This window comes from Lissotriton helveticus, chromosome 6 (assembly GCF_964261635.1).
Source record: "Lissotriton helveticus chromosome 6, aLisHel1.1, whole genome shotgun sequence".
Taxonomy (NCBI): Eukaryota; Metazoa; Chordata; class Amphibia; order Caudata; family Salamandridae; genus Lissotriton; species Lissotriton helveticus.
Window position 1 is genome coordinate 2,072,180,757 of NC_136067.1, and position 72,089 is coordinate 2,072,252,845.

General features: G+C 43.4%; 1 long non-coding RNA gene and 1 pseudogene across 1 annotated transcript; both read left to right on the forward strand.

Annotated features, from left to right (window-relative positions):
• Positions 1 to 16,585: 16,585 nt before the first annotated feature.
• LOC144762033 (uncharacterized) lies at positions 16,586 to 50,128 on the forward strand. Its single transcript, XR_013596012.1, has 3 exons — positions 16,586 to 16,775; positions 32,318 to 32,461; positions 49,640 to 50,128. It is a non-coding gene; the product is annotated as an uncharacterized LOC144762033 (long non-coding RNA).
• A 208-nt stretch (positions 50,129 to 50,336) lies between these two features.
• On the forward strand, positions 50,337 to 51,687 carry LOC144761483 (basigin pseudogene; annotated as a pseudogene).
• The last annotated feature ends 20,402 nt before the right edge of the window (positions 51,688 to 72,089 follow it).

The following is a 72,089-nucleotide window of genomic DNA, read 5'->3' on the forward strand; positions in this document are numbered from 1 at the left end:
AAATCTGCAATGTTACCTATAAAAACAGGCAATAGTTCCACTTACCACTAACAAATTAACATCAACATTTAACTAGTGTAAGGATGTCGACTATGTACTGCATGAATTACGCCCAACTCACACCCATATTTAAAGTTCAATATGTGATAGAGGTTCTAGTTATACACTTCCGACACCAAAGAAAATAACAATACCCAACGCCACCACCACCACAACTACCCCCCCCAACCCCTCCCTCGCACTACCTCAGAGGCAGCGCAAAACAGGACAACGGACCTTTCCAAAATAATATATCCCCTCAACAGTACACTAGCTCAATCTACAGAGATGTGGCAACCAAGTATGTATAAGGGAAAGAGCTCGAACATCAACAATAATGTACACAACGCTAAGACTACCAGTGAAATACTATACACAATTCACTATACAAACCAAAAACTTTTCCGTGTGTATATATATATATATATATATATATATATATATATACCATTGATATGTGTAGTGTACTGAATAGTGAACGCAACCATATTATCTCAGACACTCGGGAATATTTCGGTCATGTAGCTGTGTTCACCCCCCCTTTGAAACAGAAGCTGAGTGGGCTAGTCCAACGTAAACAACATCAACGTAAGTCTATAAATAATTAGGCTACGCCTTGGGCGTGGTTTACTTCTGCAAAGAGAAGAGACTGCGCTGCAGCGAAGGTTCGCACCCTGCCACGTTGCTGCCGCCATGACCGCGTGCCTCCTCGATACAGGCCTATTGCGAACTCAGCGCCACCGCACCGCAGACTTATGTCTGTATCGACTACAGTCTTCAATCTACACTGGGGACAGCAGGGTTTACAACTTGAATTCAACTTCGGATCAAAATTTGTCGTCGGTATCTGTGCTGAGAACTGCCTTCAATCTACTCTGCGGTTAGTAGAATTGACAACTTGATACCAGTTGTGCATCAGCACTACAGAAAACATTTAAGTCAGTCTCGATTTATTTAAAGTAGAGACAATTGTACTATTTCCTCAGCTTTTGTTAAAGTTTGAACAGTAGGAAATTCAGCCTTCATTTATTTAATGCAGAGACAATTACCGACAGCATTCAACGTAGCCTTGATTTATGTAAGGCAGAGACAATTTTGTTAATGGATGCCACACAAAACATTCCTCAATGTCTGTACTAAGCACTGCCTTCAAATGTACACTGCGATCATCAGAGTTTACCACTTGATACCACAAGCGCATCAGCACTACAGACAACATTGAATTCATTCTCAATTTATTTAAGGCAGAGACAATTCTACTGTGTAATCAGATTTTCTTAATGTATGTGACAAAAAAGCATTTGTCGATATTTCTGTGGAATACTGCCATAAATGTACGCTGTGGACAGCAGGGTTCACAACTTGAATTCAGCTTTCCATCTACACTACGGACAGTAGGGAATTCAGCCTTGATTTATGTAATGCAGAGACAATTCTACTGTATGTGTTCTGATTTTTTTAACATAAGTCACAAAAATCATTCGTCGATATCTGTACTGACAACTGCCTTCGATCTACATTGTGAGGGCTCACGATTCAGGTTGAATGGTGATTGCACATGACACATTCTAATAGCCAAGAGACATTGTACCAGTGTAACCCGCCCAAACCACGAATCATCGCAGGGTGCGCACACGCTGAGTTCTTCATGTAGCACAAACTCACTGCACCACAAGCCATCTCCACGTGGCCTTGTTAAAGCAGAATTCACCAGGCAAAATACATTGCTCCCAGTGCAGCCTGCCCGGACCACGCATCATCGCAGGTTACGTACACGCTCAGTGCCAGAGGTACCAGTAATTCACTGCACCATAATTCATCACCACATGGCCGTATTCAGGCACAATTCAATAGAGAAAAGACATTAATACGAATACAGCTCCCCCTTTACCACTCATTATCGCAGGGTATGTACAAGCTCAGCGCCAAAGATACTACTAACTCACTGCACCATAAATCATAGCAAAGAAGAGTGAACAGTTTTATGTCAGTAATGAGGCATAGTATCACTTTTAAATAGAATTCATGCAGAATTCAATTGACAAAAGACATTGCTTCAATTACTGTGCCTCCCCCAACCACGCATCATCGCAGGGTACGTGCACGCTAAGCGCCAAAGGTACTACTAACTCAGTGCACCACAAATCATCGCCACGTGATCGTATTGAGTCAGATGTCTTATTTAGAAGAAAATATCTCATAGTTTTTAGAGATGTACTGCAATTTACTCCAGTGAAAGGACAAAGAATATTTATAAGAAAACTTGATTTTAAAGACTTTGCTACCATTGGGTCCTACTCGGAACACGCATCATCGCAGGCTCCACAGAACTTTGTTGCTTCAGTTGCCACTAACTCTGTGTACCACTTATCATCGCTGGCTGCACACACACTAAATTACCAATACTGTGAAGCTCTAATCAATGCCATGTGGTCGTGGGATCTTGCTAACCGCTGCCTCCTGCCTACACTGCGGTCATCAGAACTCACAATTAATTACACTATTGATTTATTATTTGCAGAGTACAATACCAAACTAAGTATACAATATCCCTTTATTATGCTTCCTTTAACAACTTCATTTATACCACTTATAGATTTAATTGAATAATAAATTTCACATTGCAAGTGCAAAGGTACACTTAATGATAGTCTATACTGTGGATAGCATAGGTCACAATTTGAACCTCACTTTTTCTTCTTTGGAAACCTGAATTTCTTTTTTGGAGACAAAAATGGCTACACCACTGGAAGAATCATCTGATTCTGATCATTTTGTTGCTGAAGAATTCATAACCATCGATGGTACTTTTTTTTCCCCCTCAAAGTACATACAGTCCAGTATGCAACAGTCAATGCTTTGAATGCAGCCCATTCACACCACGCATCATCGCAGGGTGAGCACACGCTAAACACCAGATGTAGCACTAACTCAGTACACCATAAATAATCACCACAAGGCTTTATTAAGGCAAAATTCTGTAGTTAAAAAAACATTATCCCGGGCGGGGGGTGCAGCACGGGTTGCACTGCGCACCTGCTTTTTGTCAACCTATTGTGGTGGGCTGGCGACGTCCGATCTCCTGTCCTACTATCAGGCCTCCCATCTGTTGATTCTGAATGAATGGTGGTATGGAGATAGAAGGAACCCAGCGTATGCTCTTGAGTGCTATCTTATGGGGACCGATACTCTGCACACTATATTGTATTCGGCGCAGTTGAGGAGGCGGTTGCTGCAGGCTACCCAGGTGGTCTTTCAGGGCTGGAGGCAGTCGCTGCGTCGTATGGGATGATGGGGTATGCTAACGGAGGAGACCCCCCCTATGGCATAATGGTCGTCTCCCTGCCCTGGCGTGATGTGATGTCTGGCACGGCCCTTAAATCGTTTCAGGATCTTAGCGAGGAATATGGCATGCCTCGAACCCAATTCTTCAAATATTTACAATTCCGCCATGCCATTGCATCTAGTCTGGAGGGACTTGACTCCTTCCCTGAATTTAGCACACTAGAGGCGAAGGTATTTATGGGGGACCTAGAGGATAAGAAAATATCCCGCATCTACTAGACTCTAGTTACACATTGTTCATCTTCCCTACACAAATTGAGGGAGTCCTGGGAAAGGGATGTCGGAACGTTGGAAGAGGAAGATTGGCGGGAGGCCCTTGAAGCCCCCCGAGATGCAGCTATTGCAATACGCCTGAGGCTCATCCAATTCAAATACCTCCACAGAGCTTATTACACTAGGGAGAGGCTGTGGCGGATGGGTCTGATTGCGTCTCCTGACTGTTTGAGGTGCGGTCGAGAGGTGGGCACCCTATTCCACACGGTATGGAGCTGTAGTGTCTTGGGTAGGTTCTGGAAGGGGGTGTGGGACTGTTTGTCTGAAGTGTTGGGATGGGAACTTCCACGTACCCCACAATTAGGTCTCTTGCATGTTCTAGAGGGGGTGGGAGGTAACATATTTAAAAGGCATCTGCTGCTATTGGGCCTTACCGTCGCCAAGAGAGATGCGGCCCAAGCTTGGAAGGATACCCGGGCACCTCCAATAGTGGTGTGGAAGAAGGGGCTGGATTTTTGTATGGAGTTGTAGCGTCCTATTTTTGAGGCCCGTGGCTGCCCTAGGAAACACTACAAAATATGGGCGGACTATAGGGGTCTGTGGTTGGATCCACCGGCAGAGCGTGCAGATTGTTCAGAAGTACAGGCCGGGGGCCGGAATTGAGGAACTGTGTACACTGTTTTACATGCGAAACTCGTTGTGAATGAGACGATATCGTGCGGTGGGCTAGGGAGGGATCAGGGGTGGGGGAGTTGGCGGTGGGGGGTGGGGAATAGGGGGGGAGAGGGAAGTCGAAAAGATGTATAGATTGCCAGTCATTTGCTGCTGTTGTTACGTTTGCAGTTTTCTCCTGAATGTGGAGGGCTGCACTTTGGGTGTGATCGATCAATAACTTTTGTTTTGAAAAAAAAAACATTATCCCCAGTGTGGCCTATCCGGACTACACATCATCGCAGGTTACATACACACCCACTCCCAAAGGTACTAATAACTCAGTGTACCATAATTCATTGCCACATGGCCGTATTCAGGTAGAATTTAACGGATTCTTCAGTCATTATTTATAAACTGCAGTACCAAACAAAGTAACGTCCCTCAAACCTACACAAAATCCCCACATTGCCTTACTAAGCCAGAATTCACAAGACAAAAAACATTACTATCAGTATGGCCTGCCAAACCACACATCATTGAAGGGTCCACAGAACCTTGTTGTTTCACGTACCACTAACTCAGTGAAAACCAAACTAAGTATAACCTCTATCAAACCCTACACAATATTCCTTTAGTATGCTTCCTTCAAATTTTGTTTTACATCACTTATAGATGTAGTTAAATAATAAAATCCACGCTGCATACATGTTCGATCTTCCACTTCAATCATGATTGCAGATGATGCACTCCACCCTAAGATCTACACTGCGGACAGCAGGGTTTACAACTTGAATTCATCTTTGCATCTACACTATAGACAGTATTTAATGCAGAGCCAATTGTGCTGTATGTGTTCAGATTTTGTTAAAATAAGTGAAAAAAAAAATGTGTTCTGTAACTGTACTGACTACTAGCTTCTATGTACATTGTGCAGAGTAGGGTTCACAACTTGAATTTACCTTTTCATCTACACTACAGTCAGCATTAAATCCAGGCTCGATTGATTTAAAGCAGATAAAAAAATAGTGCTGTTGCACTGCTAGTATGTGCAAGCACCTTCAATAGCTGCATCGTGTGAACTATGATAACAAAGAATGTAGAAGATTGCGCCAAAATGTACCTCCACCACCAGCAATACCAAGAACCCCTGGGGTATCACCTTCAACATCACCACCAGACATACGTCCCCAATTTGTGAAAGTTACAGTGCACTACGTGAAGAGGAATCATTTAATTTCTTATAGGGAGCAATCAGTACACCTAGTTTGCACAGCAATTGATAACCATCGATGCTAGTTTTTATTCCCCCTTTCATATAGTCCAGTATGCAACAGTGAATGATTTCAGTGCAGCCCGCTCAGACCACGCATCATCGCAGTGTGAGCACACGATAAACACCAGACATACCACTAACTCAGTACACTGCGAATAATTGCCACATGCCCTTGTTAAGGCAAAATTCAACAGTCAAACCACAATTTTACCAGTGCAGTCTGCATCATCGCAGGCTCCACACAAATTTTTAAAACTCCAGCACAGTAACTGTTCCGATTAGCAACATAGTGTGGTGAACTTCTAACCTTTGTGCTCATTTAAGTGTTCCATGAACCGTTACTATGGTAACAGGCAGAAAACCGTTTGGGGGTAGGGTTGAAAGGAACTGGCTGTACAGAAACCGTTATATTTGCCCAGGACACTCTACATTACAGAAAGGAAAGCAAAGTAAAACAGAACACTGTGTACCAGATTTACAACCCCCTTGCACCACTTTCGCATCGCTTTTTCCATCTTAAAAGTGATGCAATAGTAATGCAATGAACTTGTAAATCTGCCTCTATGCACATTGCGAGCAAAATAAGTACACAACTCATTCAATTCTTTATCGATCACAATTAGACAGTGTTACTTCACGATTCACAATGAACTTCAATAAACTTTAAATGGGAGACGAGAATGTCGACATTACAAAACTTAGTGGCATATTTACAAAGACAGAGTTACAATTGTTGTCGCTTTAACGCCTGCAAACTACAACAAAAATGCTTAAAATGGACTTCAAAATCCTTTGCTATCTTACCGGAAGATTTTTTCAACATTGCTGTTTCCTATACAAGACAGAGAGCCACCCCCCGGGGCTATAAAATAAATGGTTGTGGGGGGCTCCAAGGCCCCACCTGCAAAATTAGAAGTGTGGGGGCCTCAACGACCACCCTCAAGCCCCGGGAACCAATACTCCTAGGGATTTGTGTATTGTGTGAGGCAGACTGCGTGGCCCTCTGCCTGGACCCCTCAAGGGCCCTGGGAACTGCCGCGCCCCAGGGCCATTTCCTGCAGTGTCCCAGGGTGCCTACCCCCGGGACACTGCTGTTTGCTATGAGAAGGCGGGAGTCTTGCAGCTCCCGCCCTCCCATAGCAAAGTTAGTTTGCATTTTGAAAGACACAGCAGTGAAATCTGTTCTCACTTTCAAAATCCAAACCAGATTGGTTTTCCACATGCAAGTTAGCATCTCCCCATGTGGAAAACCAATGCCGGCTCCCGAAGGACGCAAGGAGCAGGCGGGACCATGGGGGCATAAAATGTCATAATTTTGGCCCCAGTATTTGGCCCCAGTATTTAGCCCCCCCCCGCTAAATTTATTTATTTCACGGCAGAGTGAGCGCACCGTACAGGCACCTGCCGGGTCTTTAAAAAAAAAAAAATTGTGGGCCCTGGTGGGCCTTCTGGGACCCCCTACGCAGGTCTAGAGGGTAAAATTATTTCAACCCTTCCCCCTTTCTACGTTTTGCACACATATTCCACTGACTTCCTCAGCCTTGCTTCTATAGAGGCACAAAATGGCTGCCAACAGTTCCTGCTTTTGAATGTTGACAACCACTTGACAGCCAATTAGCATTCAGCACGTGATCGGAAGGGTGCGCTTATGGTATGATGACAATGCGCACAGAATCCGCAGATCCACCACGCCCACAGATATATAAATGATTTTAATTGTAATTTTCTCAGGAACTTCTGAACAGATTGACACCATTGAAGCAAAACACACCAGTCTGAACTGAGGGCTACCTCTTTGCCAAATTTGGTGTAATTCCGTAAAGCAGTTCAAGCTGTAGCTGATGCTAAAGGTCCTATGGGAAATTGCATGGGGAAAATACCTACTGGCAGTTGTTAGTTATAATTAGGACCAGAGTTTCCATAGGACTTATCTTTGCACATTTGTTCTAAAAGTATACATTATTTGATTCAGCTTCTGTATTGGAAGTTTGAGAGTGATCTATCAAGGGTAGCTGAGAAAGATGGGGAGTCCCAAAATGCTTTTTTCCCATTTGATGTCTTTGGGGATTTTGCACTCTTTGACCATTACTGCATCCCAAATTGCTAAACGGAATTGCAGCAAATTAGGCAGAAAGACACATTTGGTTACGCAGATCACACTTTCACCTGTTTGATGTAAATTCATTTAGTAGGTTTAGAGATATTTATGAATAAAAAATATAGTTATCAAGCAACCCGGATAATTTACGGATCCTTCTGCTGAGGATCCGAAAGGGAAAGACCCCGATTGGCTAGCCACAGCTTAAAAGAAAAGTTCCAACTGCCATTTTGTTTCCTTGCATTGTCCCAGTGCGGTGAAAATAAACATAAAGAAGGGGTCACAATATAAATATCCTGATCCCAGGGAACATATATGGGGTCCATGACAACCCCTTATGACCCCAACATTGCTTTATTTGTTTTTCTCAATGAAACTTAACATCCACAGATCCTCCACAGATTTAGGGCCCTGTTGAATTTTTTTTTTTAAATTAGCTGAAGAAAAGGCAAAGGTTACAGAATCGTTACAGTTAGGCTAATATTTTACCCAGGACCACACAAAGGAGCAAAATGGAAAGAGAACCAACCTCACTTAGGTAGGTTAGGAAGGCCCTCACTCACCACCTGGTGATGACATGCTTCATCATTGGGCCCCAATAAAGAGGCAGAGTGCCTCTTTAGTGTGCTTCGACGCCAGATCTACTGCAGAGCAGGATTTGTCAGTTAAGGCGTGCAGTGAAAGTAAAATAAATGGTGGTGAAAGGTATATAAAAAATGTCTAAGTGTAGCCAAAAAATTATTTATTGTATGGTCACTTAGGGCATATATTTAAAATTATGTGTTGGAAAGTAGTCCACAATTAATTGGGTGGTTATTTCCAAGAGTTATCGTCAGTCAACATGTTTCTTCCTATGAAACGGTGTAAAGTTACCAGGCATTCATCAGGACTATAGGAGTGTTCTAGACCCTGGTGGTATGGACGCGCTAAGGCCCACCCTTACCTAGGGGCGTGAAAGTGAAAAAAAGGGTTACAAAAAGTGCAAAAAGGAAAAAAAAATATCTTCCTAGTAACTCCTGGTTTAGGAGGCTTCTAAACATTAGGTTTCTGCACCTGTAAAAGGACATGACGAAGACATACATATAGAACAAGACAAATAATTAACGGTTGGCCTTAATCATACTAGTAGGTCTGTGATGCTCCATACATGGTGGGTGGACAGTGCGCTGCGCCATAACTGTACGTTTAACACCACCTCTGTCCCCGGGATAATACGCACTAGTCACTGGGACGTGCACGGTGCTAAGAGTGAAATAAATTGTATGGTGAAAATAGGTATTTAAAAAGGAAAACAATTTCCTGATCGCGATCAATGAATCACATACTGTAAGGCGATCGCTAGATGCACAAAGGTAAAATGTCTCACTTTAAAGGTGTAGCGAGGGGACACCATGGGTCATGGGAGGGGGGTGGAAGCGTATTTGGCACACCCTTTGTAAAGGAGAAAAACAAGCAAAGAATCATGGGACGGAAAGCTAGGTCATGAGGGAGCCTCGGTCGCATCCCCCCCAGATAAAAAGCTGTATCTCGGACTGTATCGTACGAAAGTAACAAAGGGGAGGCATCACCGGAATCGTTTGAAAAACATATAGTATTTTGACAGCCGTAACCCTGTGCAGCAGCGATAATGGGTACGTTCTCCAGCGACGCAAAGCGGTTGTCACCTGAAGGGTAACTGCCGTGTAGTTGCGGGTGAGCGTAGAGTGAGTGGACGGCGTTAATGTGATACCAAGGTAGGGGATTTCACCCTGCACCCTCAAGCCCCCCATCCCCTGAAAGGCCTCTGCAGGGGTACCCTCATGGAGGCCCAGATGCAAAAGCATAGACTTCCCAACATTAACTTTGAATCCTGATACTCAACCAAATTCTTCAAGCTCCCTCAGGAAAGCAGGAACAGACCGCTGGGGGAGGTGAGCGTCGCCAGGATATCGTCGGCGTATAAGCTAACTGTATGTTGTTCCCCCCGAACAGAATTCCAGAAATCTGAGGGTTGTCCCGGATGCGCTGCTCTAGGGGTTCGACATACAACCCAAAGAGCAGAGGGGATAGGGGACACCCCTGCCTTAAACCCCATCAGATCTCAAAAGGTTTGGAGCACAATCCGCTGACCCGGATAGTCGCCCTAGGTCTATCATAACTACTCGCCACCCAGGCCTGGAAGCGCTCTCCCACCCCGAAGTGGGCTAATACAGTATCCAAGAACCCCCAATCCACACAATCGAAAGCTTTCTCACATCGATCGAAAGCAGAGAAGCGTCTCATCCTACATAATGGGCCTTGTCGATTAGATGCAGGATTCTTTTGGTATTGTCACTGCTTTGTCTGTTAGGGACAAAGCCGGACTGGTCAGGCTCGATTATACCCGGGAGGAGCGGGCTCTATCTCGCTGCTAAAACCCCTGTGAATAATTTCAGGTCTAAGTTCAGGAGGGAGATCGGCCTATATGCCGTGCATTGTGTAGGATCCTTCCCAGGCTTAGGAAGGACAACAACGTCAGCATCCAACATGTCCGCCGGGATCGAACCCGGCCCCCTAAAGGAATTGAACAAGCGGGTCAACACAGGCGCCAGAATTTAACAGAAGGTCTTGTAAAAGCCCACTGAGAACCCGTCGGGCCAGGAGATTTCTGCGGTTTGAGGTGTGCTATCGCGGAAATCACTTCGTCCACCCTGATGGGGGCATCCAGCGTCGCCGCCCCAGAAGCATTAAGAGCCGTAACTGCAGCTCGGCCAAGGTAGTCTACCCCTGCTCCGACTACAGTGGGGTCCAAGCTGTACAAAGAGGTTTAGAACGTCCAAAAGGCCTCCGCAATCTGTTCATCCCATTCAACCCTCATCCCGTCGGGGGTATGGACCGCCGCTACCTTGGAGCGCTCTGCCCGTGCCCGTAACTTGCTAGCAAGGAGCCTCCCGGTCTTGTCTACACCTATATATAATAGGAGTGCTTGAGCCGGAGGTCGATGTATTCCGCCCGGTGGAGGTCAAAACTCGCCAGCTGATCTCTGGCTGCTTTGAGTTGTCGCCACATATGCGGGGCCCCGGTCCTGCTGTGGACACGAGTTCCAACACCTTAGCTGCCAACTCCTCCCATTTTTCTTTACGCGCACGGTTGTCAACTACCGTAATTGCAATAAGCTCCTCTCACACTACTGCCTTCAGGGCGCCCCAAAGTGTTGACAACGGAGCGTCACCCTTGTCATTAGACTCTAAGTAATCAGTCAGGCATTTCTGCACCCGTCGGCAAACGTCCGGCCTTCTGTGAGTCACCGAGCGCCAGTCGATAGTCAGAGTAATCGCATCATGGTCCGACAGTGCCGCGGGGGTGATGTCTACAGATCTGACCAGGACGTGGAGCTTGGAGGACCCTATAAAGTAGTCCAGGCAAGCATAGGTATGGCGGACATGGGAGTAAAAGGAGTATTGTGTGCTATGGGGATGGGCAGCCCTCCAGATATCTACCAGTCCCCTATCTCGGAGCCAATTCACCCCATCCCTGGAAAGAGCCCCAGTGGCCCACTGTCTATGCCCCGACCTGTCCCTGTCCAGGTCCATGACTATGTTGAGGTCTCCCCCTAATAAGACCCGCCTGTCTTGATGTCGCAGTGTATCCGAGGGGGAGTCTACGAGAAATGGCTCCTGTCCAGAGTTAGGGGCATAAATGGAACCAATAACCGTGTAAGCATCACCAACCCAAAACCTGTGGACCAACAGCCTACCTTTCACCTCCGCCACCTTATCCCCCACCCTCCCCTGAAAGTGTCGGGCAAGACTCGCTTGTCCGGTCCGGATGAATAAAATTGCTGAGGAAAGGCTCTGGATCGCATTCTATGCCAATCGATAGGCAGTAAGTGTGTCTCCTGTAGTAGACAAATAGTTGGCCCCCGATTGTTCTAAGTACCTAAAAATTGCCTGCCTCTTAATTGGATTATTCAACCCCTTTACATTAAGTGATAAAACCTGTGTCATCAGACAGAATGAGGGTCAAGTGCTAGTGTAAAAGGTTGCCCGGCAGGGAAAGAAGCTGCAAGATGCACCCTCAGGGGACCCTTTGGTGCAAAGGATCCATGGTACTCAATGTCCAACACCTGCTCCCCTAGTGCACACCGGTTACACCCTCCCCCTGCTCTCCCAATACCAACACCGCCCCCCCTCCCTCCCCCTTGACCCCCCTGACCAATCCCTCCCTACTCCCTAACCCAAACAGAGCCACCCCACCCCAATACAACACCCCCACCCCCGCTCCCCCCTCCCTAACCCCAACAGAACTACCCCAACCCAGCATCATAGTCCAGCGCCTGACCTCTCCAGATGCCGGCAAACAGAACATAGACATAAAGAGGGGTCCACGCGGAGTCCAGGCATCCCCGCTCCCACCCTCCCCAGCTAAAGCACAGTGCCGTATATACCCCGTGAACTGTCACCACGTCACTCCACAGGTGAGGTATCATGCTTCACCGCCTCTAGGGCGGCTTCTCGCTCCTGGGTCGATGTGAGAGTGTCCAGTTTCATCGCAGTTTTTGGAGACCAGCCCTCCCTTGATGCCCGCTGTGTGGGAGCAGGAGAGGACTCGCGGCTCGGCCCCTCGATGCCCAACAGTTCGCAGGTTTCTTGAAGAGATCGCAACTGCTGCAGCTTGCCATTCCACTTGAAACTTATACGAAAGAGATGGCCCCAGGAGTAAGGCACCCCCTTGGCCTTTAAAAAGGACGTTGCCACCTTAAAAGCCTTCAGTTTTTGTAATGTTATAGAGGCAAGATCCTGGTAGAGAGCTACCGCGTGACCCCGATATTGAAGAGACTGTTTCTTCCTGGCTTCCCTCAGGATACGTTCTTTCAACACAAAGTCAGGTAGGAAAGCCAGAACATCCAGTGCCGGAGCTGGCGCTTTCCTTCCCAAGCCTACTCGGTGCACCCGGTCAATGCGAATGTCAAAATCTGCATCCTCGCCCAGAATGTCTCGAAAGAGGCCTTGTAAGTAGCCCACCATGTCCGACCCTTCTTTTCGCGATGGGACACCCCTGACGCGAATGTTGTTACGTCTGGACTTGTTTTCTAGGTCCTCCGTGTGGGCTTGAAGGTCCAGTTGCTGGTCCTTTAGGCGAATAATCTCCTGTTGTATGGATTCAATTTCCTCACTGGTAGAGTGTGCACTCTCTTCCACCGCTGCGACCCGTTCTCCCAGACCGTCAACGTCGCGGTGGATTTCCTTTACCTCCCCTGACACTTCTTGCTTCAAAGACCGAAAGTCATCAAGGAGGGTATTGAATAAGGTCTCAAGGAACTCCCTCGTAACGGGGGACTCCGTGGGCGACAAGACCTGCTGGGACCGAGCGTTCGTCGGAGGCGCACCGCCAGCATCGGCTGCCGAAGGTGATTTGCAGAGCATCTCCTTAAGTGATCTCTCCCCTTTCTTCTGTGTAGTTGCCATGGCGAACCAGAGGCGCGGGAGGCGGAAGGCCCACCGGTTTGTATTGCTGCAAGGGTGGTGCTCCAGGGTTCACGCCGTCGGCGCAAGTCAATATGTGGCCGGACACACTATGCCCGCGTTGTGGCCGATGGCCTTCCCCGCCAAACTCTGCGCTGCGAAAGACCTCCAAGCTAACGCGTGGTCACCACAGGGGTCAAAAGTGCCACTAGCACGCTCCGCCAACACGCATGCAACCTCCGCGCCGGGCCCCAAGCCCAGGAGCCCTGGCGCCTATGCTCAGTCCAGCCTACCGGTGCTATGCTTTGTGAGTGTCCTGCCGCCCCAGTGTCCATGGCCATCGGGCATAAGTGGTGCTGGTCCAGGGTGCAGCCCAAGCACAAGGTTCATTGCCCCCCCCGGGGCCGTAAAGCTGTCACTGCACACCCCCAGTTCCTTATGCCTGCGAACCTCTGCTTGGGACGGGATCACAGGGTGGGCTGGCCTAGGTGCCCCAGTATCAGCTCCCGCTCTGTCACCAGCAGGGCCCTCCGGCAGCCCCGCTCGTGTACACCAGGCTCCTCTCACCTCCACGACAGCCGCCCCCCTCCATCCTCAGTTCTCTGCCTGCTGCTGCCTCCAAAGTGTAGAGCCGGGCCCAGCGCCTAGTTGCTTCCAGGGGGCGGGACTGGGACTCCAACCAGGCCTGGGTGCACAGGCCCAAGCCCCGGTCCTCGAGTTTCGCAACCCTGGACGCGGGCCTCCTCACTGCCACCAGCCGCGCTCCGGGCCGCCACCACACCTCACTGCCGCCGCTCCAGGCTTCCATGCCTCCTCGATGGCCGTCGCAGTCTGCTCTCTACTTCCTGCTTGCTGCCGCCTCCTGGGTGAAGAGCCAGACCCGACGTCTATAGGCGTCCAGTGTTCACGTCTGGGCCACTAACCAGGCCCGGGTCTGTAGGCCCAGACCCAGAGCCTTGATTTTTGCGACCCCAGCTGCGGGCCTCATCCTTGCCGCCAGTCAGGCTCCGGGGTCACATCCGCACCTTGCCACAGCCGCTCAAATCAGCAGATGTCTTCCAGCCTCCAGTAATTGGCCGCGCCGGCTCACCTCCCTAATCTGGCCCACCTGGGGACCAGGCACTCCGTCACCGGCCCCCAGCTCAGGCCGCCGCCATTTCGCGGCCGTCAGCAATGATCCGCCACCTCCAAGCGCCCAGCGACCAGGGAGCCCCGGGAACGGCACCAGCTCTCACCCCCCTCTCCTGCGCAGCCCCCGGGCTCGGGTTGCTGCACAACCTGGGTGTTAGAGCGCAAAAGGGGCCAGAATAGTGCGCGCAGAGCGGGGAGCCTCAAGGATCTGCAACCTGCTAGCTCGCCATCTTGGCCACGACCCCATAGTTTTTTAACATAAGTTTAACTATACCTATAACTATAATTGATGAATTTTCATAGTTTTGTTGTAAAGCCATGCATGGTAAAGGCATATGTATAGTAAAGGCTTGCATGGTTAAGGAAATGTGTGGTAAATGCATTGTGTGGTAAAGGGCGTGTGGTAAATGCATGCGCTGTAATTACATAAACCCACAGATGTTCAGTCTCTGAAGTTCACTTTGCAGTTATCATTGCCCATTCACTGTCTCCTGTGGTGTGGAGGAAGGGTGCTGCAGTGTCCAGCTTTACTCACATCCGATGTTTGATACCTCTGCAGGACACAACTTTAAAGATAAAGCATTAGCACACTTACAAAGAAGACACCGTCTGCTGTTCAGGCAGCACATGTAGATCATAACGCAGGAGTGTTTATCCTTTGGTTGACCATGCTGGAATCCCCGGAATTTCAATGAAAGCATCGTTTAAAGGGGGCAGAGCTGGAAAGACGAAGAAAAATTGTGGAGGTGAAAGCAAAGGTGCTATAGTATGCAAGGCATAGGGACTTGAAATTGAAACAAACTTAAATGTAATCCTATGTAATGTGACAGAAAAATGTAACTTCTTTAAACCCTGTGGTGGCCATCAAGAAGCTACTCCAAGGGGTCTCAAAGTTAACAAAAATGAATGTGTGCAAAAACCCAACTAGATATGATCAGATTGTTCTATGAAATTACAGCATCTAAGGTGAGAAGTGAAAGAATCTTACTGAGGCTGGAATTGAGAATACAGCAGATCCATTGTGAAATTGTTTCTGAATTTGAAGAAAATAAATTGTACTTTACAAGAAGTACCAAAATAAAAAGGTTCTGAAAGGTAGTGGCATTTGATAGCGTACAAATCGGGTACAAAGTCTCCACAAACAGACGTAACTATACCTGGTATCATCTGGAGCGATTATGTGAGAGAACTATAGGCACCCTATACTGCTGAGAGTAGTTCACTCTGAAACTTGCATGTTTGATGATACCGGGCCCGAAGAATATGTTAATCACTCTAGTAAATCAAATGCCCAATGTTCTGATCATTATAAAACATAATAAATATTGGGGTAAACTATTCTTGCCTGGTTCAAAGAATCTTTTTTGTTGGTTTGTAGAAAGGAAGTATGTTGCTACCTCTATGTGACAAGCAGTGGCTAACACAGTAGAGGTCTAGCTTTGGCCGCTTGTCTGATGGTTCATTATTCAGTATTACAAACATATGAAACAAAAACAAAAGGAAAAACATGCCACCACTTAATTGTGATGACCATGTTCTTGTAACAAGCAGTCGAGTAAAAAAAATTGATAAAAACATATTATTGCATATGGCAATTTTATTTAAAAAATGGCATACAGTATGAGGATATTGCAAGCCATGGAGAAGTTCCATGGTCATACAGACAAATGAGACCAAAGGCAGAGTTCCTTAATAAGGTGATGGAGCTCTGAAGTGACTTTCAATATCCTTCTCATGTACAGCCGGGCGGTACTTTTCTAATGTTCAATACAGGGCCACACGATCACCTTTCCCATAAGCCACTTACATTTTGGTGTGTAGCTCTTTTATATGAAAGTGAAAGCATTTTTGCACATATGAAGAACCCTTCCATGTAATTACGGTAATAAAACGTGTTTTATTTCATTTATTTATTTAATCAGAATAGTGTTCATTGCGCTGCTGAATCTATTTATTTTACTGAGCCTAAAGCTCCAGTCCCAACTCATTGGAAGCTATAGAAAGTAAGCAGTTTTTATGTACATACTGTTTAACTTCTTGAATGATTTTGACAGAGGTTGCAAAAGCAGTGCCAGGGGTCGCAAGGAGAACGTCGATTCTTTGTGGTTGATGGCCCCTGGTGCAATAGTCCTGTGCTGTTCTGATCATAACTCAACTGTTCTGACTGTGTCAATATGTTCAATATGTTCTAGAACTGATGGAGCACACTGTCCAGCAACAGCACATAGCTCATAAATTTGTCAGCATTTATTTCACAATCAAATCCTTTGAGGCAGTTCCAAAGTCACATATTGTAGTCAAACATTTATTTTGTTTCTAACTAGGGGGGGGAGCAAAGGCACCCAGTTTGGCTGGGAGTGTGTATGATGGTGTAGCATGTGATAGGTATAGTTCTGACATGACCTTGGCTGGTGTACATTCTGTCTTTGCTAGCATTATCCTTCCCTCCTTTTCAACTCATATAATTCTATAAATCCCAGACACCTGTGAAGACGGGATTCAGAAATTGCTGCCCGGACCATCATGAAGACTGCAGGTGTCATCTTGCTCCTTGTTGCCCTCCTTGGGCTCTGGGAGTCAATTCCAGTGGTTGAAGGAGGTGAGTAGAAATGGATCAGGCCCTCAGCATCTGACTGCCCAATTCATCTGAGGGGTCGTTGCTGTGTCTCTTTCTGGAGAATCACTGCAGAAATACCTGAATAGTCGTGCATTGTGTGAGAGAGACACTACAGTGACTGTCAAGTCTGTAAATTGTTGGGAAGGGATGAGTTGGGAGAGTGAGTGTAAATTACAAATGGGTGTAAACTACATCTATTAAAGTGTTTTCCCTCGGGGTTTAAAGTTTCTATGGTTTCTATGGTTTCTTCTAAGAAGACTCTCTCACTCAAAGGTCATTGTATGTTGATTATTTGATAGGTCTCAGGGGGTCCTCTTCACGTTTTGCAGTGAGGAAAGGTGAGCCACTGCTTTCCTTTATGCCAATGATGTGTGAATTACTACTTAAAGATTCCTCCAGGATCAAGCTGAGCAGGGATTGGCTGAATCCTTTACTGTTTCAAAAGATTTGGCAACGCCAAAGTATTTCAGAATAAAACTAGAGAATTATCGACTGGAATTAACTGGCAACATCAATGTCAGTGATGACATTCTGGTACACTCCAAAACACTACACAAACATTACACTTGACCTAAGTGTGGTGTTTGAAAGACTAAGTGAATGTGGCTCACACTAAACTAAAAGAATTCCTGAAGTGGAACATCAATTTCTTTGTCTACTAGTGTTCAAAAGACAGAGTTGCCCATGATTTGGTGAAACTGGAAAACATCAAGTCAGAGAGCACCCCCACCCACCTAAGTATCTGAGGTTAACAGCATTCTTGGTCTGGTAGCAGTTTATGGAAGCTTCATCAGAAATGTTTCCTCCCTGATGGGACCTAACAAAGTCAAAAATTTCAGGGCCTGGAGTGAAACTCAGCAAGCAGCACGCAGCAAACATCGATGTTCTAAATCTCTGAAAAAAAATTATCGACTGCAAAAATATCAACTCCAATACATTAACAGGTAAGTACAAAAATATTGAAATTAAAAATATAAATGTAAAAAATATCAATCTAAAAATATATATATAATAATATATAGTAAATATATTAAATATGTAACACAATTAATTACATGTAATATACAGTTTAATTAAATATAACAAAGAAACTTAATTAAAAAAACATATACACGCAGACTCATACAAATGTATACATATACATATATTTACTTACAAATAATTTACTAACTGTCATCTTTATTAAATTTGTAAACTTTAAAATTATATTAAAAAAAGAATATATATTTATACCAATAATTTAAAAAAAAACGAACATTCTACAATAATTTAAAACATTAAACTATTAAAAAAGATTTAAACTTACATTTCCCAATACAATATGCACAACAGTAGTGAAAGTTTTGAATAGCGGAATCGTTACATTTACTATTTCAACTTCAGTGAGTGCAATAATAGGGAAAGTGTTGGATAGCAGAGGGATACAAATTACTATTCCCACTCCAGTGATAGCAACAGTAGGGAAAGTGTTGAATAGCAGAGGGGTAAAAATTACTATTCCCACTCCAAAGAATGCAACTGTATGGAAAATGTTGTGTTGCGGAGGGGTAAAAATTAGTATTCACACTCCAGTGAGTACAACAGAAGGAAAAGTATTGAATAGCAGAGGGGTACAATTTACTATTCCCACTGCATTAAGTGCAAAAGTAGGGTAAGTGTAGGATAGTGGAGTAATTCAATTTACTATTCCAACTCCAGTGAGTGCAACAGTAGGGAAAATTTGGGATAGCCGAGGGGTATAAATTACTATTCCAACTCCAGTGAATGGAACAGTAGGGAAAGGGTTGGATACAGGAGGGGTACAAATACTATTCCCACTCCAGCGAGTGCAACAGTAGGGAATGTGCTGGATAGCGGAGGGGCAAAAATTACGATTCCCATTCCAAAGAGTGCAACAGTATGGAAAATGTTATATTGCGGAGGAGTAAAATTCCCACTCCAGTGAGTGCAACAGTAGGGAATGTGCTGGATAGCGGAGTGGCAAAAATTACTATTCCCACTCCAAAGAGTCCAATAGTAGGGAAAGTGTTGAATAGCGGAGGGGTAAATATTTCTATTCCCACTCCAGTGAGTGCAAAAGTAGGGTAAGTGTTGGCTAGCAAAGTAAATATATTTACTATTCAACTCCAGTTAGTGCAACAGTAGGGAAAATATTGGATAGCGGAGGAGTAATACTTACTATTCCCACTCCAGTGAGTGCAACAGTAGGGAAAGTGTTTGATACCAGAGGTGTAAAAATTAGTTTTAGCAGGCCAGTGGGTGCAACAGTAAGGAAAGTGCTGGATAGTGGAGGTGTTATAATTACTATTTAAAGTGCTGGATAGCAGGGAGTTAAACATTATATTCCCACTCCAGTGATTGCAATATTAGGGAAAGTTATGGATTGTAGAGAAACGAAAATTATTAATAACACAAACAATTGAAAAAAAAACAGATTACAACATTTTAAAGATCATAAAATAAATAAAAAATATTGTACAAATAAAAAACAATATATTAAACATATAAAAACATAATATAATAATAATTTTACATATAACAAAAACCTACAAATAATATCTAAAATAAATTAAAAAATACATGTATAAATGATCATTATTTAAAAGTAGTAAATATTAACCAGTTCCATGCTGCCGTCGGCCGTTGGACGTCGCGCGAGCTACCTCCCTGGTGCTGCGCACGTCCAACGGCCGACGCGGCCTCTCCCACCCTTTAGAACACCAGCACTGCGGCGGAAAAACCGCCGCTGTTAAGGTGTTAAGTAAAACAAAATTATTTAAAAAATAAATGTATTTTGTTATTTCATACCCCATAACAATATACCAATAACAAAACACTTCAACATTTTTAATACATTTATTTCCAAATTTAAAAAAATCGTATTAATAAATAAAAAATAATAAACATTCATTGAGTACACATGCTTTAACTCTATAATATACACCACACACTTAAATAAACTATAAAATACTAAAACACAATTAAATATTATTCTTTTGTTTAAACTATTACTATTAACAACTATGAATGAATTAATTAAACATTTATTTAATACTCACCATTTACCTCTTTAAAAAGAGAAAAAACACACACAAAATTAAAAATAACACAAAATAAATATCAAATAATTACCATTAATTAACAACTATATAATAATTAATTAAACACAAAATACATACCACCCTTTACTCCTATAAACACCCCTGCACACACCTAAAATTAATTACACAATTACCATAATTAATTACTAATTATTTCATTACAATTATTTATTAACAACATATTGAGTCATCCATCATCATAAACTAAATCACTTCCCACCGTTCCCACCCTTTAAACCTATAAACACAACAACACACACCTAAAATCAGTTACACAATTACCATAATAAACTGCAAATTACCTAATTAAATTTAATTTACAACCATTTATGAATTAATTAATATTACATTATTTTACACATTTATCAGTATAACATCTCAATTAAAAAATAATATTAAATAAAAAATATTCAATAAATGTATTATAGTTACATTACTTCCCACCCTATTCCCCTATAAACCCACAACCTGCTACAGAAATAAAAATGCAAAATTCTAAGAAAAAAATATTAATAACTACTAAGAATAATAAATTAATTTCATATAATTAAATTACTTCCCACCCTGTTCCCCTATAAACTGACAACCCGCTACAGTGCTAAAAATGCAAAAATCAAACAAAAAACAATTAATAGATACTAAAAATTTAACACATATATTAAAAACAAATCTTATACAAAAACCATACATCACATACATGTAAAATGTATTAATAGACCTCTATATTTTTGCAAACGATATTTTACACTTCGATATTTTTGACATCGATATCTAAATTAGATCATCTTTCCCATGATAATTTGTATGTCTTAATTTCTGACCCACAATATTTTTAACTGTATATTTATGTAATTCGATATTTTTTATTCCATGTTCTGTCTCTTCACCGCTCTGTCAACTGAGATAACTCTCAAGAGCATTAACCCATCAAAGAATATAGAGTTATCAGTCAACAGAGGCTCATCAGGGTTGGGAGCAGAAATCTCTCAGGGGCAGTTGTAGGGAGCGTTTCCACCGGTAATCTGGGCAACCTGTGTCTCTACTCCGATTGAACACAGTTATACCAGCTTAAAAAGTAGGAGATTGTGATACCCTGGTGGTGTAATCACTTCCACCTGCATCTTAATGGACATTCTCATAGGGTCAACATACACCACAAGATACTAATTCTCCTGTCCTGTGGGTTATTCTCTTAACCACCTCCTCAAAATGTATTAATGTGCTGAAAGAATATTCTTTTTCTGTAATCAACTAAGTAGGACTCAGATCCCCATAGACTACTTGTTGAGACATCCTTGGTCAGTAAAATACCATGAGATGAAAGATGCTGCAGAAATGAAAGAATATTTCAGTTGAGTGTCTCGTAGTCCAATGTCGCTTAAAGACTTTCAAATCACTAACACAATGATTTTTTGCAGTTTGCCATCCATGAAACTGAAAAAGTAACTGGAGACTTCTGGTATCAGACAATATACCTGAAAGCCATAAGCACACTGCAGACTCAGTGGTTGCTATACAATGTAAAACATAAGCTATCAGTTTAGTTGGGGGCTGTCTTCTGTAAGGCATGCGCCGACTCATTCCTCAGGCCCTGATCCAGTGAATTGTGAGCAGCAAGAGAAAAGAGGAAAGTCTAGTTCCCCAGCTTAAACTAAATTGTGGAGAAATTTTGGGACTTTAGTCTTCATTACCAAGTGCCTAGTGTTCCCGATATGCCACACCCCGTCATTACTGAATAAATCCAACGTTATCCATTGGAGACAGCCCATGCACACTTTGAGACTCTTCTGGATGGTCATCATCATCTTGTGATCATTGGCTAAGTATCATGAGGGAGAGTTTGTGCGATCCATGGTAGCCGAAGAGCTGATTCAGAAAATGGGAGAAAATTAAGGCTAACCACAAGGGATGAATGAGCTAAGAACTGATAACTCACTAACATTTGAAAGACAAGATTTATCAAGGTACCTTGCCTCTTCAAAAAACAAGTGTTTTATGATTAGTGCTTAATTGCTACAGGCAAACGGGGAAGCTCACCACTTCTTTAAAACCCATTGCAAGGCCATATTAATTTCTCACAAGGGGGAACAGAGCAAACAGTGGGCCCTCTTTGTCTTCCTTAGAGGTTTAGATTGGTCCCACATGCCACAATTTGATGACATGTGGGGGTCAATGAACAATCTACATCTAGTAGGACGGCCAAGAATTCTACCATTTGTACAGGAGATCTAGTGCTAATGAGAGTTTGCCTTACTGGTAGCAAGTTTTGAAGTAGGCCAGTGCAAAGATAGTGCATCATATTTTCATATTTTAAGAAGTTCAGGAGTGAGGTGCAAGAAGAAAATTAGTGATTTTTTCTGTCTTCCAGGAGAGTATGAAACAACGTTTATTCAGTTATTCCTAACCATAAAGTCCAGAGCTTACGTACAAAAATACATTAAAACTCCATGTAGAGACTAAAATCACAATTTGTAAGAACACAGAAAGCCCTACAACTGTTAAAATATGTGAAAAGTAGCAGTTTATTTGATGGTAAAAATTGATTAAAGGAATATTACAAAACTCCAAATCATAGTTTCTTTCTAGTGTGTCCTGCACTGGTCAGTTCCCAAGATCCTAGGACTACCAACCAGTATTTTAAATTATGCGCATTTAGGGCTGAGCAAATCGTTCCCTAGCTTTTGAAACATATTGTCAGATGTTATAGTGTAAAGTGGCGGGTTTGCGAGTCATTTAGTCATAGTCATAGTCAAAATCTTTATTCGGTTATTCATACAAAAACAACCATAAAAGCACAATTTAATAAAAACACAAGTAAAATCAGATATCTAAAAGTCACATATCCAGAGTTTACAATCCCGTTAATCAGATACAACATTAATAACAGTTCTAAGCAATTAACCCTCCATGCTATTTCTAAATTTTATTGCCAATTTTAAGAAGCCAATTACAGATAAAGTGCATTCGAGAGTTAGCAGCTGTAAATAGCAAAGTGCAGGTCTAACTTGGTTAAAATTCAGTTTTTTAAGAGGAGGCTTAAGATAAAACCTCCGAGGTATATCATAAAAAGGACAAATAAATAAAAAGTGTACCAGATCCTGCGAAGACATGTTGTCGCAGCCGCAGGGTGGTACCACTTGACCTCGGTGGCTGCATTTTGGGACGGCTAGCAATAGGTGGAAAAAGTCCAGACGGAACCTGCTTAACAAAAAAAATCAAAGCCCGACATCGCCCAGGACAAATAGCGTTCCATAATTGGTGTGGATTTCAGAACAACATAATTCCAGACACTGCATTTATTTAGTTCCACCTCCTCACGGTACAGATGCTGTGAGAGGGAAACATTTTTCCTCACATACTGTGAGTCATTTATATTTATTGACCCTGGCTTGGCCTGTCCTTGCTTCAAAGTGAAGTGTGCAAGTCCGCTCTTCGGAGAAGTTGGTTTACCAGATTTAAAAAGTTTACACCTCAACATACCAGAGAAATTGAGGCACCACCCAACTAGCCAAATACTGCTTGCCTGCAGGTTTGAATGTTCAAATTTAGGAAGGTTGGCTTGAGGAGTGTCTTCTTTTAGACCATGACTGTTGGGCTCGTACACACGAGGTGACTGGTTGACTCCAAATTGTGGCAGCATAAATGTCAATTTAGATCTTGCTTCCTGCCCTTCCTTGCTGGGAGCAAGTCTTTTGAAGTAAAAAAAAAACAAGATTATAAAGCATGAAACTCCATTTGAAGGAAGGATGAAAATGTGCAGTGACTTATGCTTGTGGCTTCATGTTATTATAGCAATTCATCACTGGCCAGGCATACCGACGCTTTGCAAGTATGTTCTTATTATGTAAGGGCGACTTCTTTGATGAAGATTTGCTTATCCGGGCGAATGCTGTTTGTACCATCTTGCTATCACATGCTCCTTGTATCCCGATTTCTACTAATGCTTTCCTCAGAAAAAGACCCCACAATTTGGATTGCTTTTTCTCAATTTCTCAAGCCAACGTAGATTGTTCAAGGATACTCTCTCTAAAGCATGGAGTGTCCAGCACAGTTTCACAAAGGTGTGCATGTTTTGGAATTTCTGACTTTGAAGACAGAATTCCAGACACACCTGGGCTGGGGAGTATGCTTTCGGCAGACTGAACACTGCTTTGTAAGCCTTTGCTTGTAGCTCAGTTGAAATGGCTATCTCCTGCAAGATTTCCAGACCATACGCCAGTGATTGCAATTGATTGGGCTACCATCACAGCCAAGAGATGAAGGGCAACTCCATTTCTTTTCCAAGAACTTGAAAGTGAAGATTAAAGACTGGGATTGTGCTTGTACTGCGGTAATATGGTTAGTGACCAACTGTTGGTGCCCCAAAGGGATAATCCAGTACTTGGAAGAGTGGACAGACTCGTTCCCCCCTTGTTAAACCACTTGTACTTGCAATCCACTTGACGCTCTTCTTTGGTTTTGCACAAGTTTAGCTCTAGCTATTGTTGCTCAATATAGCTTGATAGAGTGTTGATCAATCTTTGCATGCCGATTGGTCCATGGATCAGGACAAATATGTCGTCTGCGTATTGCAGGCATAGTATTTTCTCATTTTCCATTATTGGTAGATGGCTAGCTACTTTTTCAGATAGCTATTCAGGTCGGCTATTTGTTGAACAAACCCAGAGCCAGAACACATCCCTGTTTCAATTAGTTTTGATGTTATTTTGAAGTCCCTCTACTGTTGTCTCCAAATTTTACCTGTGCGCAAGTGTCACTGTATAATGCTATGATTGCATTTAGGATTTTCCCTGGCATGCCCCTTTTTTCTAGTTTAGCACAAAGCAAGTCCCTCAGCACTCAGTCAAATGGCAATTTGAGATCTATGAAACAGGCAAACAGCTGGGTTTTCCTCCTTATTGCGTTTTCCATCAAAATGGCCAATGTTGCTAGGTTTGTTGTTGTTGCCATACAGAGCCTGAAACCGGTTTGGGTTATCCACTGTCTCTCCTTCATCATCTGTTGTTGGAATTATTTGTTCATATCAGTCAAACAGGGATGACAGGGGGAGGAAAGGCAATATAGGGCAGCCCCCCACTCAACAACTATGAAACAAAAAGCCCTAATCAGCCTGCATGGTTAAAGTCACAAAGCCCTGTAACTACTGGGGCCATATCTTTTATTGGCTCACCTAGGTAAAATTAATCAATGTTGTGTTACAGGTCAGACCATACCTTCAAACGTAAAAACCGTGTACAGCTACACCCACAAAGAAAATATGTGAGAAAGCAAGGAAAGTACCTCACGGACGTAACACCCAAGGGGGTTCCCGGTTTGATAATTACCGGTATACCCACTTCTCATCATCGGTTACTTTCCTTGCTGAGAGGATGAAGTATGTGCAAAAAGGATGTGCTCAAGAGAGAATCGATAGAGACAGATAAGGAGTGTACACATCCACAACCTTGTAGGAAAGAAAAAGGTGTTTAGAAAGAAATACCAAGTACCTACACCCAACAACCAACAAATATAAAACAAGTGAGGTTTGGCTGGCTGGGTAGATTTTATTCTGGTGCTGCCAAACTTCACTATTAAAAAATGGTTAGGTTAATACCATTGATTCATTGTAACTGGACCGACATGTTTCATTGCCTTGTCATTGGCAACTTCGTCAGGGTACGTAGTTGGGTCTCAATTCTCAATCCTCCGTATTTTAGTGAGGACCTGTACACAGACAAACATAAAATAGAGCACAGCAGTGGTCACTAGGTGCGTCAATAGAGGGAGGTCTATTCTGAGCCAAACTCAACCACCCAGTCAGTGCAGGTAGCTGCAAGGCGCTTTGTTTACCTTTTGCTCGACTGTGGTAATCGTACCATCGAGCATCAAAAGACAACGTGTCAAAGATCACGTGTCCGTCGTGGAAACTCCTAGAAGTGAGTAACCTATGTAGGGAGCAGATAAAAAACACAGTTGGTTCACCGTACTACAATCAGCCCTGAGTCAAGTATGTTATATGGGTGTGCTCCTGAAATAAATTCCAAATGTGAACCCCCTGCTTGTGTCACCGCTACAAGCTGCAAGTCAATGGAGTGTACAGCAATGACACAAGGTACAGTGGTGGGAAAACGTGGGAGCTTGGTGATGTTATATTGCCAGTACTCCATGGTCTTAGGTTTCTAAAGCGGCGGGTAGCTGCTTAGTAATCATTGCGTTGTCAAAAGTGATCAGTTACTACCCGTGCATAAGTGCCTCAAACTTCCCATCATGGTTCAGGAGGACACAGAGGCTTGCCTCCAACATGGATCATATAAATAAATGAACCCCCAGCCCATGCGGTGCATCAGTCAAGAGCCCCAGTAACACGGAAACATCCTACCGTTCTAGCGGGGTTTTGGATCGACTTAAAAATGCTCCCATTGCCAGCTACCAATTCTTTGTTCAACCACCAGCCTCTTTTGGTGTCTATTTGCAAGGTCGACACTTCTTTTTGTTGGCTTTCAGGAGAGTGATTCCTAAAGTTTTCATCACTTGCACACCAACGTTGGCCAAATATGCAACCTCATCAGGGATGTCACAGGAGGCATGTCTTGGGCTCCAGCTGTGTCATACTGTCCTTTAAAAGGGGTAGTGCATCTACTGTTGATATTCTTTGAGAAACACTCCTTCCACATGGCTGTTCTGTGGAGCCCCCACAAACACTAGCAAAGACGAATTCGGAAAAGGAAGAGCAAGGCACATTTGTAGACATATTTGCATGACATCAAAATGGACTACTTTGATGTGAGTAAAAGCAAATACCTGATTGTGGATGTCAGCCTGGTTGAGTTAGAAGAGAAGTGGAAAGGCATCAGCTTTGCCAGGCGTGTCTTAAAAGCGATGGAACAAGTGGGTTGTGGCACTTTTCAGATTCATGTCTCTTGCCAGCCTTACAGAGTGGTGACTGATCACCAATTAGTGATTTAAGTCTATGTATTATGTAGGAGAAAAATTTGCATTTATATTTACAAGAACCCAGGATGTCATGAATGCCAACTGACCTCCTCCTATAATTATGTGGATCTTTATCTATATATTAAATGCTGGACTTTGTATGCTGCTATAGACAATGGCACTGTTTATACTGCATTGTAATCTCTATTTCTATCTTTTAGTTTACTGTGTGTTTTCTGTACAGGAACTGTTCATGGTTTGCAGTGTGATGTGTTAGGTTAAGAACTTTTGAATTTTGCCTGTAACATATCCTAAGGCGTGTGCTCGAAGCTCATAGGTTGAGTGGAGCTGAAATCCTCTGAGCCTGTATCGCTGGTTTTGTTGCAAACAGCAGTACTTGTTTTGTCACTGAATATGTATATGCTTGATTATCCCTTGGTGCGAGTTCAGAGTTATGTTTGATTTCTGCTCGTGCCAATGGCATTCCCTGTGTTTTGTCATAAATGCAGGATTGCACTGTTGAGCCCTCACTGTTTGTGTGTTTTATCTTCTTATTCAAACACGAAAGAGGGGCGAGGGTCAGATCAGTTTAAACTCTACCACCCCAGACCCCCAAGAACCTCAAATATACGCACATGAGGGGTGTATAGAGTAACATAAATGAAATATACAAACAGAGAGGGCCCCAATAGGGCAAATCACTCTATTTGAGAAAACTGCCCTCACTCACATACCAAGGTATGTGACATGCTTCATCATCGGGCCTGCTTACAATATGCCCTGGTGTATCCCACACAGGGCGAAGCATGAGGGAGGGGGAAAAAAATTAATTTCTCTTAACACGACATATAGTCAGGACAAGTAGACATAGACAACACGTGAAAATTATGCAAACACCAAGTGATCACAACCAAAAAGTGCGACGAAAAGCGCAGTATGAGGAGTGATTAAAACTGATTAAAGGTGTCAACCAGAATGCAACCTTTATTAAACTTTTCTTGACACCCCTACCAGGATTAAAAAATGAAAGAGGATGGGAAAAAGCCTCAAAGAGATAATTAGGAACCTCAAGGCTTCCCTCCTACCACTGCCAGAGTCAACATGTTTCGACCACTCTGTATGCGCCTATAAGGTCACTCCGGTCTTCTTCAGGACCGTCTCATTCAGTGCCACACTGGGTTCCTCCGTACTTCGGATAATAGTACCCCAAGAGGGGGGTAGGTCTAATCGATCCGTACCTCTCCTGTATTATGTGTGAGGAGTGTCCCCTCAAATGCGGGAGAACATTCACTATAGCAGAAAGAGAAGATGGTGCAACCCCTTATTAGTATATACATACTCTTTCTTTCATTATCTTCATGTCACATCCATTATGTACCCTTTAGAGCTCATTGTCTAGTGTTGAGCCAGAGACCCCGATAACGTATTATACACGGAATCCTGCTCAACTTGTCACTTGTCCATGTATAACCAGATATATACAAGAAACAATTCCTTGCACTTATCCATGTCCCTGTAACAGCGTAATCACTTGTACCTAGTACCTAGCCCCACTCCATGTTCGGGGGACCATCTTTAAACTACAACCTACCACTCTTACTGTTTAGGTGCCCCCGCTCTAGGTGGTATATATTATATAGTTCACTTACCGAGTTTATATATATTACAAACTCCAACTGGTGTCCGGTCAGAAGGACGCCAAGGAGCACAATCTGAAAAATAAATGCGGGTGAAGATGTTACCTTTAAAAAACTCCACCTCTCGATGTGCACCTTCTGTTAGAGATGTCAAGGCTGCTGTTTAGCATTGCGGTGCCTACATCGGGTCTTTGCAATCACCTGCGCTGTAAGCGCTCACCCCCTAGAGCCCTCTCCTTACCGTTCCGTAGGCCCGTCCTGGCTTAATCACCCACAAACCGTGACACCGCGCAGATAATACGCGCCGTGTCTCTCTGTTCAATAAATGTCGGAAACCTGTTTGGGCATCCCACGTGACCGCGCCAATGACGTCGTCACGTTGTACGCTCTCCCTCCCACTCGTACTTGGTCCCATGGGAAATGTAGTTTACTCAAAGTGTACTGTTACGCGTTCAGAGTTCGAGACTCCTGTCGCGCTGTATAATTGGATAAAAAATTATATATTTCACATTTTACATATTCCTGTAGTAGACCCTGATCTGACAATGATAATTGGTAAAGGGTCCCGAACACAAACAGCTGTAGGAGCTTACTAATAACGCCGATCTGTGGAAGGGGAACACTCGCTCAGGGACCGGGCATACCCCAGGCATCATATCGGCCTATTGATTAGTGATGAGTGATACAACGAAGCTCCTGAATATGCTCTATCCGTAGGGGGTAATAATATCTAAAATACAGGTTGAATATCTGCCGTTTTAGCAGGGTGTACCCCCTATACAGTGCTTCACTGTTGACTCACTCACGTTTTTATTAACACCCCAGGGTCCTATATGTGGGTGTTCGGGTTAGTTGTCAGATAGACCGAAAAAACCACTCAGAATTATGGGGAGGACATGATACTGAGATAATCAAATGTCATGGAAGCCTCCATTTAACATTAGGGGCTAATCGTCATTCTCAACTCAATTTGTTAGGTGATGGAACTAGAACGCCTGATTTATTAGTGGCAATCTACTGTCTGCTCAGTGCCTGCCATGGGATGTCATCAATAAGTCCTACCAAATGACTTTTTAATCGATACACCCATCTTTGCTCCCGCCGGAGCATGAGATTTTGATCATCTGTTTGGTATCTACCTAGTTGGATTTTTTTTGATGACGGTCCACTCCAAGTCATCTATGCCATGTCCTTATTCCTGAAAGTGAGCTCTGAGTCGAGTGTTGGTCTTTCCACATCTTATTATACTGCGGTGTTCTGTAATTCTCATGTGCACTTTTCTACTTGTCATCCCCACGTACCTTCGTTGGCATGGGCATGTAATCAAGTATATCACTCCCTGGGAATTACAGTTGGTATGGGATCTCTGTTCCCAGGGAGTGCGAAGGCCAAGGCCAATGGTTTTAGAGTTGCGTGTGAGGTGACAGACGCTGCATGAGCCGCACCTAGTGTGACCAGTCAATCTTGGTAAACCAGGTAGTATGTTGGTTTCCCTCATTCCCCCAGATCCCTGGGTCTGGTATGTACCAGGAGATCCTTCAGGTTTTGACTGCGCCTAAATGAAAAAAGTGGTGTTTCAATGTTCATCCGCCCAGTATTAAGTATTTTTCAATTCTGCAGGACTAGGCGTTTAATATTGTGTGAAGCCGTATTAAAGGTTGACACAAATACTGGCTTTTTCATTTCAGATCTAACATTTTTTGTGTGTAGTAACTCACGATTGGCATTGAGGGCCCTTTTCTTAGCCTTTTTGATTACTTTTTGTGGATAACCCCGTTGTTGTAGTTTCACAGACAACACTTCTGATTCGGCCACAAAATCCTCCCTATCCGAACAATTACGACGGATACGGAAGAATTGTCCCACTGGTAAATTCTCCCGTAGGGAGCGAGGATGGAAGCTCCCAAAATCCAATAACGAATTCTTGTCCGTCGGTTTATGGAAGACCTTGGTCTTTAAGGTGCCATTAGAGGGTTCAATCACTAGGTCCAAAAATGGTAAATGGGTTTTAGAGACTGTCGAAGTGAAATGGAGGAACGGATTCTGGGCGTTGAGCCACTCCAAAATGTGGTCAACAGATGTTTTCTTGCCCCAAATAGAGTGATTTGCCCTCTCTGTTTTATCTTCTTCCCTTTGCTTCATTTGTATTTATGGAAGCTATCCTAATCCTTCACTTCCAGTACAAATACCGGAAGTTGTCTCAGCATCTGCCCTCTGTTGAAGTTGCTGCCAGCATGCTAAGGTAGTAAGCTTGCCTTCTGCACACAAGCTCTGATATTGTTGTGGTCAAAGCACAGGCAGCACATGAGCAGAGGCCAGAGGGGCTTAGCATGCAGCTCAGCAGAAGTGCGGAAGTGTGCCACACTTTCAGGGCCCTCCTGATTCCAGACCACCCAGAAGACTCTGACAGACTTGGTATGGTGAGGAAAATTGGACAGTCTCCAGGAAAATTATAACTAATAGAAAGAAGGGAAATCAAGGCGGACCCGGGAATGACCCGGGAATGATGTCTGAGAAGCTCAGATGGCACTTGTACATGGAGATACCCCTGGCAGGAAGGACCATATGGGCAGGGTTCCTATATATACTTTGCCAAGAAGACTGCATGATAGTCAAATAAATCGCACTTTCTGAAGGTAAGGCACATGATAGCGACTAACAGGGGACATGTCTCCCCTGACATCTGGATTTCAGCCCGGCACACGAAGGGGGCAGAGTCAAAGGCAGGAAGCAAGATCATTGGACCATAGCAGACCTATTCAACAAAGTAACAATCGCAGGAATGTAAACACATGTAAGTTATGGAGTAACAAGAGGAAATATTCCTTCTCGAAACATTGGATACAACACCTCCTGAACAACACAGCAGCGACCAACTTGGGTTTGATCAATTCATCACCATCCACTTGGTTAACAAAGGACTGACTTTTGTTGGTCAGGAGTGCACAAGACCATTACCAAATAGTGAGGCTACTCGACAAGTGGTAGCATTTCTAGATATGGAAAGAGGCATGGGAACATGAGTGGAGGAGAGTAATAACACACAATAAAACAGTGGCATATAGTATCTTTGAAATAGAATTATGATGTGGTAGTACACTACACCAGATAAAATACACAGGGTGTTCCCAGGAAGCACAATTACATGTTGGAGAGGATGTGAGCCCACATACACAACTGGTGGAATTGACCCAAGGTGTAAATATAGGTGAAATAAGACCTGGCCACCATATAATATAAGGGGATTCCCAAATCCAAGAGACACAACTGCCAGTATTAGGAATTATGCCTAAGACAAGGTAAGCAGTGAATTGAGGAGTTGGAAACTACTAGATACCACGGGAGGGGTGAAAGGATTAGATGGGATGGAAGAGCATTAATTGATTTTATATGGAAAATATTTGCACAAGACATTCGATATCACTCTGGACAATGGAAAAGTGAGGAGTGGTGACTACTCTCGTGATTGTGAAGATGAAGTAAGAAATGAAATGTTGATTCCACTGTACTCGTTACATTGACAACAAAAAGTACAAATAAAAAAGATGTTGAATTATAAAGCATTCTACAAATATAATATTGCATTGTACTGTTTGAACTGGTGACAGGGGTGTGTCTAGCTGAGATTGTGATGTGTGTGTCTTGTGATATACACATCTCTTCAATTACTACGCTAGTAATTTCAATCAGGGTAGTAAATGAATAAGTCGCTCTTTAGTAAGGAGGCCTATAGGATGCTTTGCTACTGAAAAAGTATGTGTGAGGACATTGTTCAGTTTTCTAGTAAAGTTCCCAGTTGGTGATTTTGTTCTTAATGGTGATTCTTGATTTGCATCATTGACTCATCTGATATGTGGTAAATGTTGTTTTACAGTGAGGCCTGGTAAGTGTCCAAGGTCTTTCTGCCCGAATTTCCTGATTGCGAATTATAAATGCCAATCGGACTATGTGTGCGAGGAACCCCAGAAGTGCTGCCGGGTCTTCTGTGACTACGCATGTGCTAATCCTGTGTAATAAGGTATAGTACTTGTAAAGGTTTGTCTATGAACAGAACACAAATTACAGCTTGTTATAGAATGTGTTGATGCGCACACCCTTGAGACCTGTTTGCAAGATGCAGACCATGCTTGGATTCGGATGGTCCAGTATTCGACCTTGAAAGGTCGTAGGTTTCGAGAAGAACATAAACATTGTACATGTATTGCTCAAATGCACACTTCATCGTTCCAAACGAGTTGTCAGTGGATGCCAGGTGTTGGGCTTTTCTTAGAAGGAATCAAGATGTGTATCTTGCTGTACCATGTCCACCGTGACTGGAAGACTTGCTCCTGGTGTGTGCATATGCCCAATAGCTATGAAAGTGTCAGTACTGCAGCAAAGAGCTGCACTATACAAGGCAGGAATTTAGTAAATCTCCTTGAATTTTAAACTTTTGGACTGCCCAGTTTTTGACATTCATTGTGAGTAAGTCTCACAGGGTGGGACTACCAGACCAGTATCTGCTTACAGGTAGCCTTATTAATGATACAGCACCTTTGAGTGCCTTGCTTCTAGAACTTCCCAGACCACTTAAAAACCCCTATATGCAGGAGAGATGGATGAGAGTAAATTTGACCTGAGAGCTACAGTGGAGGGAGGAATGCCCAGCTGGAATGAGGAGCCACCTCATGCCACAGAAAGAATGGGCTGAAGAATTAGGATGGGTCTCTCCATGGTCAGTGGTGCTGGCCCCTTTATGAACCCTGCGGAGCAGTTGGAGGAATGGGCCTGCTCGGGACCCCAGAAGGTTGGCCTAAGACTTTTATGGACTAGTCCTACAGCTACTTAATCCCTATCAGTACGTTTGCCACTCACTCCACTGACACACAGGCATCCTGAGAGACAACTAAAGCCTTGGGGCCAGGGGAGTACAGCAGAGAAGGTGTTGTGTTTGTTGCTTCTGACCAGGCTGTGTAAGATGCTCCCGCAAGCAGGAGAGAGGACCAGGGTTCAGTCACAGGACCAGTCTTGTGCAAAGAGTCTGGAAATCCTCTAGGCGCCAGAAGACCTGAAAAACAACCTGCTGGTAGTTAGAGCTGGGTACCTGGATTGAAAGGACCCAAGAATAGTCAGAATCAATACTTCGGGGAGAGTAATATCTGTATTTAAAGCACAGTCTCCCTGGGGGACCAAGCACAAAATGGAGCTTGTAACACTATACATAAAAACTGAAGGAAGTGACATAAAAATCAGTCACACTCAGTGGAGTTCAATATACTATGGTGTCCTACTACAACTCCACTCTACTAAAATGTAACCCACTCAGTGACACTCCACTGTACTCTAATCTATGACACTTTCCAAGACTATACGACACATCAGAACGCTTCACTGTATGACGTTATGTTAAATGTTATGTTAAATTTTTTTTATACCGCGCTCGGTCACCAAAACGGTTTCATGGCGCTCATGACACTTCATGACACACCATTCTGATACTTTACTGCACTGTATGCTACACCAGGCCACTCTACTCCATGTCATGCCACTCTTCTCTGCAACATAACACTCCAGTGTATTACAATTACCTCTACGTGACTCTACTCCACTCCATTTCACCCTGCTCCACTATACAATACTTTACTCCATGCTACGCCCCTGTTCCACATTCCACTATACACTGCTGTACTCTAAGGTACTCTCCTCCACTCTATGCAAGTCAATCAATCAATAAATCAATCAATCAATCATGTCATACTTTTAAATCGTTGCTTGTCACCCGAAAGTGTATTCAGGCACCAGGTGAAGGCCTCAGTGGAAAAGTAAGGTCTGGAGCACCTTCCTGAAGTCTGTCAGTGTGGGTGAGGTGCATAGGTGGAGGGGTAGTGTGTTCCAGACTTTTGCAGCGAGATCAGAAAAGGAGCGTCCTCCGGCATATGCATTGAGATCTGTGTGAGGGCGAGGTGTGTGGAGAGGATGGCATGTTTTCCATTGTCGGGAAAGGTGGCAGTGATTAATGAGCTGTTGAGGTGGTAAGTTGGTGGGTGATCTTGTCTCGTCCAAGGTTGAAGAGTCAGTGGGGTCAGGGGTCTGTCGGTGCCCCTGAGTGGATGAAGTTCATGTGGGTGGCTAAGTTTGGTGTGCTTGGCTGTTTCAAAGTGGAGAGCGGGTGGTCAGCAGCAGTGGTCGATCGAGGGCTGAGGGGGTCAGAGGGTTTGGAATCATAGTTTTTATAGATGCTCGCTATCTTGTAGTGGAAGTGGCTGGCACGGGCTGTGCAGAGTTTCTGTGAAGATGGGTTGGAGTTTTCCTTGGCTGATGGGCAGGTGAACCCTCTGATGATGGTGAAGAGTTCCTTAGCATGGTTGGACCTGGTGTCAATCCAGTTGGTGAGCGCCTCCCTTATTGCAGTTTTGATCTGTTGATGTTAGTTGTTGAGGGCTGATTTGAAGGTGACTCTATAGGTATACGATATTAAGTCAGCCATAACATCCACTAGCAAACTGTATTAGAGCATGCACGACCAGCACTGGGGACTGGTAATTTGAGCAGGTGGGTGTCAGGAAGGCCACAGAGACACATACTCACAGATCTACATACAAACTCACTGACACTCATAGACACAAGCATGCACAATTCACCAACCATTTACAAGCACATATACAAGCACACACCCATTCAGAGCATGCACACACACACGCACCAAACATTAAAAAAAATTAAAATTAGCAGGCTGCAGCTGTGATTTCGGGATACAGGAGGGAAGCCTCAGTGGTTCTGGGATGGTTGGGGAAACTGCCTCCTCTCATTTGCTGACCTTGGGACAGGCAGTAAGAAGAGGGGGCATTCCCTTAGTGGTCACAGTGTGGGATGGAGTCAGTGACAGTTGCTGACCCCACCCCAATCTCTGAGGAGGCATCACTAATGGGCACTTGACCCTGGGCTCCTCAAGGCTTATAAATGGGGCCATCAGTGACGTGCCCCACATCATGAGAGGGATGACCGCAAAGAACATTGCCAGGCTGATAAGGTCACACCCACATGAATGTGACATCTTCAACCTGGCAAAGTTCAGCTCAGACAGCTAGGGATTTACTGCCAGTACAGTGTCTTGCTGTATGACCCGGCATGAAGTGTAGCTGTCAGGATTAGCAATAGTTTGGAAAAAGGTGGAGGGAAGGGGTCTCTCTGCCCTTAATACTGAGCCATGCCTATTGACAATTGAGACACCCACAGCCCGATATAAAGTTTGTTGGTCAGGGTACTCAATTGTAAATGCGACAGGATACCATGCCCAACAAACATTCAGTCAGCCACGACAGAATTGTGAGAGCAGTACCTCTGATACAGTTGGTTTCAGCAAAACTTTAGAGTAGTCTGTAAAAGTAAATTACATCCCATACTCTCTCATGTAGCTTTGGAGAGTTTAAGCTGGCTATCTCCCAGTGTTTCATAAAAGCAGGCTTTGAATGCTTGTGTTGAATATAGGAATGTCTATTAGTCACTCAGCAGTGCCCGGCACTAGTATGCATTAGAATCAATCCATACCTTAACAATGCTTTCTATCAGATGAATAAACTACTGTTTGTGAATGAACAACAATCCTTTGCAGTCACATTATGGTTCCGTGTCTGAAACAGTATTGATTGGGTCCTTTCTGTTTGCACTATAAGTGGGTTGTGACCATGGCAAGGCTGTTTTCCTCCATGGTATATTGGTTACAGCATTGTATGAGTGCTCAGTAATAATATAAGTTAGTAGTTATATGGGTATTTATAGTGCAGAATCATATGTTTTTAGCATCCATAATGTGAACTGCTTAGAAATGTCTCTTCCAAATCCTACACATTTTTAACTTATTCACTGACCCCTGGACAGGATATAGCTATTCCTCTCCAGCTCTCCCTGAGAGGTGACCAGTGTGTCCTCTCTTGTCACAACACCTCCCTTCAAACCATTGTGGTCTCTACATTATGATCATCTTCATACTTGGAATGGGAAAGCAACGAGCAGGAGAGATATAGTCAGGGAGAGGCATAACCATTGCTTGCCATCCCTAAAACACACACCTCAGTTCACTTACTGATACAGTTCTAGCACGCTCGACCCAGCAGAATAAGGAAAAGGACTAAACCTCAGCACAGTTCTAGCAAATAAGTAAGCTGCCGTGGACTTTTTGCTGGATCTCCACTTTGTGTTCTCTGCGATATGTCCCTGCGTAGGATGTTATTCATTCCTCTAGGTCATTTTAAGGAATATGTGAAATGACATAACGGAGGTAATAATGAGTTTTCCATAAATAGTATACTTTTTATCAATAATATAGCACTGATTATCCTAAAATGTTGAAATTACTGTTTTTAGGATTTACCTGCACAGCGCTTGTGGTATGTTTGTGACATTTATTGTATTGACTATATATCTGAAAAGGGGCTTACATCCCGCCCTTACTTTTCTTTGGTTGGTTGGCTTGACACTTACTTATCTTCCATTTTTATTGGCAGTAGACTATTATTTCTTGTTGTTCCTCTCATGTGTTTCTCTTATCATTGTCCCAAGTACTATTTTCACCGGATTTTGTCGAACTTCTTTGCGTGCATTAACGCTATTGTATTGCGTACAAACTGGCACATTCACAGGGACAGAGTCTGTTTTTTGGGCAATTTGCCCTCCTCACATTCCTTCAGCATATTTACTTTGAAAAAGGGCCTCTTCCTCAACGTTTTTGTATGTTCCAACCCCCACACACGTACACTGTCATGCATTGCATGTTTTAACTTTTATGTCTGTCCAGTGACATAACATGCACATGCAATGCACAAACAGGTGAGGGACGGCACCTGATAATGGGCAGAGGAGCACCACCCTTACAGGTTTAAAAGCTATTTTGATAATTCAAAAAAAGCAATTCCCATCTACGTTTCCTTTATAACTTATTTGGCTGCCTGACTGACCTCACACTGGTTGCTCACAGACGTCAGAGAGGCAGTTTACTCAAAGCACATGAATTAGTACACATGTCCCAGCAAAATAGTTTTAGTGATGCTGTGATTTTTTTGTATGGAACAAGCAGTTAAGCTCTATGGAGCGCATTAGTCACATGACCCTCACGTCCCACAATACCAGAAAATAAAAAATGCCGCGATTGTGAGGGAACAACCTTCCAGATCATACCTCTTTCTGAATATTATTTTGGTAGGCCCTATACTCTAGAATCTCCTGCCTTCTTTTAATTGTGTCAACTTGTTTTTCAGATGTTCATTTGTTTCTGTTGAACCTTCAGTTGCATTAAGTTTTGTTTCCAGTTTGTTTTAGATACTAGTGTGTCATGCACTTTATAGAGCAGCTAATGTGGTGGTCCATTTTTATTAACAAGCATGCCTTTGCCTCACATTATGACCCTGTGTTTTAACACCCATTCATAATATTAGTGCATCAGTGTGGTTTTCAATTATGTCCATGTTTCTGTTTAACAGTTAATTCTGTTGATTTGTATTGCCACTTTGTTGACAATACCAGTGTGTCATGTACTTTAACATACTGGTCCACTTTTATTAAGGAGCATACCTTTGCCTCACATTATGACCCTGCGTTTTATTATCTAATCACAATATTAGCTTATCATAGTTACTACAAGTGGCCAATGTGCCAGCCTCATATTATGACTCAGCAGGGCTTTGCCTCATTTTGTACATTTGCAAATCAGTAATCTTTACTGATTGTTCATGTTTTAATTACACATTCATATTGAGTGTTTTATATACAGGATTATTTTTAGGTTGCGCTGCTGACATGTCTGTACAAAACTTACATACCTTTCAGCTACTCTCAGACACCGCTCACCCTGCACACCTACCCACCATTTGCTCTGCACAGTCTCCCTGACATTGTGCTGTCAGGTAGATGCTGCTCACAGACCATGCACACAGTGCTAATGCTGCACTTAGACACCATTAATCACCATGCATTGAGACATATAATCCCCCTGCATCCTGACTCTTATCAACCTTCATTCATGCACCAGTCACCCTGACCTCAGACCATTATCCCTGCAAAATTGTACAGAAATGCTCACTTCTGAATGTTTGTGTTTGCATGCCTTGCAAAACATGCACAAGGGTGAATCTATGTGGTGCATTTACACAATAGTTTCTTCTGAATAAAGTGCATGCAAGTTGTATACATACTCCTGTCACGGTTCCAAGTGCCCACAGGAGGTTTGCAAACCTGCCAAGCAAATAAATGATAAACTTTACAAAAGTGAGTCACACTGGACTGAAGCAGGCAGGACCACTTCTGTTCTGGCTAGTCCTACAAATGCCTCTGACCACCCAAGAGAGAAAGAACACAATTTAACATCCACTTCTTCAACCACTCTTCACCCATGCAAAACCTATAGGCTTTGTCAATGGTGTTTCTTTACATATTGCAGATCACTTGAGCTGCTGTACAACATGGTTTACACCTTTTAAAAAAAGCGTTATGACACCTTTTACCTCATCTTCTCGTAATTTCAACAATTCACCCTTCCACCACTTAAATCACAACAGCACTAAAATATGTTTGTCACATTTTTATTGGGAGAACGTTTTGAGCTGAATTTAATTTTAGTTCAATTCTTCGTCCTTAACCTTATCTCCTCTTGTTGTCCTTACTGAATGCATATCTTTACTGTATATTGTACATTAAAGTCATAGACTTTGCAAAACTTTATTGATGGCTGTATATAATTCTTCTAATCTCCCTCTGTTTGTACGCCTTCACTCAATACTAGTTAACCACTTCACAGACAGTGTAGATATTTCATTAGAATGGATTATGATTTGCGTTCTTTTCGGCTGCATGTTTTTATTGTCAGCACACATTTCAAGCATGCTTGCTGCCTGCATATTTTTTTCTTTGTCCTCTGCACTATACATAGTTTCCCCACTTTATATTACTACCAGTTACTATACAATATATTGCCTTTCTCAATAAATAAGCCATGGCAATTTTATGGAGTTTCTGGAACTTATATGGCATAACTACGCACCCTACACACTCGCCTCCACAACGCAGGAATCCAAGGCAAAGCACTGGAATGGACCACCTCCTTCCTCTCCGGCAGAACATAAAGCGTCCGTCTCCCTCCCTACTGATCAGAAGCCTCCAAGATCATCTGCAGCGTACCCCAAGGATCTTCCCTCAGCCAGACACTGTTCAACATCTACATGGCCCTGCTTGCCCACGTCGTCAGACTGCATGGCCTCAACATCATCTTCTACGTCGATGACACACAGTTCATCCTCTCCCTCACCAATGACCCTCTCACCGCCAAAATCAAACTACACGAAGGCATGAAAGCCATCACCAAATGGATGAACAACAGCCGTCTGAAGCTGAACTCGGACAAGACGGAGGTCCTCATCCTCGGCTCCACCCTATCAGCCTGGGATGACTCCTGGTGGCCAACGATCCTGGGAGCAGCACCGACACCCACGACCACGAACACAACCTGGGATTCATCCTTGATCCAACACTCTCCATGACCAAGCAAGTCAACGCCATCTCATCCTCATGTTTCAACAACCTCCGCATGCTCCGAACGATCTACAGGTGGATCCCCACTGACACTAGAAGAACGGTCACCCAGGCCCTCGTCAGCAGAAGACTGGACTACGGAAACGCCCTCTACAGGGAGCCCTGGCCAAAATACTGACACGTGCGCAACACATACAGAACGCCTCTGCACGCCTGATCCTCGAGATCCCTCACCACAGCCACATCACACCCCACTTGAGAAACCTACACTTTTCTTCCCGTCAACAAGAGGATCACCTTCAAGATCCTCACCCATACACACAAGGCACTTCACAACACAGGACCAGCATACCTCAAGAAACAACTCACCTTCTTCCTCCGTTTCTTGGACGGACTGCAACCGATTCAAAAGCTAATGGTGCTTCGTGGGATCAGCGTCCTTTCAGCATCGGAAAAGCTTCTGTGCTTGCCGCTTCAGGCATTCCTCGCGGCATCTGGAGAGAGCGGTATCAGCGGCCTCAGCTGGCTGTAATTGACCGACCGTGCAAGTGTGACGCCCCGAGGCAGTGACTGCCCAGGTCCCGTGTGCTGGAAAAACCTTGCTTACTATCCCGTCGCCTCTGGATTCCTTGTCGAGCGGCTGCATATTGTGCTCGGCTCGGCTTATTTGTCGAGTTAAATGAGCTAGAAACTTTGTTGCAACATCTTCCCAGCCCAGTATTCTACGGAATGCACCGAAGATCCTTGCCGAGGAGCCGAGTGTTTGTGGCGTCTTTCTGAAGCACCCTTGAAGCATTGAAGTATCAAAGGTAAAAGGGGCTCTAAAGAATCTAGTGAGCAGTGAACTTTTTTGCGCTGGGCTGTAACTAAGTTTCTTCTTGTATTTCATATAAGATTTGTAATCTGCAATAGTAAGAGACTTTGTTTGACGTCAGGATGGCGCCGAAGGGAAGGGGCAACACGAGGAACAAAGCTGGGGCAGCGACTGAGACGCCGGCTGGGACCTCAATGTGCGGGGAGGAGAGCACTCATTCTGACCCAAGTGGCAACGAAACTAGAACGAGAGGGGCATCCTGCAAGTCAACTATAGCTTGCGCTGAAAGCCGCTCAGCTAATCTGGCCAAAGGAGCAGGAGTGGGAGGTGAAAACATTAATGCCCAAAATGTGAAAATGCAGTCTGGACCAGTGGCTGGGTCAGTGGTTGATCCACAGCTACAAGCGCAAGGGGGGCAAGGTGCACTAGGAGCTCTACAGAGCCATTATAGAGACTCAGCAGTCCAACAGACTCAAGAGACACCTCTTAAACAAAAAACAGTTGCAGTCGCAGCGAGTTTTTGATAAAAAGCGGGGTACCAGGCCGAAAGAGAACTTGGAGCTGACTAATGAGCTTATCGGCAAAAATCATACTATGGGAGCTGGTAGTGAAGAGGGCTTTTCAGCGATAAAAAGGAATCCGGTCCAGACAGAAGCAATCACTTCTGCAATGGTTGTAGAAGATGCTATTTCCCAGTCTGGTTCAAATGTGGAGCTTTCTACTGTGGCATTGGATAAGGGGCTCCAATCCGAGACAGATGGAACATTTTACTCAATGTCGGACTTAACGACTCTGTCTGACAAGGATTATGAATTGGATAGCGCCAGCAATTTGGGGCACTGGCGGGACCTCCAGGACGATGAAGAAGGAGAAGACCCTGAACAGTCTCAGTCCCAAGATACGGTGAAGAGAATAAAGAATATTAGTGAAGGAGTACAGCGTGATCGAGCACAGCCCCTTGTGCAGATTAACTTGGACGAAGAGCTGGAAGAGGATTCAATTACGCTTGCCCTGATCTATAAGACTCTTATGACACATTGTAGCGAAACAAAAATGGAGGGGCATGGAACGCAAGGTCTGTAAGGAAATTACAGAATACCATACGGCGGTTAATAAAAACATGTGCCGAAGTAACATCACGTGTGGTGGAAGTAGAGGAGAGAGTATCCTCTGCAGAAGATACACTGGCGAAGCAACAAACTGCAGTAGAGTCCTTACAGAATTCAAAAGCTGAGGTGAACTGGAAGCTCACAGACTTAGAGAATAGATCACGCCGTAATAATTTACGTGTGTTAGGAATTGCAGAAACAAGAGAGGGGTCCGATCCTCGTAAGTTCGTTGTTCAGTTGTTCAAGGAGGTGTTCCCAGAATTGACTACATGGAATTGGGAAAAGGAAGTAATTCGTGCTCACAGGTTCCCGTTTGCGGTGCGACAGCGTGGGAGAGATAGACAGGGTGACCAAAACTCACCCCAAGGGCAATTTTGATCTGTTTAAATAACTATTTGTTGCGAGAAGCTCTTTATGACTTAGCAAGACCTGGCAAAAAACGAACTGGTATGGGGTGTGAGTTTTTTGTTCGTCCGGATTTCTGTCCGACAACTGTTAACGAACGATGGCAAATGCAGAAATGATTTGCTCCTTTTCAAGCAATAGGAGCCCAGGTCTTTCTGCTCAATCCCTCCAAACTAAAGGTAAATATTAATGGCCAAACAAGGTTTTTTACATCCGGCAGGATGGCGCAGGACTACTTATCAGATCTAACAAAAAAAGGTTAAAAGGCTAAAAAATGCTAAAAAATGTTTAAAAAAAAAAGAAATGGGCTTCTTAGTATAGAAGTTAGATAACGAGAACTTACAACCTGTTATTCGTTTCTAAGATATCAGGAATTTTGGGTGGTGGGTAGGGTTAATCACAATGTCTGTTGTTTGCTGAAATATCATTTAGTGTATCTCTCCTTACAATGGTATGTACTTCTCGATTTATGTTTATGATATAATTGGGTACTTCACTCGCTTGGTAAAAAAATATTTTTGGCCATGGGAGATATTGATGGCAGTCATAACTGCTTATAAGCATAGGGAGAATAGGAGAAACTGCTTTGTTATTATTTCTTTCCTTTCTTTTTTTCTCTTATGAAACCTTAATTGTTGGGTTTCTCTCTAGCTATGCAATCTATACTTTCTAGGGATTCTTGAATAAAAATTTGGTACCCAAAAGTGATTTAACACTGTTAAGAGGAGTTAGAAATTGTGTTCGATACGGGGGTAAGAGAGTGCAATATGTGTGTTGTGGGGAATTTGATGGGGTGGGGGAACGGTTGTTGCACCGCAACATCACTGAGGACAGTGTCCTTAAGCCTCTTTTTGGGTGGTGAGGGTGTGGGGGGAGGGGGGGTGCCATAGGGGGCGGTAAGGGGTGGGGGTGAGCCAGTGGGGTTGCTTTAAAAACAAAACATTTTGAGACATATTTTGCAGAATTGGCAGTACAGATTGGTCATATAATGGTAGGCAGGTACTATGGTATATCATATAGGCTGAGGAAAGCTTATCTATGTTTTATCTTTTTACGCTTTGATGGGGCAGGATAAACTTGTTATAGGTACTTGGAATATTTGTGGCCTTAACGATGCTAAAAAGCGGGCTCTTTTCTCTAAAATTGTCAATTCTGTGCGTGTAGATATACTTTGTATACAGGAGACACACATTCCATGGGGGAAGCGGGAGTGCTTAAGGCTGCCTGGGTTTGAGCTGCTAGTCTGTTCTAAACAGACATCTATGATCAGAGGGGTCGCTTTTTATTTAAAGAGTGGTGTTCGTATATGTAAAAGGACACTGGGGGATAGAATGGGTAGGTGGGCTATAGCGGAATTGCGCATAGGTGGTAAATTGCTAACAATTTGTAACGTATACGGTTCGAATTTAGATAACCCGGAAGTATTCAAATATTTAGATGTTGAATTGGCAACTTGGCCCAGTCCACTTCTTTTCTGTGGAGATATGAATATTAATATGTTAAGTGATCTTGATCTCGCCAGTGCTCACATTTATGTGGGGAGAAAAACAAAAGTCTTTAGAGCTCTTCAGGCTCTTCTTCAGGAGCATGGTCTTGTTGATTTATGGTTTCTCCATAACAAAACAGAGGATGGATTTACGTTCTATTCTATACCCCATAGGAAAAATGTTAGGTTAGACTATTTTTTTTGTCAAAACAAGTTGCAGCTGCCAGTGTTATCTTTTGTTTACCGCGGCTCCTCTCTGACCATAACCCATTGATCGCTGAATGTCCTTGGCCACAAATTAGGAAACCACCTAGAGACTGGACGTTTGAAAGGAAGCTGTTATTTGACGAGGGGTACTGTTCACATATTAAAAAATGGGTCGTCCAATTTCTGAATATCAATAGGGTCTCTGCCACAGGCCAAGTGGTTTGGGACACGATGAAAGCTAGACTAAGGGGCAAGACTAAAAGCTTCTCTTCCTATAGCTGGAATTTAGAGCAGATGCGCATCGGGGTTAAAGAGCTTAGGGATGCAGAAATTGAAATGACTTTAAATATTAAGGATGGGAATGATATAGTCTCCTGCCTTCAAAAAGTGGCGATCCTTAACGCTTGGCTGCTGGAGTCTTTCGGTTAGGATCTTGCGTCAAAGTACCTACAATATCGTACAGAGATGTTTGAGTTTGGGGAGAACTCGGGCAGGGTCCTGGCCAAGAGACTCCACCAGCAAAGTGTTCAGAGTCAGGTGGTAAAAATTAAAGATGAACGTGGAGTTATACATGATACCCAGGAAAAGGTTAATGAAGTTTTTCTGGACTTCTACTCCCTCTTATATCGAGAGGATATTTCTGGGCTTAATGTAGAGAGGGCCGCAGAGGACTTTTTAGCGGATCTTGCGACTGTCGTTATTTCTCCTGAACAGGCTGAATTCCTGGCCACCCCCATTCAATGGGAGGAGGTCGAAATCGCAGTAAAATCTTTGGCTAATGGCAAGGCTAGTGGCCCTGATGCAGTCCCATTAGAATTTTATAACGTGTTCTTAGCTGAAATTTGCCAGATCTTTCTTGAGGTATTAAGAGCAGCCCAGAGGGGTATAGTGCCAGAATCATGGCAAAATGCAACCATAGTTTTGTTTAAAAAAAAAGGGTAAACCTGAGTCATTGCCATCTTCATTCCGGCCGATTTCTTTAATTAATAGGGATTCCAAAATGTACTCAAAAATAATGGCCGTCCGACTTGTGCAGGTGATAACCCCTCTGGTCTCTGTGCATCAGCATGGATTCACACAGGGCCGGGATACAGCTGACCATGTTAGACGTTCCATTGCATTACTGGACTGGGCCCATGCTACTAATTCTCCCCTCGGGTTGATCCTGTTGGACGCCGAAAAGGCATTCGACAGGGTCTCCTGGGGGTTCATGTGGGCCGTCTTGAAGTGGAAGAGATTTCCAAAAGAATTCATACGGGCAATTTCTGCGATGTATATTTCTCCAAGAGCGCAACTTCGCATTTCCGGCAAGCGGACAGGCTCTTTCCCCATCACTAGGGGCACACGACAGGGGTGTCCATGTTCACCCCTGCTGTTTGCCCTGTATATTGACCCCTTCCTCTCCAAAATCGAGGCTAACCAGGGTATAATACCGATAAGAGCTGGTAATACGTCGTATAATCTGTTAGCGTATGCAGATGATATAGTTATTATAACATCAGACGTTTTATCTGCTTTTAGGGAACTTAAAGAATTAGCCGGGCACTTTGGGGCAGTATCGGGCTATAAGCTCAATGTTTCAAAGACCCAGGTGGTTCAGACTCCGGGTATGCCAATGTCAGATGCCCCAGTTGTTCCGGATGCCACGTATTTAGGTGTGTGTATAACCTCTGCAGTGGATACCATACCGGATTTAAATATCCTACCGGTTATAGATGATGTAAACTCTAAATTAGAACGGCTAGGTAACCTGCATCTATCTCTAAATGGACACTGTAGCGTCATCAAAATGTTAGTCCTTCCTAAGTTTTTATATTTATTTAGGACCATCCCTCTTTTGATTTCCCAAATAAGTTTGACAAAGGCAGATAGGGTCTGTCAAAGGTTTTTGTGGGGTTATAGGCGTTCACGTAGGGCAGCCAAATGGATGTGTCTTCCCCGTGATCGAGGGGGTTGGTCGGTTCCTAGTCATGTTATGTACTATTGGGCTGCAATTTTCCAAGCAATGGGCGTGTTGCTTTGTGGAGATAAAGCGAATGCACTAATATGTAATAGTCCAACTATTTTTGAGATCGGGTTGGGGTCCGCTGCAAAAGGTATTTTACTCGAGGTCCTCGCAGGGCCGGTCCTAGAACATCTGGGGCCCCGGGCGAAAGTCAAGATGTGAGGCCCCTCTAATTTGCATGTAACATCACAAGAAGTGACATCACAGAAAGTGACATGGCAGGACTATTGATCTTATTTGGCATCACTGAAGAGACCTAATGTGGATATCAGTAACATGGACAACAAGCATTTGCAATGCAATAGGTCTCGCATTTGCGAGAGTTTAAGCTATTGGCATTGTGAATGACAATGCCTGTTATTTATCTGTTTTGATAATTAACACATAAATAAGTCATTGTCATTTACAATGGCAATAGCTCAATCTCCTGTAAATGCGGGACCAATTTCATTTCAAAGAAGTGTCCGCAAATGTCACGGGCTGCTTGTAAAGTAAAAGCTTGCATGGTGAAGAATGCTGCAGAAAAGCATGTTGTGACTCCAGTAGGAGAAACTCATGAAAGAAAATAGTGCTTACAGATAAATATGAAGTAAAAGGGCCATCCCTCATGGGAGGTTACAAATGAAGACAAGGAGATACTAAGGAGGGACTAACCAGCCTATTAACGAATCCGAAGCCAGCCTTTACAAATGACAATGAAGCAAGCCAATGAAAAATATGGGTGCAGAGTGGGCGGAGCTTCAAGTCCATACTGCATTGCTTCAACTGGGTATGTCTGTGCCTTCCCTGAAGTGTGGGGTTGACAGAACACAGAAGCAAATCTGCACATAGCAAACACCTGGTCCGATGACTTCTAGAAGTTATTCAAGGTATCAATCAATTTCTGACAAAAAAATCATTATTACTAATGTGCTTGCATATTCATTTATTTGATGGCTTTTTTGACAGCATATGAATTGTCTCCCGCCATTGATTTACCCCAAACTTTAATATCTTAAATGGCTAATGTAATAGATAATGTGCTGCCTGGCTAAAAACTTATAAGGTCCCAAAGGCGAGACCTATTGGCTATGCCAATGCTTGTTTTTGTAGATGCCATATAGAGGAGATGCCTAATACCATGCACTGAAGAGGATGTGGCATAACAGCATCATCTCTGTACTTTGGTGCTGGGGAGCATAGTTCGAGTCTTGACGTTATGGTCGTAACTTCCAGTAGTTCTAACAGTCAAAAAATATTTCCTTTACAAATTGAACAGCTGCTTCTAAAAAGCGCTCCAATACTATCTGATGTATATCCCCTTTAGGGCATTGTTTTTATTTGTAACCATGTAAACATTTAAAAGCACAGGCACGGACTCGTGTTCACACAGACACACACATTTAGATACTAGTGCACAGCGGGTAAATGTGAATGCACGTTTCCATAGCGTGAATCACAGCATCGCCAAAGCAATAAATAATGAACCTGGGAAATGTGTTTAAAGGTTTGCTTTGCAGTAATGTTTCGTTTCCGTCCATGCCATGTTCACGAGATGTCCAGTAGCACAAACTCAAGAGGATACAGGATGTGGCATTACGGCCACATCTATCTACTTTGGTGGTTGGGAACAAGGTTCGAACCCAGTTACTACAAGAGAACCCGCTTTAAAGTCTTGTTCGCTGCATGTACTATTTGGCGGTTGATCAGGAGGAAATTAGTTATTCCAAATATAAATTTATATACGCCTTTTAAAGCCACTCGAATTTTCCCTAGCATCTTTCAGGATCATGTTATGCATAGATGGCAAAGCAAAGGTATTTATGGGTTGGGTGATATGGTCGAGGACGGAGTAGTCCTATCCTACAGCAATATTAGGGATAAATTTCAGTTATCTCCACATGATTTTTTTAAGTATTTACAGATCCAAAGCTTTATTCAAAAATACTTGAAGAAAACTCCTGCTATGCTGGAGAAAGTTCCATTTATTGAATTGATCAAGAAGAGAAGTAGAATAGGTATATTGTATCAATATTTAGTTTCAATACTTCCGGATGATCTGACAGCCCACAGCTTTAAGTGGGAAGCTAAATTAGGAAGGGCCGGTATCGATTTAACCCCAGTGTTAGAACTCGCCAGTCAGGTTATTGTGTCAGGCTCACTTAAGACTCAAAGCTATATGGCAATGCTAGATTTATATTACACACCTGCTAAGATAGCAAAATGGGGTGCCATAATGGGCAATGCCTGTGCACGATGTGGACTGCTGGCTGCGGATGCAATACATATGTTCTATTCTTGTCCATCCCTCTGGGGGTTTCTCGATGATATCGAGTGCTTTATCAATGTTACACTCAAGATCAGATGTATTATGACTCCGGCACTTGTGATTTTTGGGGTGGAGGTTGGTAACACACTAGTTGGCAGTAACACCTTAAATGAGTTAGCCCTCATATTTATTGCCATGTCGCAGGTCCGTCTATGCATAACTTCTCAGTGGCTTTCTCCGGAAGCTCCAACATTTGTGCAGTGGGGTGCAAGACTGTTAGCTATACATCGGCTAGAATTCTCAGTTTTTTCATGTAGAGGGGGGAGTTGGCGGCAACTGGCAACTAGGATTTGGGCGCCAGTGGCGGAATGGGTTGGATAAAGGAAAAGCAATATTCAACCGTACTATCATTAATTATTTTCTTCTGTCTCTGTTTTGCTTCCTCTAGTCTCAAATTGTTAGGAATGTTTTTTTTGCCTTGTTACTTGTCTAAATTTGTTTAACGACTTTTTATTTTATTCTGTATTAATAACTAATTCTGCTGTATAAGTATTGTTTATTGGCTGGTCTCAATAAAATACAATAAAAAAAAATGCTGTGTATAACCCCATGCTACATGCTGATTTCGCTACTTGTTCCCTCAATGTTCATATGCCACAGCAAACTCTTAATTCTTTTCAGTTTGCTCCATTTCTAAAAGTTTCTGAAATTCGTACACCTAACCTGATATTCCCAAACACTCTTAATGGAATCATCAGTGTGTAAATAATGGACCCTGTTCAGAAAGAAGATGTAAAAGTATGGGCAGAGATTCATCTCTCTGCTTGAATAGATTCGACTTTTTTTTCAATTCACAAACATTGCCTGCAGCACACCGGGAAGGCAACATCACCTATAGGCTCCTATGTCCTCTGAAGGGAATTCTAAATTTCACATCATTCTGCATGGGGGAAAGCATCCCCTGTGCCATCACACATGTGTGCCTGTGAAGAAATCCTTGCACCAAATTTGGGGATGTTCCATAACCCTTCCCATCAAAGAAGGGGATTTAAAGTGGACTTTACTGGAATACATTTGTGACTACTTCCAAGGTGGGAAAAGGTCAGATGATAGTTTGAGAATGGTCAGAAATGTACGTGTGTGTGGACATTTCTAAACTTGTAACTAGGACTTGGGATGCTCTCTTTCATCTCTGAGTTTAATTAGGCAAATTACTTAATGCAAGCCCTAAATAATCTTCCACCAATAACCAACTGTTGCATGCTGTTCTTATTATACAAAGATTGAGTCTCTTTTCATATTCATTCCAACATATAACAAGCGTCTGTGCATGAAGAGTTTTACACTGGGACCCTACTGTGATTTGTGTTGTCAGTGCACATATAGTGTCTAACTCACTGTGTTCTTCCATATTTCCTCATAGCAGCCTGAATCCAGTCCCACATGAAGCTCCTGCTCTACTCCTGGCATCAGAAGGATTGTGCTCCCTCCCTCCTGCTCCACCACTGCAACAAGAGTCTCCTTCCTTAGTTTGCAGCAATGGCGCTCTTGGGATATTGAGGCTGGCTCTGCTTCAATCCCCGCTTGCACTGCTTCATAGATTGACATTCTGTAGAGAAAATTATTAATTATGATTAATTTGATATCAAATATTATCCTTTGGTATACTGTTTCAAACATACAGCAAACCTTCAGTGATAAATATTGTTTTATGCAAACATTCACTTGTGTTGAAATGTCATAAAATCCATACAATCATTATTATACGTTGTTATTTTTTAACATCAAGAAAGTTTGTCTTTCTAATGAATCCTCCATCAACTTCAGTGTCTTGTTTCCCTCTTACTTTTTTACCTAGTGTAGAAGCCAGGCCTTGGTGGAGGTGTTCACAATGTGATATATAGAAGGATGAGTATTGCAATGCATCATAAATAAAGCTCTTATAAGATTACAATTTTGTTGGCTTTTGTTAATGAAATCCATTGCACTTTGAATCACAGTCAATGTCATCATCCTTTGATTAAGTAAAATATTATTTTTTTATGAACTCTATGCACTGTAACACAGACAGACAGAGAGACAGACAGACGCGAGAGAGACAGACAGAAGGACCGAGCGCCATGGGGTCACCGCTGCCGCTCACCGCCTGCCTCCTGCTGCTACTCGGCGGAGCCCGGGCCGACCTCTCCGATCCGGTTTTGTTCACCAGCCCTTCAGAGTTCACTTTCGGCAGCAGTGCTGTTCTCTTCTGCAACGTCACATTGCTGCCATTGAACATCACCCGCCACAAATGGATGAAGGGTGACAAGATTCTCCGGGAGGATGACTCCAACGACATTAGCACCGCTTACAATTAACCCTGGGCGAAGCACTACGCTACGCTCGCGTAGTTTGTGAAGTTGGCGCAACTTCGCACTATGCGAGCTGCACGTAGCACAGTGCGAACACAGCGTAGCGTAGTGGTCATTTTTTGCTTGCTGGCGGTCCTCAACGTCATGTTCGCGACTGCAAGCAAGCAAAATTACATCCCGGCGAGATTCTCAACGCGGGGAGGTCAGATTTCTCATTGCGAGTGGTCGCGCATGCTCGCAACCGCTCGCGATGAGAAACTACCAGTCCGCGTTGAGAAAGCTGCCGCTCGAGTAAAAATCTACTCGAGCAGCAGAAGACTACAGCTCGCACTGTGCAAGATGCCGTTTTCAATGATTGCACAGTGCCAGATGCTTGTCCGCACTGTGCAATCATTGAAAACGCATCTTGCGCAGTGCGAACATGCTACTACACAGTTCGCGTAGTGCTACGTGAAGTTCGCGTAGTGCGAAGTGCACTTCGCGTAGCTTCGAGTAGCGCTACTTCGCGAACTACGCCCACCCTTACTTACAATGTGTCTCAAGTAAATTCAGACACTTCTGGTGTGTACACTTGCCACTTCAAGACGGACCCACCTGTGTCTGGAACCATCGAGGTTGCAGTTTCACCCCACGTGGTTGCTTACAAGCCAAGTGAGCACGGCAATGAAGGTGATGTCGGGGTCATGACCTGTAAGAGCAAATCTTACCCCCCAGTGGAGAACTGGAACTGGTACAAGGTGATGGACGGCGCCAACGAGCCTGTATTGAACGGCATCGGTGATCGCTATCACATCAAATCCAATGGCACGAAATCAGAACTGCGGATCAGTGCCCTCAGCATGGAGACCGACCCAGGCACCTACATCGGCAACGGCACCAACCTGCTCAGCAGCGGAGGCGCCACCGTCTCCCTGCAGGTGCGCAGCCGCCTCGCTGCCCTCTGGCCCTTCCTGGGGGATGTGGCCGAGGTGCTGGTTCTGGTGACCATCATCTTCATCTATGAGAAGAGGAGAAAGCCAGACGAGGTTCCAGATGAAGACGATGGGGGAGCAGCAACTCTGGCACAAACCATCAGGACAATTGGCCACATGCATCAATGTTCCCGTTTGCGAATTCTTAATTGCGAAAATTAAGGAATCGCAATTAAGAATTCGCAAACGGCTATGCATTAAAGAGGCCCATAGGAATGAATGTGAAGGCAGTCTCATTTCGCGATTCGCAATTAAGGAATCGCAAAATGAGAATGCAATTTGAAGGGTGCAGGGGGGGTCCAAAGGACCCCCCCCCCGGCACCCCTGAAATGTACCTTAAAGTGCTTTTTTCACACACACATGCCCTTTGGGCATGTGTGAGTTTAAAATGAAACTTTAAAAAATGCACTTTTGTGCATTTTTGAAAGTTTTCGAAAATTACCATGAAGGTCATGGTAATGTACCACTTCCAATTTGCGATTTCGTAATTTAAAAAAAATCATGCATTGCATTTAAGAAATTGCAAAATTGCGATTTCTTAAATGCTATCGCAATTTACGAAATCGCAAATAAATTGCGATTTCTTAAATTGCGAAAAAGCCAAAACCTTAATGCATCCCAAAAAAGGGATTTGCATTCGCAAACGGCCGATTTTTGCGATTCGCACCGTTTGCGAATGCAAAAACCCTTGATGCATGTGGGCCAATGTGCGGCAAAGAAACTCTAACTGAGCGATGAGGTGATTCAAGTCTGAAGAAAATCAAAAGGAAACGTCCCGTCGCTTTTAACATACCACCCGAAAAATCTGTTTGCTTTTTTAAATGACACTAACCTCCTTTTTAACAAACCGAATTGGTAGGCTTGTAATAGAAGCGTGCATGATGCCATCCGTGAATTCTGCTGCAGTTTTTAGCTGAAGGAAGGTTGTCTCGTCACATCTTGCATGACTTGGTGAGGGGCTCCCCGTCGCAGAACTCATCCCACCCATATCCTCCTTGTATGCATGCGTCCCACTCTAGACAGTGGTGCCAAGTCATTTGTCGTTGTTTGTGTTGCATAGTGATGTTCACAGCAGTCCTTGCCTCAGTCCTAGTGTCTGTGACCCTTGGTCCACCCCAGCAGAGGATCTGACACCTGGCATGCGATGAAAGCTATGTCCAGTCTCCACCAGAAGTGTCAATCCCTCAGTCCTACTGTTTGTGTGTATGTGGCCCATGGTGTGCCTCAGGACAGAAGCTGACAAACTTTGAAGTGGGTGCCCGCCACCATCCAGAAGTGTCTTGGTGGAGAAGCAGATGAAGATATGGGCTGAGTAATTCAGTAAGTGTTGCATTTGTCAGATAAGTATGAAGTCTCTACCTTAAAGGCTGTTTGTAGTCTTGCGCTTTCCCTTGCTTAAATGTCTTGTTCTGGCTAAAGACCACTTATCTGGAGTCGGGTATGCTATAATATTATAATTGTCTTCCTGCTGTTGATGTTCGCTTGGGGAAGGGATAGGCATAGCTAAGTTGCAGAAATGAAAGGGATATTGAGTGTGAAGCTGAGCTGATAAAGGTGGGTTGCGTGCTCTGTGTGTTTTTGCACGCATGTTTTTTGCACTGTCTCTGGGTGAGAGCCATACCGTCTGTCCTTGTCTTGTAATTTACATACAAATATCACTGTTGCAGAGTGGCACAATAAAGATTTATGGATGTAAAAAAAAAAGAATGTTTGTCTTTCTAATGACTCCTCCATCTACTTCAGTGTCTTGTTTCCCTCTGACTTTATTACTTAGTGTGGAAGCCATGCCTTTGAGGAGGTGTTCACAATGTGATATAAAAGGATGAATATTGCAATGCATCATAAATAAAGCTCTTAAAAGATTACAATTTGTTTGACTTTTGTTCATGAAATCCATTGCACTTTGAATCACAGTCAATGTCATCATCCTTTGATTAACTAAAATACTATATTTACATGTACTCTATGAACTGTAATGTATAATATCCTTTGGTCCTTTGTAGTAAAGAATGTTCACTTACCAAAGCCTGTGCTGGTTAAACTAGCAGGCTCTATGAAAAGAAAACCAAGAATGTAATGTACTGAAGTTTGTGACACTGGGCAGCACAGCAAGTCTTTTTGCTCTGCTTCCCCGTGTCAAAATGAGCAGAAATATACTATTTCTATGATATATGGCCATCCCTGTCCTTTCAGCCAGCACTGGTGCCTAATTTGATGCCTAGTGCCAGTGCAGGCCTCCTTGCACCATGGCGGAAACGTGTATGTGTTGTAGGCAGGATTGCTTTTATGTAGGAAGGGACATGTTTTCCTCAGTGTATGTCTGCTCCAGAATGCAGCACACATGAACAAAGAAAAAACAAGGAGAAATGAAAACATTTCTCCTCATTGCGCCTGCTCTGGGTAGGTGTAAGGTTTTGGCGCTGCCCAGGTTTATGTTGTTTTGTAAATCCTGGGCAGCATTAAAATCCATGAATGTTGTGTGGTAACATCCATCGCAATGACCATGGAACACCTCCTTGATGCACAGTAAGGCAACACAGTACTTTGCACAGCCTTGCCTTACTCCATATCTATGAGGCTATGCAAATCCACACAGACTGGCTTTGCGTCACCACATAGATGTGATTGATAGGCCTGTGCAACAGGAGCCTAAAATTAGTGACTCTCCATCAGCGCAGGCCGCTTGCAAATAACCCCCTTTGCATTAACAATTTGGGAGACTTTTGGCCAATAAGATGGCCAATTGGACGCCCAGAGCTAGTGCTCCTGGATGTTAATAAAGAATCCTAAATAATCCTCCTGTCCCAAGTGGATTACAATGCCTGGTAACCGGGTGTTGCAGTGTATGAAGCCCAGACACAGCTAATTGTTCCAGGTGGACCCCAGGTGCTTCCTTCTGCAAAAAAAAAAGTGAGGCGGTGATGGGTCCGCAAGGGTTAAGTTAGCCCCGCTGCCTGAAGTGCGATGGGGAGTGGGGGGGGGGGCACCCATAGGAGACGGAGAGGAGTTGTGCCTGGAGATGTGGGAGCATATCAAAGGACAGAAGTCACTTTGCACGTGACCATTGGAGTTCTACCGGAATTGGCCAGGACATAGCACTACCACTCTAATGAGGGATCCTCTGTTGGAGTTACTGGGCCTACATTTTTGGATTGGACTGCTCTACACGGACGGCTGCCTGAAGTGACAGACCATCAGATGCAGCAACAAAGCACAGTCCCTGGACTTGCTGGGCCACATGACAGAGCTAATTGGTGCCGGGCATTGCTGTAGCTGATTGAAGGATGGGGTGGCTTTGCAGGAGACCTAGAGAGCACTGTTGCTGTCGCTGTAACGGAGGTGTTGCCCCCTGCCATGGAGGCCTGGTGAGGTGACTGTAGGACTGTGCTCTTATCCTGGGCTTTCTGGTGCCGGGGGCTGTCTGGAGAGATGGGTGGTTGGCGACAGTGGTATAGTGTAGTAAGCTGTCACTTTAATTCATGTCATGCTGTTATTTTACTCAAGACATCAATGACAACTTTCGAGTCACCATCATTGACTAACTTGAATTCTGGCCATTTTGACGCATAATCAATCATCACTAAAATAAACCTAGCACCACCACTGAGAGTCATATAGGGTCCCATCACATCAACTCCTACCTTTTGCCAAGGATGACCTGGACATTCCACCGGAATAAGTGGAGGAACACGGGCATGTGTTCGCGCTCAATAAATGTTATTAATAAATAAATAAATAAATAAACACAAGTTTTGAGAGATTTGTCTGAAGATTTGCAGATACTGCAATCTAAAACAAACTCATCGACCTCACCATCCATACCTGGCCACCAAAAGGTATCACGAATGCGACGTTTAGTAAATGAACACCCTAAATGTCCCTCATGTGCCCTGATTATAAAACCTTTTCTAAACACTTGTGGTGGAATTAATTTGTCATTGCGTAAAAGAATATCATCTTCCACAGACAACTCGTCTTCGATCTTAGAAAAAGGTTGAAGAGAAAGTGAAAAACTTTCTCTCTTGGCCACCCAGACCTAATAAAATTGCAAACTTCTTGAAGAACAGAGTCATTAGCAAAAGCTTGCATCCACTCCTCCTCAGAACAAAATTTAAGTTCAGGGATATCAACACTAGCAACAAGACAGTCCTCACAATCCTCATCAATAAGATCAGAAAAAGAAACATCGTCATCAAGTGAGTTTGGGCCAGGAAACCGTGAAAAGAAATCTGCCCTTCTGTTCTTGCCACCGGGGATATGCTTAACATCAAAATGATATTGTAACAACCTGCTCACCATGTGCATAATCCTGGGGGTAGAACACTTGGTTATAGTCCCACTCAAGATGTTTATAAGAGGCTTGTGATCCGTTTGCAATAAAAATCGCTTACCCCACACATAAGAACGAAACTTATCAATGGCCCATGCACACGCTAAAAGTTCTTTTTCTATGACCGAATATTGCAGTTCAGGAGCACGTAAAACTCTGGAAGCAAATCCAATTGTTCTTTCAACACCATTCTCTACCTGGGTCAAGGTGGCACCCAAACCCACCTGACTGGCATCAACCGTCAAACAACACAGTAAACTAGGATCAAAAGGCTTCAAGATAGAACTTGCACTCAGACTGTCTTTGACCCTCTTAAAAGCAGAAACACATTCCTCACACCATTCAAATTGAATTCCCTTCTTTAACAAATTGCTGATGGGGCGAACGATGGTGGCATAATGTGGTATGAATCTCGAATAGTATTCACAGAGACCCAAGAGAGATTTCACACATGTCTTATCTGTGGGAGTAGCAGCATTAGAAATGGCCTCTAATAGTCCTGGTCTTGGCTTGATTCCATCTTGGGTGAGAATATGCCCACTTCTGTACAACAAAATTTAAATATTTTCTAGTTTAAGAACAACTCCATGTTCTTGAAAAAGCCCCAAAACCTTATGCAAAATATCGTCATGTGAATAAGAATCTTTAGCAAAAATAAGCACATCGTCTTGGAAAACCAAAACTCCATCTACTCCACTGAGAATGTTAGACATTACACGCTGAAATACCGACGCAGCGGATGCCAAACCAAACGGCATACGTCGATATTGCAACGTTCCCAGTGGAGAGACAAAAGCTGTAAGATGACGCGACTCTGGGTGCAGCTCGATCTGGTGAAGGCACTGGCCAGATCAAGCTTAGTAAAAATCTTAGCACCCTTCTTAGAAGCAAAGAGATCTTGGATCTTAGGCAAAGGATGTGAATCGACCCAAATTTCTTTATTCACTGACCTTAAATCTACACACACACGAAGTTGGCCATCCCTTTTTCTGGCTACGACTAAAGGACTAAGCCAAAGAGATGACTATGTAGGCTTGATAACACCTTTTTCACAGAGCAGTCGTAATTCTTTGTCTAAATCTCTCCTTACACTATAGGGTACACCCCTTAGTTTATGTTTAACTGGCAAAGAACCATCTTTGACAATTATTTTGTGCTTAAATCCCTTTATTTTCCCAAGTTCCCCACCAAAAACTGATGGGAAAGCTTTTTGAAGAGACAAAACTTCATCAGCACAATCAACAACAAGAATTTGGTCTTTAGCACCAGGCCTCAAAATCATCTTAAATAAACCCTGATGGAACCAGCCCAAGATATCAAGACCCTTGGCAGCTACATACATTTTGCCCCTTATCTTCCTTCCTTTGAAGCATAACTCATCTTCAAAATAACCAAGAAGATCAATCTTCCGGCCTTCATAAGACACTGGCGCACGGTCAGGAGGAAGAAGAGGTTGTGTACCTTCCCAAGTTTCATCGAAAAGTCTTTGCGTTATCATAGTTACTTTTGCACCGGAGTTTACTAAAAGTTTTACAGATTTTGAACCAATTTTAAAATCGGCTATGGGATCCACACAATCATTAGGGTCTCCCACAACAACATCTTCAGTAACAACAGAAACAACTTCGGCATCAGAAGAAGAATCTGAATCAAGTACACAAACAGTGGGTTTTTTAAAACTCTTTTGTCCTTGCCCCTTTAATTTGAGGCAAACCTTAGCGAAATGTCCAACCCTCTTTGGAGCAGAGAAGGTTTTCTGGAAATTCTTGTTTCTGATAATGGAAAACAGTTTGTTTCTAATGTATTGGAAGATTTTTTGTCTACTTTTCGGGTCAAACATAGTAAGAGTTCCTTATATTATCCTAAAGGAAATGGTCTTGTGGAGAGGATGAATAGGGTGGTTGGTGATTGCGTGAGATGGGCAAAGGATAGGAATTGTGATGTTGTCAAAGCTCTTAGGAGCATGTTTTGGTTTTACAGAACCACTCCGCATTCCTCCACAAAGGTTTCCCCTTTTGAATTAATGAGGGGAAGGAAACCGAACACTTCTTTTCGTCCAGGTTGGATGTCAAAGTGGGTTAAAAATGAATCTGATGTGAAAAAGTTGATGTCTTTTGCAAAAGAAAGTGCAACTATTACTCAGGAAAAACAAAAATCAACCTTTGACATTAAGAAAGGGGCACAATTGTGCACCTTAAATGTTGGGGATTGTGTCAGAATTAAGAAATCCACTCATGTTAATAAAGGGGAGTGTAAATTTGGTCCTCCTGTCAAGGTTATCAAGATAAGTGGGAATGCTGTTAAAGTTGAAGGAGGGTTTTGGTGGAACTTGAGTAAAGTTGCTAAAGTTAATTGTTCTTGCCAGGAGCAACCTGGTAAGAGTATTTATCAGTCTACTTCTACTATTGTTCTTAGGAAGAGTTCTCGTTCTATTGTTAGACCTTTTAGATATATAGAATAAATAATGAATGTTGTGGATGTTTGGGGGTGGGTCCCATATTTGATTTGTATTATGAACTTTTAGGTTTTTTTTAAATTTTCTAGTTGTTTCTTTTCACGAGTTTTATTTCTCTTTTTGAATATTGAGAAAGGAAGGTAATGTAGTAAGCTGTCACTTTAATTCATGTCATGCTGTTATTGGAATGTATCTACTGGTGCTTAGTTACCTAAGAATGTCCTGTAAGCATTCTTGGGTTAATGTCTGTTAGAGCCAGTTGATTTCTATACTAGCTCTCTTTCCATGTAACTAAATAAATCTACACAAGACATTAATATTTGTATCCTGCAAATTACTACATATAGCATGGTGCCTGGAGGTGCTGTGCCTGACCTAGTGGCCACTCAAAGCTGTTGCCTGGAGAGGTCCACAGGACTGATCTGACTAGGGGTCTGCATCGCCAGCCTGGGTCGTTGTGCTGTGATCCAGGGTCAAGATTGCTGCTGGAGGCAGGCCCATTGGGGCTTCAATAAAAATAAATATAACCTCCCTATTTAAGAAATGCCCTCAGGAGTGTAAGGACCCTGGGGAGATTGTTGTTATTGACCAGATTCCTTAGGCATTGTGGGGTGGCTGCCACACACAAATAAGGAGGGATACCTCTACCCCATCAGACCACGAGGCAGTGGTGCGGTCATGGAGTGAAATCTGAGGGGCGCAGTGGAGGAGCTTGGGAAGTATCTTCCCTGTGTTGGGCTGCGAGGGCCCTGCCTCTTAAGCAATCGTGACTAATGAGGATGTGGTCCGCCCCTGTTTGGCCTACGATTGCAGAGCTACTGAAGGAACAGCAGCAGGACTCTTGTGGACAGTGTTGCATGTCTATTGGCGATGAGGTCTCTCCCATAACACCAGAGGCTGGAGGGACTACAGGCTGAGTGCTGTGAGGCCATCTGTTTGCTGGCAGGGTGCGAACCCTATGGCGGGTTAATCTTTGTCTCCAGTGGTGGCCCCCCTCTCTTGGAATTGCCGTTGATGGACATAGTCCAGGCACCGAAGACATAATGCTGCCTTCATTAATCTAGGTAGGTTGGAACAGTGTCTGTGATGCTAATATAAACTGTTTGTGAGCTGCCACTGTGTCTTTCATTGTTCCAGCAATGGATCACTGTGTTGCTTTTACCTTTGTGGACACAGGATGGTTTGTGATAAGAAACCGCACGTATTCCTGCAGGCACGATGGATCAGTAGGTGGCCGCTGGTGCAGAATGGGCCCATTGGGTGATGGGTGCTGATGCTCTACAGACCTCCAGGGTCCTACTGGAGTCCAAATCCTGGCGGCTATCGAGACCTCCAGCGCAGGTACACAATATAAATCTCACAATATTAATTTTATTCATGCAGAAAAGTAACAGAATGCTCTGTTAAAACTAAACACAATGTTTCTGCACTGCAAGCAGAGATGAGGATACTAAAAGCCACTGTGTTTACTCTGAAAGCTTCACGCTAAGGTTGGAACTGTGTGCCGAAAATACAGAAGGTAGATCCCGGATATGCAATCTGCACTTCATGGGGTTTCCTGAGAAGGTGGAGGGATCTAGTCCTGAATTGTTCCTATTAAGGTTGATCCATAAACAAATTCCAGGCATTGGATTGTCCTCCATTTGTGCCCTCAGATTGCTGGTGCACTCCCATCTCACTGGGGCCGCCAAAAAAGCCATCATAGCTAAGATACTGAATTACAGAGATCGGGATAGTATATTGCGGGCTGATCCTACCTTCGAAAATCACGTAATCCGTATATTTTCAGACTGCAACAGGTCTGTGCAACAGCAAAAACAATAATTCACTGGGGTCAAGCAGAAGCTGTGAGCCATGGGACTGTTGTATATGCTCGTGTACATGGCCTTGTTCCCAGCTAAATTGAAAAGTTGTCCATTGAGGCCGCACGCATTTGTTTACATCCCTGGTACGGTGAGGGGCTGGTTGGAGGTATGTGGAGAGGACTGGATTGCGTTGGGATGATGGCCCAAAACAGCGTGAGGAACGGGGGACACCTGAAGAACACCGGCAAAAATCATGAGGTACAGAGGATGGAGGAGACACATGAGTCTGGGTCACATGTTGCGGTCTGAAGGGATGGTACTTTGGGCCTTGAACAGCAAAGACAAGAGCACACACAGGCCAGGGCCCTCATGAAATCAGAGCAAACAAAAACTTAATATAACAAAGACAACATGTTTTAATATGCAAAAGCCATGAAACAGACCAGTAATTTACATAGTTTATTCATCTAAGATATGAAAATATTTTTATATATGAGTCATTTTTTAAAAAAACAAGTCATAGTACATATGGTTATATAGTAAAATATACATAATTTGTGAGCACCCACATCAAGGAGCAAACAATAGATATATTCAATCTAATACAGCACAGAGAAACTAAACATATAATCAATAACAATAAAGCAATATTAAAAACAACACATATCAAGAAAATATACATCACAAAAAGTCACATAACAAACATCAGAGAACAAGGAAAAATTAAAAGAGATAAAAAATTGTTGCTCATTATGCTAAATATTCTAGTGTAATGAGTATTGTCAGACATGGACTGACGCGCAATTCGGAAGTTAACAATAGATGTGATCATCCGTTATCAGGACGCTGACTGTGTGGATTGATTCTGTGGCAAAACACCATCCAATTCAAGTTAAGATCAATAGAGGTGTGCATTAGGCAAGCGGCTCACAAACTTTACAACAACCCAAAAAAACAATAACCCTGGATTGCAGAGATTTCTAACTACCTGTTTTGAGTCACGCCCATAATTATATTGGCCACTCCTGACGGGAAACGACCTTTACAACGTGGTCGTTACAACGTGATACATTTACATTGCGGTCATTACAACGCATGTCCTTACAATGAATTGCGCTGGATGGCGCTCTACACAAAGGAATAGTATGATTTACTATTCCAACACCTTCCCTACAGTTGCACACACTGCAGTTGCAATAGTAAATCATACTATTCCTAAGTTCAGCGCCTCTAGCGCAAGTCGCGATGTAACATATCGTGATCTGAAAAATCGCGTTGTATTGTCACATATTTCGCATGACTGCGACTCTCTGCGATCCTTGTTTTGGGGAAGATGTGCATCATTTATAAAATAAAAGTATTAAAGATGTGTTTTGCACTTAATTTATCATGAGAAATAAATTAATAAATATGTTTCATGAAAAGAAAAAGAAAAGGAGGGCAGCTCTCGCCCATCTAGAATCAAACTGATTATGATAGCAAACTCATGGGAAATTGCATGTCTGGTTTCCGAGCAATCCTGAACAACCGTTGGAAAATGAAATGCACGTAAACATTTTCACACATCCATTGTGACTGACAAACTCCTTCAGCTACTCTGCTTGTTGACTATCTGATGTTTCAGTTACTCTGCTTGGAGATTATAGTCACCTATATCAGAAATTGGCTCAGCAATATGTTCTGGGGCAATGGAAAGTCAAAGTGAAATTTCATTATTGTCAACTATGTTCACATCTCCTCCCTACATCGTGAACAATTAAGAAACAGTGTCTTTTGGTCCGCATTTTGGCACCTGCTGGGCAGTATCAGAGTCGGACTCGTATTACAGGCTGCAGGTCTTAACCTCTCTGAGTGATGGAAGCCGAGGGGTGTGCTTGCTTGAAGTCAAAGGGCGTTTGCAGGAGGTTATCGGTCATATGATGTTTTCGTCCTGCAGCAGCTGTAGATAAGTCCACTGTGTTCCAGCTGCAACAAATACAAGAAAAAGCTCACAGATGACCAGCAGCACCTGTGAACACGTAGTGATGGCCAAACAAGGTAAACAATGAGTGAAGCCACTTGGGAGGGAACCAAGCACATAAAGGCAGGACAATTACAATGAATGCACCAATAACAAGCAAATATTTCAGAATGCCACAGGAAGTAACCAATGGCAACCGGTGGGTTTGCCCAGAGGCCGCAGAAGAGGATACAACAGATCGATTGAGGCTCGACCTAAAAAAGGAAGGGCTGATGATATTCCTTAATGCATTCTTCAACGGTAGGGGGATCTCCATTTGGCTGGCACCTGGTTGCCTGTTTCTACACCTGGGTCATTTGGCTTATGTGGAGGGGAGATATGAATTGGCATACGGTAAGCTAGTCGGTGTAGAATTGGGCCACCTAAATGTCTATCCCTCAAACGTGGACAACAGAGTTTTTTACGGCTGCAGAGACTGAACTCCTTCCTTATGTGGATATACCGATAATTTGTATGAGTGATTTTAAATGTGTTCTTGACAGTGTCTTGGATCACCATTCTCAATGTGAGGGCATGAAGCCTGCTATGTCAACTGGCCTTGCGGAGACTATGCACAGCTTACAATAGAGGGATATTTTGAGAGACCTACTTCTAGCGGGGATTGAGTACTCCCCCAACTACCATATCCATTTTAGACTAGATTGGTTTCTTATCACCATGGGGAGGTGCTGAAATTCAGGAATGCATCCTATCAGGTTTGGTTTCATCCTGATCATGCCCCCCACTACTTGAATGTGATATGAGTAGGAACCGCATGCTGATTCCGCTGTGGCGGCTCTGTCCGGAGTCGTTGGGAAACCTGAGTTTCAAGTTGGCATACAACAGGTCTTACAGGGCTTTTTGTATACTACAGAATACTAAGGTACAGAATGGCGTGCCGGTAAAGAGGTGATCAATGGGGAATGCCTGGGTAAACTTTACAGGTCAAAGAGGAAAATCGAAAAGGAGTTGGAGGGGGAGGCATGACTTCCTCATCTACAGTTAGGATTGAGGGGAGAAGAGGAAGATTTGGGGTTTACGTGAAAGAAATATGGGATAGACGGTTCTGACAAGTGCAGCGTAACTATCAACAGCGACTCCACAGGGAGTAAGACCATTCCGGTCGCATGTTGGACTGGTTGTTGTGCAAGAGAATCCCTTCTGTGATACTCTTCTTGACAATGATAGATGGATGGTTTGGGGTTGGCCAATACACTTTTAACTGGGTTCTGAGAGATTATTTGGCTGAGGTTTACAGAGCCAATCTAAAAAGGTAACCCCCTAGTGAAGTACTTAGAGATCTAGATGCAGGGGGGAAGAAACACTAATAGGGAAGAAAGAATCACATACGTGATCTGTATTTTTTCAACTAAGCTGTTGGTTCTGTTTCATTTATAATAAAATATTTACATATATACAGTTTTTCATAAGATAAAGTTTATTTTGTTCAAACTGTCTCTTAATCCATATAAGTTCATTGGAAAACAGCACACTTATTTATACAGTCTACAAACACATTTCAACAAATCTTCCAATGTATTGTGACATACCTGTTGTATCAGAAATAATAATAAATGTTTTGTTGTTTCTATAGAAACAGAGTATCACCAATACAAAAATGAACCCGGACAATCTTCGGGGTTGCTAGCTTTCTGGTCGCAGCAATGCGCATGAAGGCCAGGAAGCTATCCCCGAGGTACTTGGAAGGATGACCCCATTATACTGAAGATTCTGTTAACGTTTTTTTAAAACTTTTCTCATCTTTATATTGTGATCGATTTGTATTTGTACCAACTTTTTAATTACTTGAATGCATTAGACACTGCTACTGGGCTTGACTTTTTAATGATTTTAACTATATGAACTTTGTGACATTTTTAAATTTGCATTGTCTTGTTGCTTTTATGATTTTAATTAATCGAATAAAGCTTGCTTTTGACTTTGACAATACAAAAATGAACCACCTCTATTCATAACCAAACCTCTCACTCAAACAAACATTCAGACTGTAACACTAACATACTAAGCATTAATACTAACGTCCAATCATACTACACATACATGAAAACACACCTCAGTAGAAGTACAGAATAAATTGTTATCCGCTGTGGTGTTGTGCACTGAGATCTACTTTCTAACAATAGGTCAACTCACGTTTCGATGTGGACATATGATACTACCTATCACCTTGTTCAGGACAACACAACAGTTTTATGGTACCATCCAGAGGATTTATATCTACTCTACATACCCTTTATAAGGTCTAAACTGAGTAGGATTCATATGTGTGATAGTATCATTATCCTTGAGGTTCAGATCAACTTGTCAGGATCCTAATTTGGATAAGGGATGCCCTATTAGTATATACATTTTAGTTCCTCTTTTACTTGCATAGAGGTCTGCACAGGTGTTGGCATTTGGGGTACATTGCCGCTGCACGTAGAAAAGTGGAAGAAATAGACCGGGCTTTCATGTGTTGCAGAACTATTGACAGTGACTCAAAAGTGAGGGAAACCATTCCGGTCGCATGTTGGCTTGGTGATTGTGCGAGAGAGCCCCCTGTAATACTCTGATTGACAATAATAGTTGGATGGGTTGTGGTAGGCCAATTCACTATTAACCGAGTACTGAGAGATTTTTTGGCTGAGGTTTACAGAGCACCCGCATGGGATGGGACATTGGACTTGGCTTAGTTCTTAAGAGGGATTTCTATCCCATATTTATTGGCATCTGATAGAGAGACTTGGAGGAGGATATTCAGCATGAGGTGTTGAAGGTTGATCTCCAGTATATATCAATAAGAAAGGTCTCCTGGCCTGAATCACCTTCCAGTAGAGTTCTATCACTTGTACTCAACTGAACTCTTGCCCAAACATTTGGGAACAGTCCAGGAGACGGTGTATGTGAGAATCCTACCGGAACATATGAGGGAAGCCCTTATAACCATGCTGTTGAAACCATGTAAGGACTCTAACAACCCAAGTTCTCATAGACCACTTTCTACATAAATGAGAATATTAAGTTATTAGCGAAGGTTCTGTCTATGCTACTAAGGCAGGTGGTCCCGCGATTGGTGCACATTGAACAGTGTGGTTTCATGCCGGGTAGGGGAGCACACATGAACCTTGGAAGGCATTCACAGGCCATCAGAGGCATGGTGGTGATTTAGAAAAGGCCTTGGGCACCTTATCCTGGACTTACCTCTGGGAGGTGTTTAGGCGCATGGGACAGGATAAATGGTCTCAGAGGTTTCTGATATTGGGCGTGGCGCCCATCAGAGCTGCCCGTGGACACCTCGGTGAGTCACCTGCAGTATAACCTCAGTGATAAGGGGATGCATGAGGGCTACACAATGCATATAGTGTTGACGTACGCCAGCAACATGTTACTTTATGTGACAGACCCGACTTGCTCAGTGCTGATATTTTTACAATTTTCGGCCAATTTTGGAGGTGTGTCAGGTCTTCTTGTGAATAGTCAAAAAACAGTGCTGTGTTCCTTGGCTGCATTGGCCTTGTGCCCAAGACATGTCCTTCTGGTGCTGGATTTTCTCTGTGAGTCTAGAAATGTTAGATATTTAGGAATCCAGGTGACTCATGATAATACTCATTATGACCTGATATTGGGCCATGTCCTGGTGGACCTTACACGATCCATAGAAATTTGGAAGACTCTACCACTGTCAGTTATGGGCTCTGTGGCACTGAGCAAAATGCTTTTTCACCACAATGCTTTTATGTGATGCAAAACTCTTTTTGCATGTACTCTTTTATGCTATTTAGGAAATTGGATGGCCTCCTACTGTCATTGGTCTGGGCAGGAACATGCAGACCAACTGGAGACCCTGGCGCAAGATCAGGATCAAGGTCAGTTGGTACTCCCTCACCTCCAGATGTACTACTTTGCGGGACTGATTCAATATGCCGCTTTGTGGTGTGAGGAGGAATCCAACTTGGAGAAACAGCTTCTGGAGGGATTGATGCTGATGGGGAGATAGCAGACCCCAGTTGGAACAACATTTATAGTCATACATGTGGCATTTATTTGGGAAAGGGCGGTGACATATGTGCTGAAGTGTGCACCCTTCGCTACTATGCTTCCACTTTGGTGGCTTAGGTCCTTTGTATGCCTAAAAGTCACTATGAATGTACAGCCCTGGATTGAAGGGAACTGCTGAACCGTGGGTGATTTGTATCTTATTGGCACCTTCATCACATTTTTGGAGGTGGGTGAACTGTTCGGATAGGCCTGGAACACTTCCTACAATACGCTGCCCAGTCGCATATGGCCTGGGTGGTGTATACCGGATATCCAGATGAGCCAATGGAATCCCAGACACTGGGGTCTGGATTACAACTTTTTTGCGGTGCAAGAGCAGGCGGCTGACCACTGGTGTGGCTCCAAACCATCAAGCCTCGCCACTGCCCGTCTACATGTTTTTTGTAGTCTGGCAGGCAGACGACGTGGCGATTCCAACAATGCCTCTTTCAAAGGCGGCAATGCCTTTGAATAAGGAATCACAATGGGAACGCCTCAGAAAGTTCCTGCATAGCACGGACTTTAAAGTCCAGGCCATGCAAGAACTGTTGTTCATGAACTAAGAGGGAGTATGTGTTATGCCCCTCAGTGTGCCTCCATAAACTTAAGAGGCACGGGGGGCTTGTAGGGCCCCCTTTGTTTACTCTCTGAAAGGGTTGAAATGGAGGAACAACCACCATGTCACTGTCGGCGAAGATAAAACTTGCAATATACTTGGCAAGACTGCAAAAGTCCCACCAAGCATATTGCAAACTCTGACCGCATTGTCATCTCCTGGGAAAGACAACTCTCTGGCGGAGTCAGCAGACCCAGGGAGGCCAGACTGCCCAACTCGTAATAGGGCGGTCGGACTCATAATAGAGGCCTAGGTGTCCAGTTGCAGCCAGGTTCACAGAAGGGGGTGGTTTCCATTCTGTATGCCGCCAGTAGATAGGTCAACTGATATAGTAAAGATGCATCATAACTGAGATGTGGATCTGGAGGCCCCTATGGCTGATGCAGAATGGTGTAGAGCAAGGACATTGGTGCATGAGACTGTAAGTAATGCAAGATTCAAACGTACACAATTTTATTATGTCCTTACAGCTTACTTAACACCTCAGTCGCATTTACCCTACTAGAGTGGTAGATTGTATGAGACGTGGGTTTTCCTGAGCTGAATGTACCCATGTTACATGGGACTGCAGATTGTTGAGGTTTATTGGGGGAGGCTAGTTCCAAGGTAAACAGGGTAACAAGGGTCTGATTGCCTCTCACCATTAAACACTGCCTATTGGGTCTCCTACCTCTCCCTAGGGAGGGACACAAGAAGGGTTATAAATTTGCACACTTAGCCCTAGTACTCGCCATGCACTGGATAGCTAATGATTGGGCTTGGTGGCTGCCCAAAAACACGAAAAATGGAGATCTCACCAATCGGAATGGGCCATTGCAGAGGTCATTCGTCTCTACAGTGTTCGTACAGATGAGAATACGGAGAGAGATCTTGATCTGACGATTAATGGCATGTGTGGATAACAGTGAGGAGTCAATGTACTCTAACTCAAGCTACGCCTGCTCTTTCATGGGATCTCAGCACTCCACTGCTTCCTCCAGATTGTGATTTGAGATGTGGGGGGCATGTGGATAATTTATGGCTTGCGGTGGCAAATATATACCTTGCTCAGACTGCAGGATTTGATCGAGGGTCCTGGGCTGGTGTGGGATGCATTGGACCCTTTTTGCTCTTCTGTGTGGGCCTTTTATCTGTGCCACAAACTGCATCCTCTCTCTCCCCCCGTGGTTGATGAATATCATGTGACTGTTTCTACTGATTCGGTGCCCCTTTTACCATTTCTTGTCCCTCTCCTATGCTGATTTGATTCCTTTTCTTAAAAACTGAAGATATTGCAATGCATACTTACATAAGATTATTGGAGAAATCTGCAGTCACCAGCTGATGTATTTGTGCTGTTGTGTATTGTCTACAAATTTTAAGAAAGACATACCAAAAACAACCAATTTTGGATAAAAAGAGCGAGTACAGTATTTTCAGACAGTCTGTTGTAGTTCTATCTAGGACCCTAATTCAATATTTCTGATTTATGCCCTTATGTGGTTATAATAGATAATATCATTTAAAGGCATAAGAATCATATCCATATTTAGTCATAGCCCATGCAGTCCAAATTAAGCAAGGCTACTTCCCCAGGCTCCTAGAGAGTACAACGAGTTCTCTAAACAAACCAAGCTTCCAGCAACCTGGGAATTCCCCATGGATTTTGTTTTGATTTGTCGTAGAACTCCTGTGAGCACTGTAAGAACGGCCAGTTCTTAGTGACATCTTTATTGACGTCTTATGTCCATCCTTACGTCAAACCCGGCACCTTTCAGGTATAAATATACCAATGTTGCCTTAAGCAAACACACGGTGGTTTGGAGCAGAACGGCTATCTACTTGCCCGACAGCCCAGCTGATGCAGAGAGCCCACGGACGCCGCCCCTCCTTTTGACGCACTGAGAGAGACGCTGTCTTTTCTCCTGCGGAGAAATCCAGCTCCGGTGTTCTCAGCCGCCCTTGCGGGTTGCTGGGATATCGAGTCCTGAGAGAGAGATACCAGACCTCCTGCTTTCTATTACCCAGGTACGGAGCTGACTCAACCCTTAAAGAGAATTCTTGACTCAGATTCTTGGCAAAACCAACTTAACTTAAACTGCTACTTATTTACTCCTTCCCACGTATTAGGCTTAGGTGAGGTACACCGGGGTAGGCGTAGTTAGAAGCACCAGTTGAGTACGTTAGTCAATGTATATTTGTATGTATATATTTTATCCATTTTAAAGTATCATATGGCTAAGAAACCATATCAATGCTTTTACAGTATTATTTTATAATACTCCTTTTACTGTACGCACTTTACTTTATGCTGAGTATTGCAATTGTGGTAATTCATTTCTCTTGCATGAGAAAGAAGACTGCTCAATAAATAACACCTTTTATTGAAAACGCCAGTCTCTCTATTCTCTGCACTCTGGGGAAACTAAGTATGCACGATTCACTGAGTAAAATAGCTGTCTATTGTTTTCACACGAATCTAGAGATACACTCTTATTCTGAGGGAGCAAAGTTGTCATGTTATATGGTTGTCAGAAGCTAATCCCTTCTTGTCTATCCAGGGAAGTTAAACTCCTCCTTGTTTATTTGAGAAAGTTTCTAGTGACCTCTGAGCTAGCTGGCAAAACTAATTACGTCTAATATAGTCAGTAGAGACCTAGTCGACCTCAGTCCTACGTCTACACTGCTGTTTATATTATTCCAATGCGCAGAGCCTATTGGGAATATAGGAACTACACTACATGGCGCCCAACGTTTGGTAAGGGGATAATCTAACGCAAGACACTAGAATAACTCAGTCGTGCTTTTTCACACAGAACCCTTTTTCCCGTAAATACTCCAAAAGACGTCTGGAGTGGGTAAAAGGTTAAAATCCGCCGGAACTTAGTAGGATGAGAATCCTATGTATAGTTTTTGGTTTAGTCAAAGTTGAAGGATACAGTGTTCCAAAATATTGTGCACCTAATCTTTGTTTCCCTTGAAACTTGATCTGCAACAAAAAGCTTTCTGTTAGTAAAAATGATGGAAAGTGAAGACAAAAGGGAGGCAGCTACAATAGCAGCTCGACTCCTAGCGGATGACACAAGTCTCCAAGAAAATGACCCGAATGCTATATTCATTCCGGTCAACATAAGAAAAACTATAACTATTAAACTTATAGAAAACGGACTGACATCGCGAGGTGGTACAGTCATATTCGTGGTAGAGGCCCATGAATATCGGCAGACAGAGGTATTCTATTCATGGATACATTTTCCAGCAGCAAAAGCTGTAACAAAAGAATTCCACTATTACAAAATAGAGGAACCTCCGGATGAATACACTCCTTTCGAGGAGATTGAAATCCCATTAAATTACCAAGAGCACCTGCTCTGGTTTAAAGGCGCCCTAAAACATCAAAATCACATCACCAGGCTCGGTCCACCAGGTAGACCAGGAGCAACGTGGTCGGTTCTAGCCAGCTACACACCAAATACTGACATTGGAAAAATGTCAAGTGAAGAACTTTTAGTTAAAATAAAAGAATTAACAAAGGCATATAGAGAATTAGTTCAATTGGCAATGGAGGACATAACATACCTCCAGAAATTGAAAGAAACTGATATAGCATAACAACCATTTGAATTTGCCAGAATCATAGAAAAATCCTATGAAGAACTAGGTAGAGATAGTTTGGGTGGGAAACCAGTAAAACCCCAACTACTTGAAAATCCTGAAAAAACATTTACTAAAAATAAACTAAACACTCCAAAAAAGAGTAGGGATGGAAATAAACAATCCACTCCCAAAGAAAAACGTTTCCAGTCCAGAGGAAGGTCTCCTCAACGTAGAGAAAGATCTCCTGACCGAGGTGAGAAGTCTCCCCAGAGGGAGCCCTCTGAGAAAAGATACAACCTTAGAGATAGGGATGAATTAAGAAAGCCTGATAGATATCGAGATATTGATACACGTCCCTCTCGATCTTTTCAGACTTCCTCACAGAAATCGGAAAGAAGAGGACGGTCAGAACACAAGGAAGAGCACGTCAAGTCCAAAGACAAGGAACCTGCTCATCAAAGTAAAAAGTTACAATTTCCAAGAAAGAAGGTAGCCAGTATTAAAATAATTAAACATGCCGAGGATACTGAGGACACAACTGAAAAACGGAGAGTGGGGCCAGACAATGCTAGACAGCGCAGCAGAAGTGACCATAGTTTGCAAGATCCTGATGAATCTTCTGGAGACAGTGGACACGAATGAATATATTCAGGTGGAAACTGCAGATACCAGAGTTAGCAAACCTCATAAAATATACGAGATAACATTGCGTATAGAGGGGGACAAGACTAGGAAAGTTAGGGGTCTCTTTTGGGATAACCTTTCAAAGGGCTATGACAGCCTTTTAGCTGAAAAAGACTGGCCACCAGAGTTTGTCAGGGAGTGCCCTCATGGCGAAGAAATGATTATGCCTGCCTTCTCAAATCATATTTCAATTCATAAAAAATCCTTATATGCAAGAAAATGGGCAGTAGCTCAAGCTCCTGCATTATATAAAAATCATGTAGGATGGGATGAGGACTCTCCTCCTCACAAAATCCAGTTAAAATGTCAATCCACTGCACAAAGGCAGTACCCAATTAAACAAGAAGCTAAAAAGCAAGTCAGGGAGATCAACTTGAATACCAGGGGGTGATTGAAACATGCACCTCACAAAAGAACAATCCTTTGTTTCCTGTCTCCAAGCCAGACGATTCATATTGTCTAGTTTTGGACTACAGACACCTTAACTCATGTTGCAAAACATTTGCAGTACAAAACTCACACAGTGCAGCACTAATGAATAACATCGTGCGCAAAAAATATAAAACGACATTAGACATCTCTAATGGATTCTTTTGTCAAAACATTTCACCTGAAAGCAGGTATTTGACCGCTTTCTCAATAATGGGGTCGCAAAAACACTTCTGTCAACTCCCACAGGGATTCAAGAATAGCCCAGGAATATTCTCAGCAAGGGTAACAGAGTTACTACAAATATATAATGATGAGGCATTATCCTATGTCGATGACATCTATCTCACAGATGATGACCTGGATACTCACTTGAAAAGAGTGAACACCATAATACTTGGGTTCGCAGCTGAGGGTTACAAATTCAACTTTAAAAAGTCACAAATTGCCCATCTAACTGTCCTATTTTTAGGATATGAATTATCAAGTGAAGGCAAAAGCCTAGCAGACAACTTCTTAGAGAAGTGTGCTGTACTCCAAGCACCTAAAACGCTGAAGAACTTACAATCAATACTAGGTTTCCTGAATTTCGGAAGAACATACATTCTAAACTATGCAG